The sequence below is a fragment of the Nomascus leucogenys genome, chromosome 11 (genome assembly GCF_006542625.1).
Source record: "Nomascus leucogenys isolate Asia chromosome 11, Asia_NLE_v1, whole genome shotgun sequence".
Classification (NCBI taxonomy): domain Eukaryota; kingdom Metazoa; phylum Chordata; class Mammalia; order Primates; family Hylobatidae; genus Nomascus; species Nomascus leucogenys.
The window spans coordinates 97,774,015-97,846,103 of NC_044391.1; the positions used below are offsets into that span (position 1 = coordinate 97,774,015).

Sequence of the window (72,089 nt, forward strand, 5' to 3'; positions counted from 1 at the left end):
CTATGACTTTAGGCTAACCACTAACCTCACTGGTTCTCAAGAAACACAGAATATAACACAAGGTGTATTTTTAATTAGTCATAAGATTTTTGTCTACAACCTAGTAAAATCAGTCCTTAACTATCCATGTTTTTACTTATTCCAATTAGTAAAAAAAGCATGTGCTTTATTGTAATTATGTAGACCTATATTTTTAATCAAAAGAACACAAAGAAATTAACAGGCATATGTTCAGCCTTTGAATATTTACATTTATAGGCACACATACTTAAAAAGTCAGTTCTATTTAGGGAATAATTTAACCATTTAAAGAAAAGATGATGGTTAAGAGAATGGGTAAGTAAAATAATATTAATGCCAATGAAATAACAATATAAAAATTACTATTCTATACCAGGAATCAGCAAACTTTTCCTGTAAAGGGCCAGATAATAAATATGTTAGACTTTGTGTGTCACACAGTCTGTGCTGCAGCTATTTAACTCTGCCCCTGTAGTGTGACAACAGCCATAGACAATACATAAATGCATGAATGTGGCTGTATTACAATAAAACTTTATTTACAAAAATAAGCATTGGATTAGATTTGACCCTTTGGCTGTAGTTTGGCAACTGCTATCTATAACATTCAATAGTTTAGAAATTTGCGATTGCATAGAACACCGTACTCATTTTTAAAAGAGATAATGCAATATTAAACAATTCTTGTGCTACTTATCAGGTATTTAAACAAAATTAACTTTCCTCTCAGCCAATATTTTTCTTACTGGCTGAGACATAGGAAGAAAAGGCTTCAGTTATATTTGCTTTCTATCACACTGCATTTATCATACTAGTATTTTCTCTATTTTTAAAAGCAAGTTTAGTCAATATCAGTACCTACAAAGCATTATGGTAAGATTGGCCAGAGATAAGAACAATTTACATAATGGATTGCAGGAGCCACATCACTCATGTAATGAAATGTATTGATTATTAAGAAAACTCAACAAGCTGTACTGATCAGATTTCTCATGCCGGTGTAGGTTTGTTTCATCGCAAAGAAGCAATCGTTTCTCCTATTACCATTGTGAAAATTTCAAAGACAAATATATTTTGTTCTGTATTCAGAGAGGTAGTACACTCTTGAATGAACAGCTGCTGATTATTTTAGGAGCTTTTGAGCTAAAAATCAAGGTAGATGAATATTTCGGCTCAATCAAAACACAAAACAAAATTATCTCTTCATTATGGATTCTCTACAACACCTCTCTCTTTCAAAAACTGAAAATCCTCAGTGAAACTGAACAATAAGGAAACATAATAAACCAGATGCTTTCTGTCATTTTCCTGTTTAATGACTCACATATCCTGAGAGTATAGTTTATGTCTATATATTAAATAAATTTTGTTGCCAGCAGCCAGGGCCATGTTTGCTGTGAACTGACAGAGAGCTGGGTTCCAGTTCTTACTTTCTAATAGCCAGCTGTGTGTCCTTGAGTAGTATGGTATGGAACAAAAAATATTAATTAGAAGCCGGGTAAATACTATAACTGTATGGGCTCCTATAAACACAGCTTCATGAAACAGAAGAAATATCAGTATTCGTCAATGAACATCCAGGTGATTTGATGGTTTCTACCCAGTGACCCATGACCAGAAAACATGATGTGCCTTGTCAGACTCTGAGGAATATAGGATGCTTCTTTGGAGAAGGAATGCCCCAACCTACTCTTGGGAAGCAAGATGTTGGTCAGGTCAAGAGAGATTCCTAAAGCCCCTGTATAAGGGGCTACAAAGATCCCAGGTGATCTCTTTTGAATCTGAGATTCCAGAAAAATTCCCTGGCCTCGGAGTGCCTAAAATTTCTCTAGGCATTGCTACAGGAAAAATAATTGCTGATGAGATGAGGACTGGGCTCTAAGGATTTTCCAGCAGTGGACAGCAGAGGCAGGAGCAGAGAAAAACCCATAACAGTGAGAGACCAAAGGCACGGGAGACAATGAATATTACAGTCCAGAAGACAAAGCTCTAAAAGGCTCCCACCTGGAAAATCTCAGAAATTGCCACTATTCTTGAGCAAAACACTTTATGGAACACTGAGGCACTGAGGACCACAGTGTCATGTCCAGTTCTATAGCAGATTCATGATGATTATTGATTTTGTCTTTAACTTTAGATTATAGGCAGTGTGCTTATTTCTAACACACATGCATATGTAAGAATACACACACACAAACTGGGCATATAGATATGGAGAAATTAAACAATCTGCTACATATCTATGTAATCCACAGTCCCAGGAACAATTTCTTCTTTAGAACCCTTTCTTCTTTAGAGGTGCAATGGTGAGAGACGGGTAAGAGCAACGTAAAGAGCAATGTAAAGAGACAGGTATGAGCAATGTAAAGAAAAGGTTCACTGTTTGAGCAATGGAAATAAGCCTTCTAGAGAACACCTAGCCCAGAAAATATTCACATTCCCTGCTAAAACCATGGCAAACTATGAAATTCTTTCCCATGCAGTCTTGTTGACAGCTCCTAGAAGTGTATTCCTGAAGTTGCTACACAGCCACAACCATAATTCCTGCTTCACCCAAATTCCTCCAGTATCAAAAAAAGGGGGCTTCAAAGTGAATGGTGTGATGAAAACATCAAATTATTTAAAGATTAAGTCAAGCATTTGGGGGGTAAGAAGAAAAAGATCACAGCAATTGGCAGAGAGTGAGTAAAAATCAAGAAGTGTTTGGTCTGTTCTAGAATGCGTAACAGTTACAATGCAGGTCAGGCAAGACAGGACAATGTAGCATCCAGATTGGACAAAAAGAGAAAGACCTGATACTGTCTTGATTATGTGTGGCTAATAACTATTCCCTTCACCTGAGGCAGTAGGGATATTGAATTAAAAGTAGATCAATGTTATGTTCCAACACCCAGATTGGTTCAACAAACTCATAGTTATGAGAAAAACCTGTACTAAGATGCTATTGTCTTTCCTACACATTGATTCCTAATATTGTTCTTGCAACACAGTGTCCCATGATAAGACTGTAAACCGGTTGTTCCTCCGAGATGTAGTATATGCAAAGAAAATTTTAAAAAGCTCATCAATTATGTGCTAAGTGTTTACAGTACTAATGCTGGGATATATTTTTTTATAATTATTGAGCAACTTCTTTTATCAGCCATTAGGTACTAACAGTATAGCCTTTATACAAACAGGCCTGGGTATGCCACTATTAGGAGCTCTGTTTATTCAGGAGAGAAACTGAGCAATTTTTACTTACTTAGCAAGGGCAGCACAGCTTATATAAAGAGTAAGTTACTTATAATTCACATTCAGAGTGTAGGTTCTGTTGGGGTCAATTGGTTTCCTCCAGGCAGTTACCTACAGAAACCTCTGTGAAGTATACCCCACCTAAATATTAAATTAAAGATTTTGATATACAGTAATCAAAACTAACAACTTGACCTTACTCTTGACCCCATTACAGAATTTAGTGTCACCAAGGCTTATTTATGATCAAGTACACTACATTCTAAATGACACTAAGAGGATGGAAATTAGTCTTCCTATATAAGTGGATAGAGAACATGTCCTTTAAACCAAGGTTCTTCAAATAACACCTATATTAGTAGAGGCAGAGGCAGTAGTAGGCCTTAGCGGGACCTAAATTGCAATTGGTACACATTTAAACCCTCTGGTGATGCACAGATACCTTTTGTTTCTGAATGAAGGTAAAAATCCAGAATTCTTGAACACCTATTACATAAGGAGCAAGGAGGAAGTTCTACATTAACAGATGGAAATCTTGGCTTGTATATTCACCCAGAAGGGAAGCCATCTTCACACTTCAAAAAGATAAGCTATAAGGGAGCCTTCAGGCAGGCCAGTATTTTCCTCAAATTGGATTTCTCTAATCCCTGAACTGTGACCAGCAAAGACTTCAGTCTGAAAAATTGATTTTTCAACTACACTTCCTGAGGACTCACCAGAGCCACAAAGTAAAAGAAACAATAATTCTTTGCCAAGTGTATTGATGAAATCACATGGTATTTTTATACCCACTAGTATAACTGAGAAATAGTCTTGCAATTGGTTACCTCTTGATAGTTAAAATATTACATTCACTAAGGGAGGAAGTTTGTTTATGTACCATGTGGAGTGATACCACACACATGTATTTTGTTCATTTTGATTTCTTTTAGCTTCGTTCAATAAAAGCTGAACTGCCAGGCCAGAGTCTCTTCAAAAGCTTTAAGGAAAGAAGGAGAGGGAAAACAAACTATGGTTTCATCTCAGTGTTGTACTATAACACAAAGACAAAACATGGGTCCAGCCCCCAAGGAGTAGTAATTCAGAGATTGTTGTATCCTGCAACAATGGCATAAATAATAAAAATAAAGAATTGTTTTAGTCAAATTCTGCTGTGTGTTTCCATTTTAATGGTCTTGCGTCTGTATTACCTCATGCCACCATGTGTGGCAGGTAGAGGAGAAATAATTCTCAGTTCCTCATGAAGCACAATGGTGTTGAAGTGCTGAGGGTTCCCTTGCATGCATATCCAACCACCCAACAGGAAGGTGATCTCTTAAGCATCTTAAAAAGAATAACATCCCCACCAAGGAACACTGATTCTGAATCATCTTCCTTTAGCACTTCAACAAGCAAAAGAAGAGTTTTATCTTTCCTTATACTCTCCAGTCTCCTTTGGAGTCTTTTCTCATTCTTCCTGACTTTTTTACCCATAAATAATTCAACAGGTGAATTCCTTTAATGACGTGGTCACATGCCATCTGGAATCATTAATTAAGATATATTTACATTAAAAACTTTATCTTACCTATCCCTTAGTAACAGAATTTTTATGTTATTTTTAACTTTTAGCATTAGATTTTCTTTCTTGTCAAAAAATTAATAACTCAGCAGCTCAGTAATTTTAACACTATTATTAGTTTTCAACCGATAGTGAATTTTACAAGATTATTTTCATTATTAGTTTTCATATTGGGCTAGATTTGGACAGCACTGAATACTAGGCAATTACTTAGGTTTTATCTCTATAAGAAGTTTGCAAGTTTCTTAGAGACATGGTTTATTATTAATGGACTTATTTTTAAAGTGCTATAGTACATGGCAGTAACTAGTTTGTCTTCCATAATGATATTTATTGTTTCTTCTGCATCTCAAATCTGTCTATGTTAGTCTCTGACACTCATAAATCATTTCAATACTCTTTGTTATCTACCTTTTGGCATCCATTGAATCCTTCTTTAATCTCTAGTTATTGTATAGGTTTTAAAACTGTTACATGAGAGGTGAGAAGGTCTGAATTTTAGGCAGGAATGGCGCTTACTTTTTAAAGAAACTTGATTTATTTGGACTTTAGTATCCTCCTAGGTTTAAAAAAAAAAAAAAAAAAAAGTTGGCCAGATGCGGTGCTTTGGGAGGCCAAGGCAGGCAGATCACAACGTCAGGAGATCGAGACTGTCCTGGCTAACACGGTGAAACCCTGTCTCTTACTAAAATACAAAAAATTAGCCAGGTGTGGTGGTGGGTGCCTGTACCCAGCTACTCGGGAGGCTGAGGCAGGAGAATGGCATGAACCTGGGAGGCGGAGCTTGCAGTGAGCAGAGATCAGCCACTGCAGTCCAGCCTGGGTGATAGAGCAAGACTCCGTCTCGAAAAAAAAACAAAATGTTTAATGCGCTAGGTTGTATATATGTAAAGTTACTTCTAGCGCTAAAATCCTAAGTTTTATAATTAAATTTCATAAGGTTAGATCAATATTCAGTTGACAATTGAACAACACAGTTTTGAATTGCACAGATGCAGTTGTACATGGATTTTCTTCCACCTCTGTCACCCCTAAGACAGCAAGACCAACCCCACCTCTTCCTTCTCTTCTTCAGTCTACTCAACGTGAGGACAACAAAGATGAAGGTCTTTATGATAATCTATTTTCACTTAATAATAGTAAATATATTTTCTCGTTCTTATAATTTTCTCAATAACACTTTCTTTTCTCTAGCTTACTTTACTGTAAGAATACAGTATATAACACATATAAAAATATGTGTTAGTCAACTGTTTATGTTACTGGTAAGGCTTTCAGTCAACAGTATGTCTTAGAGGTTAAATTTTTGGGGAATCAAAAGTTATACGTGGATTTTCAACCTGGTTTGTTCAAGAGTCAACTGTATATGCCTATCTTGCCCAGTGAATTCAGAATATTCAAAATTAAAATTACATGAAAGGTCAAAATAGCATTAAAGCTTCCAAATAATAAGAGCACGTAAGCACATATACCTTCTTAGAAAACTTTGCAAGTACATGTGCTTTTCTTTAGATGATAAAATCTTGCTTTTATAAGAATAATGTTCTTCTGCAAAATAGATGTTCCAAAGGTGGAACTGGAATCGATGGTTATAGTTTGCAAAGAGATAGATTCAACTTCAATATATCAAGACCTTTCTAACAGTCAGAGTTTTCCAATAAATGGATTGACTACCCATGGGGTATTAAATTAACCTCTCCAGGGAATTCAGGTAGAAACCAACTAACCACTTGGCATTAATGAGAAATTGGACTAAGGATCTTTAATGTTCCTTCAAATTCTGTAGTGAGGGGATTTAAGACTCAGTCAGGATTTCTGAAGTTATTACTTTTTTTTGAAGTGTCTCTTTCTAACAATCAGATGTTTTGGCAGATAGAAGAGCCTTTTTAAAAAATCAATTTTTCATAGTGCTCAGCCATTTAGGATAAAGACACTTTTAAAGATCAAAGACTTACAGAGGGTTTGTTATGTACTTGTTTTTTTTTTTTTTCCTAAAAAGGGATAAGTATCTGCCAGAGCCCATATAATAAGCTGGATTTATAATGTTTTGCCCTACAGGGGAAAAAAAAGTTTGTTGTAGTAGGAGGAAACTACAGCCCACTGTCTGGTAGATTAGATGGACAGTCCTATGAATCTTAATAGGCATTGTCATCCATATAGAAAGTCATTCCCAGATAAATGCATTAAAGACATGGAGAACACATGACTTTAGCACATATGTTGTTACTATCCAGAGAAACAGTTTACAGTCTATTTGGATCCAAATAGACGAGGGATAAGGAATGCAGGACGTCATGACAGTGGCTCCTTTCTGTCTCTTCCCAATTCTACATCATTTAGAGATGTATTTTTAGAGCACATGGAGCAATTAGTTTATGTTCCATAAATAATGATGCTATATTTACATCTCTTCAGACCCAGTCTGAGATCATGTCTGCCTGTGTCTCTGGCCTGCAGAAACTTAAACATAGTTTGGCTCAAATAAGATCTCAACTCCTTTGTCACCATAGCAGAAATAATTAATAAGAAACTTTATTGCCTGTACTTATAAAAGCACCTGAAAAATAGCTTCAGAGCTCAGAACCAAAGACAAAAGGTTATGATCCTGGGATTAAACTGATTCTCAGAGATCAGATGCCTCCAAGAAGTATGGTAGGTTTCTCTGACTACAGAAGGCCAGAAGATGGAAAGGCTAACCCTGAAATGAGGAGAGAGCAGTAAAAGCAGAGATCAGGGAATAACTATCTGCAACTTAACAGGACCTGAAAACCTACACAATTATGTACCAGTAATGCAGACACTCAAGTAAGGTTCTTGCTGTTTACAATACTATATTTGACAAACCTCAGCCCAGCAAGTCCAAGAAAAAATGTCAACTAAGCTAAAGGGGCTGAAAAGCTAGAGTTGATCCAGAAAAATAATCAGAATAGATATCCTATGATATAGAACTGCTAGAGGAGATAACTTAGGATCTGAATAAAAATATATTCACTTGAGAATTTTTCAAGTGAAGCATAAAGACCTCCTGGTACTAAAAGTTACAATTTCCAAATTTAAAAATTCAACAGATGAGTTGAAGGATAAAGCACTATTGAGGCCCAAATTAGTGATTTGGAAGATTAAGTGTGAGAACTCTCACATTGTCTTAAAATACAGAGCAAATTAAGGAGATGAAAATCACCAGGTAAAAATAAAATAAGACAATTAAAGAATAAATGCAGAAGAACTAACATAAGAATATTTTGTTAGCTCCAGAGGAAAAACAGGAGCAGATGGAAGAAAAGAAAATAAACTAATATTAGAAGGAAAATTTCCCAAGGAAAGGAAGAGACCTGAGTCTGAAAATTCAAGGGACTCACTAAGGGCTAGATTGATGAGAAAAGATGCGCAACTAAGCATGCCTTGGTAACTTCATGAACTTGGAAGATAAATTTTTTAAAAAATTCACAGACTTTCCAGCTGAAAGAATCACTTGCTAATAAAGGGAAATTAAAGTCAAACTGAGGATGACTAGAAAATAGAGGAGTAGAAGCAATCTGGCTTCACTCTCCTCCACAGAAAACCACCAACAACTATCCAGTGCCAAAATTATCACCAGCAATATTCCAGAACTCAAAACTGAGTCTGTGATAATCCCAGGGGCCACAGAGAAGTGAAAAACTACGAGCAGAAAGTAAGATAAATGGACCTCTCTAGCCGTAACACCTCTCACCCAAACTTCCAGGCACTTCATGGAAAAGTCCTCCTGGACTCACTGGAAAAAGTGAGCTTGAGGCAGACATCCAGCTTCCCCATGACCTTGACTTCCTTCACAGGAAAACTGTCCCTGCTTCAATCCATGGAAAGCATCAAGAGTGCCTGTAGGGTGAATAATTCTGAGGGCAGCTGGAAATAAAGAGTGGAGGTGGGGCTAGCAACCCCCGGCATGAGAAACTCAGTGGCTGCTCTTCATGTCAGTCAAAGGAGATACCAAATCAGAGATGCTGTTCAGCAGCACCATGCTGTAAGAGGCATGCTCCGTAGGTCCTCTAGACACAAATCCCTAGCCAGTCTTCTCATGCAGCCAGAGTACCCCATCTGGGATGGGCAATGCTCCCAGCTTTCATGAGGGCCACAGTAAACCTGGACTTAGTGTCCTATCAAGTGCCTAAAAGGAGGCAGCAGTCTTGAACAAATGGAACCCAATAGTCAATCTACATAAATCCTTTAGACTGGTATACTTGTAAAAGACCAAGCCAAGCCAGACAACAAAGACTGGAATAACTAACACTTCCATGTGAAGACATAACATATGTTTATTTAAAAAAAAAGAGAGAGAGAGAGAAAACAGGGAGCCATGACATTCGCAAATGGAAAAAACAATGACCCAGTAACCAAACCTAAAGAGATAGTAATGTGTGATTTTTCAGATCAAGAATTCAAAATAGTAATTTTGAGGAAACTCCAGAAGCAATAAAATGGCAGTAGTAAGTCCCTACCTATCAATGTAAATATAATAAATTATCCAATCAAATTCATACAAGTACCAGACATCTCACCTTCAATCCAGAGTAAATAATAGCCAGTGGAATAGCATTCACAGAACCACTGAAAAAAATGATTATAGTCCAAGAATCCTACACGCAAATGATATATTAATTACAGGTTGAGGTGAAAGAAAAATATTTTAGGAAGTACAAGACATCAGAGAATATATCACCTATGTACTACCTCTGAGGAAAACACTTTAGAAAATTTCCTAATCAAGAAAAAAAATCAATAACTGTTAGTTATTACTAGTATTGTTACTAAATGATCTCACCAAAAATAAAGAAATTAGGTAGAAGAAAGAGTAGTAAATGTAATCCAAGTGTAACAATAAATAGGATTTTAAAAAATACTTTTGAATTAATAAGGGGGAGGGCTAGCAGACGGAACAGAAACTTGACCAAAGCAGAAACAATAAAGAAAAATAAAATATAGAAATAAAAACAGAATTTTTGAGATCAATAGATAGATATCACCATGGAATACTCTTCAGCCATAAAAAGGAATGAAATAATGGCATTTACAGCAATCTGAATGGAACTAGAGATCATTATTCTAAGTGAAGTAACTCAAGAATGGAAACCCAAACATCATATGTTCTCACTCATGAGTGGGACCTAAACTATGACGAAGCAAAGACATAATAATGATACAATGGATTTTGGAGACTTGGGGGAGAGGGTGGGAAGGGGGTGAGGGATAAAAGACTACAAATTGGGTACAGCATATACTGCTCAGATGATGGGTTCACCAAAATCTCACAAATCACCACTAAAGAATTTTCATAACTAAACACCATCTGTTCCCCAGAAACCTATGGAAATAAAAAAAAGGAAAGAAATTTAAACAGAATCTAACTAATGAAGAGAAAGTGAGACAAAATAAATTTTAAAAGAGATTCTAGTAGTAGTCAAAGAGTCAGGGGGAAGACCAGCTATAGACTGTTTCAAAATAAGTAATTTTTTAAAAGCTTAATGAAGTATAAGCAAAGAGGTATCATGTAAGGAAAACCAAAGAGAAAGTGGGATGAACTGGGGAGGGGTGCACAGTATCAACCAGAATGAGATATAACATTAAATACACTAGTCAGATAAAATGGATATTATATAATTATGAATCAGTATGTGACAGTGAAAAAAGTGGCTGTGTAATTGTCATAAACATGCATATAACAACTAATATAGCTGGTAGCTCACAAAATCAAACCTTTTTAAGGTGCCAGGATAGCAAAGAATAAAAAGTTAATTACTGTGGGAGTCGTCAATATGTGTCTGTCAGAAATGGACAGATGTAGTAGGTTTCAGTCAGATAAAAATTGAATAATAGAGTTCATTAAATGTGAGCTAACATATATTAAGAACTATACATACCTCAAAAGAAACAAGAGGATTTCAGTAAATGTATATCCCTGTAATATTTACAAAAATTAGTCATCTTGGTCACAAAGACAATCCTAGTAAATTTTTTTTAAGTAAAGATTTTACAGTCACATTCTAAGCATAATACAATTAAAAATTAATAGACCTAGAAAAATATTGTAATACAACAAGTAGACAAAAGGCTCATATCGATGATATATGAGCCATTATAAGTTGACATAGAGAAGAAAATATCCCAACAGGAAAAAATGGCAAGGCATATGAATAAACATGCACAGAGAAGATATCCAAGGTCTTAAAATAGGGCAAACATGCTCACATTTACTGATTAGCAAAAGAACTGAATAAAATACTATGTATCTACACCCTGGAAAAATGTACAGACATTCAAAGCAAAGAATTAGAGACCACTCATTTGAGTTGGAGGGATTTCCATTGCATATTATTTTTAGAAGGCAAGATAGTCCAATCTACAGAGACTTGGGGGAAGGGGTGGGAAGGGGAGTGAGAGATAAAAGTCTACAAATTGGGTACAGTGGAAGTACCCAATACAAGTAGATTAATGGTCATCAAGAGCTGGGGATGGGAACAGGGATTAACTATTTATCCCAGCAGAGATCATATTAGTGTGAAGAAAATGTTCTAAAATGGATTATGATAATGATTGCAAAACTCAGTAAAGTTATTTAAAAATCATTGAGTTGGGCACTCAAAATAGATGAATTTTATATTATTTAAATTGCACTTTGTTTAAAATTTTTAAACAAGACATTTTTAAAAGGTATAGAAAAATGGCCGTAACATTATTGCTTTTCTCTTTGCAAAACGCATAATTGAGGAAGATGTAAGAGAAGACTAAACAAGCAATAAAATAAAAGATTGTACTAAAAACATATATGATGAGATCTCTACATTTATGTAACATTTTATATATGTATGTTATATGTATAAATGTTAGGGTACCTGTAATTAACTTTAAATACTTCAGCATAGTATTTTGAGGAATCTCCATACTGTTCCCCATAGTGGCTATCCTAATTTACATTCCCACCAACAGTGTATGAGAGGTCTTCTTTCTCCATATTCTCGCCAGCGTTTGTTATCATCTGTCTTGTATAAAAGCCATTTTAATGGCTGAGATGATATTACATTGTAGTTTTAAATTGTATTTCTCTGATGATCAATGATGTTGGCATTTTTTTATGTATCTATTGGCCATTTGTATGTCTTCTTTTGAGAAACGTCTATTAAGATCTTTTGCCTTTTTTTTTTTTTTTTTTTTTTGAGACTGAGTCTTGCTCTGTTGCCCAGGCTGGAGTGCAGTGGCACGATCTCCGCTCACTGCAAGCTCTGCCTCCCAGGTTCACGCCATTCTCCTGCCTCAGCCTCCCAAGTAGCTGGGACTACAGGCGCCCACCACCACACCTGGCTAATTTTTTGTATTTTTAGTAGAGATGGGGTTTCACCGTGTCAGCCAGGATGGTCTCAATCTCCTGACTTCGTGATCCACCCGCCTCGGCCTCCCAAAGTGCTGGGATTACAGGCGTGAGCCACCGTGCCCGGCCCTTCTGCCCATTTTTAAATGAGATTATTTTATTTTTTCCTTTTGACTTGTTTGAGTTCCTTATATATTCTGGTTACTAATCACTTGTCAATGGGTAGTTTGCAAACATTTTTTTCCATTCAGTGGATTGTTTCCTTTGCTATGCAGAAGCTTTTCAGCTTGATGTAATCCCATTTGTCCGTTTTTGCTTTGGTTGCCTGTGCTTGTAGGGTATTGGTCAAGAAATCTTTGTCCAGACTAATGTCCCGAAGAGTTTCCCCAGTGTTTTCTTGTAGTAGTTTTATAGACTGGGGTCTTAGATTTAAGCTTTTAATCCATTTTGCTTTGATTTTTGTATATGGCAAGAGATAGAGGTCAAATTTCATTCTTCTGCATATGGATATACAATTAACATATGATCTAGCAATCTCATTGTTAAGTATATATCCTAAAGGAAGGAAATCAGTATATCCAAGAGATATCTGCACTCCAGGGTTTATTACAGCACTATTCACAATAGCCACAATCTGGAATCAACCAAAGTTTCCTTCAACTAATGAAGGCATAAAGAAAATGTGGTACATATACACAAAGAAATATTATTCAGCCACAAAAAAGAAGAAACTCCTGTCATTTGCAACAATATGGATTGAACTTGGATATATTATGTTAAGTGAACAAAGCCAGACACAGAAAGACAAATTTTGCATGTTCTCACTCCTATGTAGGTGCTAAAATTAAAACAACTGATTTCATGGAGACAGAGAGTAGAATATTGGCTACTAGAGGCTGGGAAGGGGAAGGGGATCAGGGTGGAGGGGAAAAAGTGAGGATGGTTAATCGGTACAAAAGTATAATTAGATAGAATGAATAAGGTCTAGTATTTGGTAGCACATCAGGGTGACTACAGTCAACAGTAATTTATTGTATATTTTAAAATATTGAAAGAGTGGACTGGAATGTTTCTAACACGAAGAAATAATAAATTCTTGAGGTGATAGATACCCAGTTACCCTGATATAATTATTACACGTTGTATCCTGTATCAAAACATCACATGTGCCCCATAAATATATATAACAATTATGTACCCATAATAATGAAAAAATGAAAAATTTTAAAATCATGTTTGGGAAGTGATTAAGTCATGAGGGCTCCACCCTTGTGAATGGGATTAATGATCTTATAAAAGGGGTTTCCAAGAGCTGCCCGGCCCTTCCATCTCTCTGCATGTGAGGACACAGCATTAGTCCCTTTTTGCCCTTCTGCCATGTGAGGCTGCAGTGAGGAGAGGCCATCTTGGAAGCAGAGAGCAGCCTTCAACATACACTAATCCAGAATCTGCTGGCATCTTGATGTTAGGCTTACCAGTGTCCAGAAGTGTGGAGAAATACATTTCTGTTCTTTATTTTAAAAATAAAAATAAATAAAATACTTAAGTAGAGGCAGTATATTATGTACATACAAGTTAGTTTATGATCCCACTGTAGGGACTGACAGTTTCCCTAATAATAAATTCATATTCCAGTGAAGGTTCTATAAAGTCTTATCAGAAATCCACAAATCAGAAGTGACCATTCCAAGTGCTTCTGTTTTCCACATCTTGATTATCACCTAAACATAGAAAATGTCAGAAAAATGATTTTACTGGTAAAATTATTGGTTTAATTAACATGGAAAATGTTAGAATTGGGCTTGTATTGGTAAAATCAAATATATTCAAGAAATGTTTATTGGGTAAAATACTATGAGACCCATCCTCCCTCCAATCCCTTGCATGAGCAAAATAGAAGACAATGGTACGTCTCCTGAATTCCTAGGAAAGATATCAAAGCTTGATCAATAAGCAGCCCTATGCCCAACCTTTGCAAATCAATGTGACTATTAGAATATCAAAAGCCAGCTTCCAGAGATCCTGTCATGTTATCCTGAGTGACTCTTTCATCTAGGATGGAGGTTGAAGAATTTAAAAGAACAAAGAGCCGTGCCTTCTTCAAGCTGACAGACCCAGTTATAGAAGCTATTTTCTGCCTGCTTACTAATGTTTGGTTATTTAGTAAATATCTTTATGTGTGTAAAAATTTTGTCAGAGATTTCTTTCATTAAAACCTGAAAGTAAGATTGTGGGGGACTGCTGACTCTCACCAGCCACATCAAACTAGTTGCTACCATTCTCAACCAAAGAACCTCTTCAGAAAGAAATTAGCTGTGTCAATTCCCAACAATAAAGAAATAAAAGTATCTTTTAAAAAAGAAAACTATATAGATTATCTCTTTTTTAAAAGAATAATGCCATGAGTATACACAAACAAAACTTTCACATTTAATTTTTGGGAGGTCACAGGTTTGCCCATTTCCATTCATAGACTACTGGGTCTACTGCCAACAGGTAAGCCCTTGAACCTTAGATATAGTCATGCAAATTCAACCCTTACTTCAGTAGACAAGATGTGAAAGTTGAAGGACACAGGTAGGATCCCTGATTCTATTCAATTGCAGTATTCCAGAAGTAAACTTTTTGGAGGCAGACTTTTAACAATGTACAAGATAGGATAGTTTTCTGATCACAGAGATTTACAGTTCTTTCTCTGCGGGTACAGACCATTGTATATGTGTCCATTTGGCTGGTTTTCCATTATGGCCGACTAGTGAATGCTAAGATTTCATAATGAGAAAGTCACTGTAGAAGTTTCCTTTCTTGCTTGGGTTTTGAAAAGCAGGAATATGAATGAGGAAATGACCAAAATCTTCATCTCACTGGAAAACATACAGTAAAGGAGGCAATCCTAAGAAATAAAGGAAATTAAATTAGATAAGGAATGGATAGAAGTACCTTGAACTCATAATTGGAGATTTTTATTTACTTAAAATGAGATCACTGAGAGGTTTTTGATTAGTTCAATGGGTGATCTTCTTCCACAAAAGTTACTAAAAAGACAAAAATAACTGGCAATTTCAAGCTAAAGGAGGAAAATTGGATGTCTGAGAGCAAATGAAGAGAAAAAAACATAAAATGATAGTGGCTGTATATGAAATTGAGAGAATAATAGAAGAAAAGGGAAATCTATTTAAAGATATTATTTAGGAAGAAACTACAAGATCTGTTGATAGTGAACAAAAGATAAATTTCCCATTGATGTAAGGTGAAACAAACACACACTTCATCCATCCACCAGCATCTCATGAATCTTCTAAAAGTGCCACTTCCACTATGTTATCTTACTGTCCCCAAAGGGAGAGCCTTAGTTTAGAATCTTAGAATAAGGTCTAAATTCCTTATCTTGAAATTTAAGACTTTCTGTAGTATAGTCCCAAATTCTCTTTTTCAAAACTACCTTTAAAAATAGTTCTGATAAAGGAAGACATTTATGCAGCCGACAAACATATATATATATATATATATAAAAGATCATCATCACTGGTCATTAGAGAAATGCACATCAAAACCACAATGAGATACCATCTCATGCCAGTTAGAATGGCAATCATTAAAAAGTCAGGAAACAACAGATGCTGGAGAAATAGGAATGCTTTTACACTGTTGGTGGGAATGTAAATTAATTCAACCATTGTGGAAGACAGTGTGGCGATTCCTCAAGGATCTAGAACCAGAAATAACCATTTGACACAGCAATGCCATTACTGGGTATATACCCAAAGGATTATAAATCATTCTACTATAAAGACACATGCACACATATGTTTATTGCAGCACTATTCACAATAGCAAATACTTGGAATCAACCCAAATGCCAATCAATGATAAACTCAATAAAGAAAATATGGCCCTATTACACCATGGAATACTATGCAGCCATAAAAAAGGATGTGTTCATGTTCTTTGCAGGGACATGGATAAAGCTGGAAACCATCATTCTCAGCAAACTAACACAGGAACAGAAAACCAAACACTGCATGTTCTCATTCATAAGTGGGAGTTGAACAATGAGAACACATGGACACAGGGAGGGGAACATCATATACCAGGGCCTGTCAGGGGGTGGGGGGCTAGGGGAGGGATAGCATTAGGAGAAATACCTAATGTAGATATTTGATGGTGCAGCAAACCACCGTGGCATGTGTATACCTATGTAACAAACCTGCATGTTCTGCACATGTATCCCAGAACTTAAAGTATAATAATAATAATAATAATAATAATAATAATAATTCTGATTGCAGGAGTCTTGTGAGTTTCTGTTCCACAACTCAGAAGCAGATTTAAAACTAATTTTATATAATTCAATCCTGATCAAGAGCAGGGCTTTCTCATCCCACTATCTAAGTGTTCCACCTTCTGTTCTAACATAGGGAGATGTACGAGGGTGTGAGTTAGAGAAATCAGTGAATGTACTTCACATTCAGGTGGAACACTCTGTGGGATGGATCTGCAGGTGGGAAGGGCCTGGGCAGAGACATAAGCACAGGTGAGCTAAGCAACTGACTTTGGTCTATGGCCTGACCATGTGCTGTATTGGCCTCACTAAAGGCTATGTCTCTCTTTCAAGAAATTTCATTTCTTCATTTCACTCTCTCCTGTCATTGGAAGCCCAACTTTTCTTCTCTCAGCTTCTGGTTACTTTTTCACTCATGCCCGTGAGTTGAGAAACCATCGACCTGTATGATAGTTGAGTATTTGTAACCATTATGGCTCCTCAGTGAACAACTGCAGACTCCCATCTAACTCTGACACAGTTCAAGCTGGAGGAAATAAGAGGTCCCTGTGGGGTACAAGTAAAAGGAGGAAACCGCAAAAATAACCATGAAATAGTTATTGCCATGAAGTTACTTCATATGTCCTTAATTTTACACGTAATTGATTCTTTCTTCAGCAAGAAATGTTTCACTGTTTCCTTGGTATTTTGGTCTGCTTTTGGGGTCTAAGCCACATTTCTAAGACTCTTAGCTTTTCCATTGCCTCATTTCATTATCTTTATTCCCATTCCACTTCAAACTTATGGCCATGTCTTAAATACTTTTATCATCACAATTTTTCTCGAACCAATATATTAGGTTAGTGCAAAAATAACAGCGGTTTTTGCCATTAAAAGTAATGGCAAAAAATGGTAATATTAAGTGTAACCACCAAGACACAATGCCATAAGATAAATTTTCAACCCTGCTTCATCCCAAAGTCTGCCTTCTCCATATTTATACCTGGACTGCTCATTCATCACTGCTAGAGAAAAATCACACAACCACTGAGATTGATACCATTAAAAATTCATGGCCTCAAACTCTAACTGTCCAGAAATCCTGCAGTTCTTCTCCAGGCAAATCTCTTTCCTATTGTCCACAGTGACTATTTTTATACTTCTCCACCTTCCTCAAACCTCTGAACCAGATGCTGCTCACTTCATTCTCAACAAATGACCTAACCTGCTGTTTATAAAGAAAATAGAAACATGCTGCGGGGCGCGGTGGCTCAAGCCTGTAATCCCAGCACTTTGGGAGGCCGAGGCAGGCAGATCACAAGGTCAGGAGATCGAGACCGTCCTGGCTAACACGGTGAAACCCTGTCTCTACTAAAAATACAAAAAATTAGCCAGGCGTGGTGATGGGCGCCTGTAGTCCCAGCTACTTGGGAGGCTGAGGCAGGAGAATGGCATGAAGCCAGGAGGTGGAGCTTGCAGTAAGCCGAGATAGCGCCACTGCACTCCAGCCTGGGCGACAGAGTGGGACTCCGTCTCAAAACAAAACAAAACAAAACAAAACAAAAAAACCTGTTGTGTGGAATTACCTCAATTCCTCCACCACACCCATAACCTCATCTGTTTCTGAATATATACCCATATTCTATCCTTCTTCCCTTGCTATAAATGCAAAAATTAACATGTCCTCACAATGTAGTATTATCCTTTGCATGTATTATTTCGGAGAGGTAAATAGGAGTTTCTGTTGTATAATATTGGAGGCTACCTCCACATTGCCTGACAAGAAGCTGCCTGAGATTAGTGGCTCCTCATTCTCCAATGAGAGGGGTTTCTATTATTTTCAGCTTCGCACAAGGTGTCCAGGTTCTATCACGCCAGGGATTTGATATCCATGATAGCAGGTAGCCAGCTGCAAGATACCTGTCTGTGACTCCTTGAGTAGTTGGTATGCAGATCTATACTGCATACTATTTGCTCTCTCCATTTAGTACAAAGGATAGTAACAGGAGAGTTAGAGCCCCTTCCCAAGAGCATTGCTCTACTGTGGGTCCAGCTGTGCCCAGGAATGAGGCATATACAGATCTAATGCATTTCAGCATATAGTCTCTTCTTTAATCATCGTGCAGGAATAAGTAGGGTCATCTTGCTCCAGGGATACAAGTTTACTCACACCATCCATACTGTTAAGGGTGTCCCTAATCATTCGTATCTGACAACCTCTCCTAGGGAGTAAAGGTATCACTACAAGATGCTGGAACTAACATCTGCGACTTTCACCTCAGTTTTAAGATGTTTATCCAGTGGTGTGGTGGGTCTCACTCTGTATCTTACCTCCTTTAGGGCTATTGACATCATGTAAGAGAGTTCCAGGTCACTGGCAATGGAAAAATCCCCAAGACGGAGCTAGGTGCTCTGCTCATTCTGACATCACGAGTTACCACCACAACATGCAGGGTGTTTTGTTTTGTTTTGTTTTGTTTTGTTTTGTTTTGTTTTGTTTTGTTTTGCTTTGAAATAGGATCGTGCTCTGTCACCCAGCCTGGAGTACAGTGGTGCTATCATGGCTCACTGCAGCCTTGACCTCCCAGGCCCAAGTGATCATCCCACCTCGGCCTCCCTAGTTGCTGGGACTATTGGTGCACGCCATTACACCGGGCTAGCTTTTGTATTTTTTGTAGTGATGGAGTTTTGCCATGCTGCGCAGGCTGGACTTTACCTGGGCTCAAGTGATCCTCCCACCTCAGCCCCTCAAAATGCTGTAAGTACAGGCCCAAGCCTGAGACATGCAGTTTTGATAAACTGTACCCAGCAACATGCAGTTCTGATAAACACCAAAGTGACATGAATCATAAAAATCACAGCTCAAACCATATCATAATCATAAAAGGAGACCAAAGTATTAACAAAAGAGAATACAAGATGTTGAAAAGTGATAACAGCCCTTCCTAGGAGAACAAACGAAAGGACAACCAAAACCATGATGGGCTAACCAAAGACTTCAATGGTTCAGGCAAAATTTTGTTTAAAAATCTCACTTTTTAACCATCCTCAGGATAACAAATTTATTTCCTGGCACCCCATCAGCACTGATGCATTAAGATGGGCAGCTGGCACCCACTTTGACTCTGCCTCTACCTATGAGGTAGTAGATGATTCCAGAGAGACTTTCCATGGAACAGCAGGCAGAAGCTAACTGCCTGGTGGTCCAAGAGCCTAAGAAGCAGATTCTACCTGGTGCTGTTTTTTGGTTTTTTTTTTTTAACATATCCATATACTTGATAATAAATTATTAGTATCCATCTTCCACTGGCTTACAGCATGTCATTTCTTCACATTTCTACAATATTTTGCTCAAACTTCACTATCATTTGGATTTTAGTTTACTCTTACTCAGGTGTTTTTTTCCTTGATTTCACATTTTTCTCACGTGAGCTGCGAATACAACTAGACTTCAAACCAGAGCATTTGATCTCCCCTTGTGCTTAACTTTCCTGGAAGATGTCTCAATTGCCCCTGAACAATAATCAAAAGGCAATTCTCTCTCTCCCTCTGAAAAATCACAGCTACTGGGTGGGGAAGCGAGTGGAGATGTTACATCTCTCACATCCTTACTTTAGTTTCGAGAGTGAGAAGAGATGAAAGAAGATGAAACCAGACTTCAAAACACACAGAAAACTCCTGTATTTACAAAGGGGAAAAAATGATGGCGTTCAAAACACTGCAGAGCAATGTAAGCAGTATCTCCAACTCCCAAACAAATAAAAGAACCTTTCACAAAAGAAATCTTATGTGACCCAAGACAATAAACCTCTGTACAGTTCAGCAGTTGGTTTTATAGCTAAAATAGGCTTTGCCTCGACATACCCACAGTTCTGGAACATGAAACTTTTCAATACCCATCATGTTCAAATTATTGCCACCCCATAATTTCCTCAATCCCATTCCACTGAAATGGAATGTGTTATACACAGCAGCCATTTTAAATCAAGAGGGGCAGGAAGTTACCTATACAGTCTGTTATGAACTTCCTAACCTTAAGAGATTTCAATCCCATGCAAGTAGAAACCAGCGGTGAATTTATGATATGAGTTTTGTCTTTTAATTAAGAACTTAAAAAAGAGTTGACAAAGTTTTTTTGAAAGCTTTGAAAAGAGGCAAAATAGATCTATCGGAGAGAGTTTCTGAGTTGGAAAGTGGAGTACAGGCAGCCTCACAAGGAGCTGGGACCTGGGAATCAGCATTTGCTCTAACTTGTAGTGAACTTCAGGGAGGAGTAGGTGGTGGAGAGGGACAGATTGGGCAGGTGGAAGTTAATGTCTAGAGACACATGGTGTCTTTTGGCACAAATGGTCATTATCATCATCAGAGAGGCAATTGGGTGGGGTGAAGTCTCTGTAGGTAGAGGTGCATGCAGTGGGGTATCTGGAATGCTGGCCAACAACAGGAAAGACCGGCAGCAAGGAAAGAACCTCAGCTCCTGGACTGTTGTGTGATTTAATAACTGAAAGAGAATGGAAGGAGCAAGGCAGCATTTCAATACAAATGACAACAATTACTAACTAACAATAACAGATTTGCTGAAACACTGGGAATGATTGAATCTTGTACTTCACAGAGGAAACTGAAACTCGAACTACATAGTCTTCCCAAATTCCCTCAGCTAGTGGGTCCCAGAGCCAGATTTATCAAAAGGCAGAGCTACTTAGATCCAGAACTCATAAGCACCATGGTGTATTTTACTGAGCTAGAAAGAGCAGAGGTGCAGGGAACTCGGGAAATGATGCACAAGGTTGTGATCCACATGTAAGTACATAGCAGTTCCTGTTTTCATAATGTTAAATGTAAGGCAACATAAGTAAAAAGTCTACAGCATTCTAGAATTTACATAGCACTTTCACTTGGGTGGTCTCAAAACCAAGAAGAAACCTAGACAGTCAGGTTCAGTGTCCAAAGACCTAACAGAATCAGCAAGGTTCTGTCTAGGATGACTTGAACATTAAGCCATCCTTTAAAAAACATCTACAAGAATACATAGGAGAAAGTTTTTAAGACCTTGGATTAGGCAAACGGATTTTAGGTATGACACCAAAAGCATGAGCCCTAAAATAAAAAATTGTTAAATAAGGTTTATTCTCTTAATAGCGTTAAGAGAATAAAACAGCAAGCATATTTAAGTAATTTGTTTTCAAATCACATGTCTGACAAATGACTTGTATCCAATTCATTCTGAATTCTGAACTCTCAGAATTCAACATTTTAAAAAATCTCCCAATTTTTAAAATGGTCAAAGATTTTTAAAAAATACTTCACCAGAGAAGATATACAAATGGAAAATAACCTTAGTGTCATTAGTCATTAGGACAATGAAAAAATTAAAACCACAATGCAATACAACATACAACTATTTAAGTAGCTGAAATCGATAGAACTAAGTCATAAGTCTGGCAATGAGGCAGAGCAACTGGAACTCTCACACATTGCTGGTAGGAATGTAAAATGGCACAGCCACTTTGGAAAACAGTTTGGCTGTTTCTTCTAAAATTAAATATACACTTACCATATGACCCGCAATCCCACTCCTGTTTGTACAAGAGAAATAAAAACTTATGTTTACCAAAATAGCTGTAAGGTAATGTTTTCAAGTGCTTTATTCATAACTGCTAAAAGTTGAAAACAACCAAAATGTCCCCCAATTAGTGAAACAGTTGCACATACATTCAGTGCAACATTGCTCATCAATAAAAAGGAACTACTGATATGTATGACAACACGAATGATCTCAAATGCATTATGCTAAGTGCAAGAAACCCCATTCAAGGACTACACACTGTATGACTTCATTTATATGACATTCTGGAAAAGGCAAGAACTGTCAGGCAGAGAACAGATCAGTGGTTCCCAGGGATTGAAGTGGAGGAGGGGCCAATTACAAAAGGGCAGCAGGAGAAATTGGTATGTGTGTGATGAAACTCTTTAGTAGCTTGATTGTGGTGGTGAACACAGGATTCTATCTACTAGCAAAATATATACTACTATACACCCCCCAGAAAAGTTTACTGTAAATTAAAGAATAAAAAATTGTAAACATTAAAAACTGATTATATATATTTTTTACTTTTGCTGAATAAATTCTGTGTGTGTGTATGTGTGTGTGAGAGAGAAAGAGAAAAAGAGAGTAAAGAGAAAGAGATTTTGCCAAAAAAAAAAAAAAAAAATGGTTCTTTTATGAAAGTATGGGAAGTACGGGCTGTCCCCTCATGCAGTGTTTTATGCAGAGTAGCTATTCAATATGCATTTGTTAAGTCAAAATGAATAAGAGAATAACAAAGTATACCAGTGACTTCAAATTAATCTCACTTGCAAAATATAAATACCAAAATTAAACAATTAATGATATTTATAACTGTCTCAGTAATGACTCACACTGAGATCTTTGAACTTATATCACTCTCAACACACAAAACTTGCAAAGTTACATAAAAGCAACAAAGCCAACTCAATTAATTTATTAGCATACTTAAAATTCAGGGTGCCAATGATAATTTTAGTTGTCACTTTAAGTTATAAATTAGCAATTTAAAAACATAATAATGAAAAAGAAGACTAAGACTTATACATATTATGTATGATTATGATTTTCTGCACATATTAAAATTCATCTTTATTGTAATTGATGAATATAAAATATATAAAATTACTTTAGAACGATGTGGATACAATGAAAGTATATCAAAGGAATAATATTTCATATGCTGAATGCATTTTATATTTTATTTTTAATCCAAATTTTTGTAGAATGATTCAATGCTACTTTAAAAATTAAAGTAGCTTGTAAAGAATACAAATTACAGTCATTATCATGATTTGTTTTAAAAACAGATCATTACAGCTTAAATAACTTTCATGTGAAAGAAATCAACAATAATTCAAAAAGCAAAAGAAAGTATTGAGAAAACAACCTAAGTGTGATATTAGCAGATATATTTCACTTCTGAACATAGATCAATGTCAAATGAAATTATCTTTTGAAAGCATAAACTTTTATGAATTTAATTTATAAAATAGCTACAGCTACTTAGTACAAAACTCTAATAGTGTTTATTGACATGCACTGAATTGGGAATAAAAGACACAGGGAAATGAAAAGTGTACACATTCAATAGAATTTTAAGACAGTGTATATGCCCAAGCTCACCCAGTTTTAATAGAAAGCAAGAATCTGGTTAATAATGAAGCCTCTCCCTAATCTTAAGAAAGTGCAGCAGAAAATAAAATTAAAGAAAAAAATTATCTCACTTTACAACTGTATTTTAGACATTTCAATTGCCAGTTTTAATTTTTCCTTGCAACATGAAGCTTTGTTTTCAAGATAGCTAGTGCAACCTCACATATTAATACTTGTGTTGCTATTTCTTTTGGTAGAGACTTGACAAATATTCCTAATTGAACAGTGGAACAACAAGGATATGGAACTTATATCCAGCAACTTTTTTTTTTTTTTTTATACTTTAGGTTTTAGGGTACATGTGCACAACGTGCAGGTTTGTTACATATGTATCCATGTGCCATGTTGGTTTGCTGCACCCATTAACTCGTCATTTAGCTGTCCCTCCCCCCTCCCCCCACCCCCCAACAGTCCCCGGAGTGTGATGTTCCCCTTCCTGTGTCCATGAGTTCTCATTGTTCAATTCCCACCTATGAGTGAGAACATGCGGTGTTTGGTTTTTTGTTTTTGCGATAGTTTACTGAGAATGATGTTTTCCGGTTTCATCCATGTCCCTACAAAGGACATCACTGGCCATCAGAGAAATGCAATTCAAAACCACAATGAGATACCATCTCACACCAGTTAGAATGGCCATCGTTAAAAAGTCAGGAAACAACAGGCGCTGGAGAGGATGTGGAGAAATAGGAACACTTTTACACTGTTGGTGGGACTGTAAACTAGTTCAACCATTGTGGAAGTCAGTGTGGCGATTCCTCAGGGATCTAGAACTAGAAATACCATTTGACCCAGCCATCCCATTACTGGGTATATACCCAAAGGACTATAAATCATGCTGCTATAAAGACATATGCACACATATGTTTATTGCGGCACTATTCACAATAGCAAAGACTTGGAACCAACCCAAATGTCCAAGAACGATAGACTGGATTAAGCAAATGTGGCACATATACACCATGGAATACTATGCAGCCATAAAAAATGATGAGTCCAGCAACTTTTTTTTGTCCAGAACAACTAGTTCAGAGTTTGCCTATGAGTCAGTAATGTATTTTATGGTGATTACTAATATTTTTTTAGGAGTTCAGTAAATATTTGGACAAAAAACAGACAAAAGTTATATTAACTTATCTAAAGTATAGAACTAAATAAAATATTTGGAGAAAATGTTAACTCATGTCACACATCCAAGATGATGATGATAAATTATTTGTAATGGATTGTTATTGGTGCCACAATCTAGATAGAATTCTCCTCCTATAAAACCTCATCTAACAAGATTTACATTTCCTTTTACCTTTTTCTATAAAAGTGGTTAATGGTCATGTATCTAGACTGTGACAAGTAAAGATACTGACTTTATGAAAAATCACAGATTATATTCAGCACCTAGCACAGTGACTGGCCCACACTAATACTCAATGGAAGTTTATTGGACTGATGGGAAATGTGAATAAATTCTATGTAAAAGGAATAAAATTATGCCCTTAGGACATTATGCTAGGGTCAGTTTTAAGTAAAATGGATATTTTATTTTCAGAGGGTTGGGAATATTCTCATACACTATATGCATGAGCAAAAATTTATACAAATTTTCTGATGGAAATTTACTAAGATTTTTTTAAAGTCTTCAAATGTGTATATGCAGTGATCTAACATTCTTAATTCTAGGAATTAATCCCAAGGAAAGTATTTGGAATTTGCACAGAAAAATGCCTATGTTTTTAATAATAGCAAAGACTGGAAACCTTCTTCTAAATATATAATAATAAGTAATTGGTTAAATAAATTATGGCAGACTCACATAGTGAAATATCTTTGAACTCATTAAAACTGATGCTTTTATGGAAGCATGTTTGTTTTATACATTAAGTAAAAATGTAGTTTAAATTGGAATGTATACTGTTATCTCATATCTTGTGCAAATACATGCAAGTGCATGTACACATAGAAAAGTGGTACGTACCAAGTTAATTATTGTTATATATGGATGGAGGATTTTAATTTTCTTCTTTTTCCTATCTGAATTTTATAATTTTTAAACACTAGATTTTATTTATTGCTATTGAAGTATGAAAATACAAGTAAGAAAGTAAAAAAACTGATGCTTGAAACAAAAGAGTAACATGGCCACTCACCACCACAAAAATGACTAGTTTGCCCCTCTTCTGGCTAAGCTGAGAGATTGGTACTTCTTTATCAACACAACTCTATCCCTGCTATAATCCTCCCACCTGCTAGACAAAATAAATAAAGAAATTCAATCAACACCCATCTCTGTTTCTCTCTCTCTCTCTTTTTTTTAATCCCAAGGACTTCAAAACAAAGTATCTGTTTCTTGATAGCATTTGATCCAGAATGAGTTTCTGCTTTGTAATCCATCCTTAGAACCATCGGCACACACCCAACCCCATAAGAAGCTCCTCTCAACACCCGCTTACTGAGATGCTTTCACAATGACACTTAAATGAACTCTCAGATCCTGCTGCACCAAGAAAAATAAACCCAACTTTGTGACTCTGAGTATTTGTGGTGGTCTTTGGTTGTTTCTTGTGATGATGATGGTGGTGATAATGATATTGGTGATGTTAGTGGTGGTGGTGGTTGTGACGATAGTGAGGCTGCTGATGGTAGAGATGATAGTGATGATACTGGTAATAGTGATGGTAGTGCACAGGTGTTTTTAAAACTAGTAGTATTTGGGCCCAAAGAAACCAAAGAAAAATATTCTCTTTCACATAGACAACAACATTATACTAAGTCCTATGACTTCCAGCACAGGAGAGGCAATCTAGTGAAACAGAAACTATACTAAGAGTCAGGAGTTATAGGTTCTAGTTCTGGTTCTGCCATTAGTTTACTTTGTTACCTGGAGCTAATCACTCAACCTCTCAGGACCTCATTTAATTCATCTGCAAAATGAAGATTTCTGGATTGACTTCTAAAGTAACTATTTGTATTGTGCAGCTTTTTGTGTCTGCTCTCTCTAAGTTATCAAGTCAGAGACCCAGACTAGAAGATCTACAGTCTAGGTCCACTACCTGTTTTTGTAAGTAAAGTTTTTATTGACATGTAGCCACATTTGTTTACACATTATCTATGGCTGCTGTCACATTACAATGGCAGATCAGAGTGGTTACGATAGAAACTACATAGCCCACAAGGCCCAAAATATTTATTATCTGACCCTTCACAGAAAAATTTTGGTACATTAACATGCCCCTGGTCTAGGGGTATGTTAATAAGAGTTTGGTATGTTGAGGATATATCTTATTAGCAGATATATCTTGTTACCTGCTTCACAAGGTAGGGAACTCTCATTCACTAGTGTATCCTTAGTGCCTATGTCAGTGCCTGGTTTCTAGCATACGCTGAATACATACTTGTTAAATGAATGAGTGTATTAGAACGAATGACTAAATGAATTATAGCCTCTGGAGGGCTGAAATGTTTATTCATTAGTATTCTTCCTGTCTTGGCAATACTTCTATTTGCTGTGGAATTTAAAACATATCCAGATGGAGGGAAGTTTATATGTAACACCCATTTTCAGTGTTGTCATATAGCATGTCCAAGTGTACATAGTTCCAACTACATAACAGGGCTTAGTCTGAAGTAAATTCTAGAATGATTTTCAAAATACAGTAGCAGCATACAATATCTGATCCCACTCAGGAGGCAAGTGTGGATTAATAAAAGTAGAGTCTGAGATTTCTGGAAAACACTTCGTCAGTTAGAGGACAACAGAATCAAGTAAAAGTAGAAAAGAATCATCACCTATTATAATCTTAGTACCAGTATTTATTGTTTTCAGATTTCTAAAAATAAGGTTTGTTGATCTTTCTTTTGTTTGATGTAGGCTCACTGAACCAACATCATCAGTAATGTACTCAAAGTCAAAAAGAGGTTTATGTAGCTCGCATCTTCTGTTTTTCTATTTACTGGAACATACAGTAAATTTCTCTCTCTCTTTTTTTTAATAGAGATGGGGATCTCACTTTGTTGATCAGGCTGGTCTTTAACTCCTGGCCTCAAGCAGTCCTTCCATCTTGGCCTCCCAATGTTCTGGGATTACAGGGGTAAGCCATTGTGCCTGGCCAAGTAAACTTTTCTTTAAGAATAAGTGTATTCTCATTTTTTTACTTGATAAATAAAAATGTATCCATCATGTTGCATATAGGAGTTTTTGTTTCACTTACTTACTTTACATGTCTTCAAAGATGATGGCAATGATAAATAGCTACTGAATAAAGAGCGCGGTCTTTGGAATTACAGACCTAGTTCCGATTTCCAGCTCCACAAACTTACTAACTCTGCTGCTCTAGGCAAGTTATTTAATTTCAGCATGCCTCAGTTCCTCACTTTTGAAATGTGAATTACAAAATTCATCTTATATACTAGTTCAGATCAATAAATGAGAGAATATATTTAAAGAGCCTAACACTATTCCCTGCACATAGCCTGTTCTCAAAAATGATAGCAATTATTATATCTACTTTGATTATATCATATATCCAAATGATATATTATCATATATTAATTACATAATTGTGTTTTATAGCATATCTGTGAGAACACCAGTTGCAAAAGAGAAGAAAAAAATGTTTTAAGATATCTGATTTGAGTCATTTTTACTTTAGAGTTTAATTTTAATCTTTTGTAGGGTCAGCAGCACCCAAAACACTTTTCCAATTATAAGTCTACTTTTTCTTTGAAAAGGAAGTCTATTACGTTGGTTCACCAGTATTCTTCCCTAATAATTCCAGAGGGATTTGCTGTTTCTGTCTCTCAAAGAGGTCACAAAGGGTCAGCGTTGCTTCAGGAACTTTACTAAATAAAGCCGCTCATTCCCAGCTGGGCATGGAGTGGATGCTACTAACGTGCATATAAGAGGACATGGCAAATATTCATTGATTGCTCTTATCATTAAGGGGAATAAAAAGTTATTTTATTTCGTTGAAAAGCACACTGTAAAGTTCTGAGAGTCTGCAGAGTCCTTATTCAGAAGATAATTGTCCTTATCAGTATAAAAATCACCAGCATCATCTTGAAATTAAAATTTATTTAAAAATTTAATTCCAAAAATATCTGATATATATATTATATATATAATTATACTAAATATATATATTATATATAATTGTACTAAATATATATAATTGTACTAAATAGATATATAATTGTACTATTATATATACAATTGTATATGTATATAATTATATATATTTTTATATATATTTTATATATATAATTGTACTAAATATATATATAATTGTACTATTATATATACAATTGTGTATGTATATAATTATATTTATATATATTTTATATATAATTGTGCTAAATATATATATAATTGTACTAAATATATATATAATTGTACTATATATATATAATTGTACTAAAAGCAGTGGAAGAAATAAAGATGAACAATATAAACCTCTGAAAGACTAGTTTTATTTTCCTATTTCTACTCCCTGCTTAATACTGGATCTAGCTTGGTTGGCCACAAATTACATAGAGTTTGGATATGGTTTTATATTTGTGTTTTAAATGTCTTTAAATAGTCTTGGGTGTGTCTTGAAACTATCCCAAAGCATTTGGCGATATTAGATTATTGATTTGAGTTTCTCCGAAGACCTTGAGACTTAGTCTTAAAAATTTTTAAGCTCCTCTGTGATATCAGGAAGTATACTCAATATTTATTTCTGCACCTAAATTAATGACATTCTTTCTAACCCATTCTATATTGACAGTGTTGTTAGGGAGAATTATAGTAAAAGGCAAAGCAAAAAAAAATGAGTGTTTAAAAACTTTGAGAATATTACAGAATCATAGAATTTTTGGGAAAGCAGATGACACATATTGAGTTTTTCAGATACCTAAAATTTACTTTGAATTCTGGAAGAAACTCAAAACTTCTTCCTTCCCATACCATCCTGCCCCCACCAATAAATTTTCGACCTAAGAATATATTAGTAGTGATCAAGACACTACGACCCATAACTAATAGAAAGAATTTAAACTTTTCTTGTTTGGAGAGAAGATATTTAAATCATTTTATTTCAAGTAGCTTGTTCCCCTAGAATTTGCATTTTGGACCCACCTTGTTTTGATTCTCTCTTCTCAAATTTGTTTAGATGGGTCTGAGTCTACTTTCTTCTCAGAATAAGCTCCATCTTTGAAAGATGCTTAGAACGGTTCTTTGGACCTAGGGAAGAAACATTCCCATGCTGCCTTGAAGATCAACATTCCCATGCTGCCTTGAAGATCAACATTCCCATGCTGCCTTGAAGATATTCTCCTTGGAATTTTCACCTTGACTTCTCTCACCATCAGAGTAGCAAAATCAAGAGGACTGAGCTTGGGATATAGGCTTTGGAGAAAATATGCAAACGTAGGGAACACTTTTGTAGTTGTTAAGACAGAAGAAGAAAATATAACCTGGGTATATACCCAAAGGACTATAAATCATGCTGCTATAAAGACACATGCACACGTATGTTTATTGTGGCACTATTCACAATAGCAAAGACTTGGAACCAACTCAAATGTCCAACAACGATAGACTGGATTAAGAAAATGTGGCACATATACACCATGGAATACTATGCAGCCATAAAAAATGATGAGTTCATGTCCTTTGTAGGGACATGGATGAAGCTGGAAAACATCATTCTCAGTAAACTATCGCAAGGACAAAAAACCAAACACTGCATGTTCTCACTCATAGGTGGGAATTGAACAATGAGAACACATGGACACAGGAAGGGGAACATCACACACCGGGGACTGTTGTGGGGTGGAGGGAGGGGGGAGGGACAGCATTAGGAGATATACCTAATGCTAAATGACGAGTTAATGGGTGCAGCACACCAACATGGCATATGGATACATATGTAACAAACCTGCACATTGTGCACATGTACCCTAAAACTTAAAGTATAATAATAATAAAAAAAAGAAAAAGGAAATAAAGAAAAAAAAAAGAAAATATAACCATAGCTGATAACACATGATATCCTTCCAGCTTACCAATCTTTTCTACAAAGATATGAATTCTTCACGACCCCTATCATCACTGTGATTCACTTGCCTTTGTTTTTTATGCATGCATCTATTTGGGCACCTAGTGAAGTGGTAAAACTATGGTAACTATGGTATGTGGCTGGTCAAGCATTTCAGGATTTGACTCCTAGACACCTCTGTCAATCTTTTCTATTCCAGACATTAAGTTACATACTGCCGAATAGGCTCAAATAGATTAATTTGCTCATTTTGGATGGTTATATTTTATATTAGCTTTCTCCAGAGAAACAGAAAGGTTATGCATGTGTGTGCATGTGTGTATGTGTGTGTGCATGGGTATGAGAGAGAGATTTATTTTTTAATTGGCTCAAGTGATTGTGGGGGCTGGTTAAGAGGCTGAGGCAGGAGAATGGCGTGAACCCAGGAGGCGGAGCTTGCAGTGAGCCGAGATTGCACCACTGCACTCCAGCCTGGGCGACAGAGCGAGACTCCGTCTCAAAAAAAAAAAAAAAAAAAAAAAAAAAAAAAAAAGTGAAATCTGCAGAGTGGGCTGGCAGGCTAAAGAATAAGGGAAGAGGTGATGTTTCAACTCAAGTCAGAAAGCAGTCTGCAGGCAGAATATCCTTTTCTTCTGGAAAAAGAAAAATTGAGTCTTTTTTCCCCGTCTTAAAATCTTCAACTTATTAGATGAGGTCAACCCATATTACAGAAGGTAACTGCTTTACTCAATGTCTACTAATTTAAAAGTTAATCTTGTCTAACAAACACCTTCACAGCAACATCTAGACTGGTTCTGACCAAATGTGTGCGTACTATGGCCTAGCCAAGTAGACATATAAAATTAACCATCACACTCTTCTATATATTAGCCTCATTAAACTAAAGATTTGAAATGTACAGTTGACCTTTCCTAAAATGAAGATTCATAAAGAAGTCCTTTGTTTTTATATAACCTGATAAAAATTGGACAGCTTTAATATGGGTGTCCTGTTCCACAGAAACATGTATTCAATAACAATGAAAGAAGATCACTGAGAAAACATTTACTAATATCGCTGGCAAAGGGAAACATTACATTCAAAACACATAGCAATGGTTTTAAATATAATCTCTCAATCCTTTTTCATCTCGCACAATACAACAGCTACCCACAATGTCTGGTTTTTAGGTTCTAGGCTCATGTATTTAAAAGCCTCAAAAGCTCTTAAAACTCAACTTTCGTTGGTTTTCCCCCACCCTTTTCCGTTTTTCCATTGTTTCACTTCTCCAGAAGTAATCTTTGCTCCCCCAATTATGTCTTTAGCATTTATAATTTGTCTTCTTTGCCTTTTCCAGTACCCTGCTTCACCCATTACCTGTGCCAGAGTATGAAAATTTGGGAAACCAGCTGGTACATACAGAAAAGGCAGGGAAATGGTAGTAGGTTTTTAAGACTCACACTTTAACTTTTTTCAAATCCTATTTTTAACAGGATTTCAAAAAATTCCCCTGGTATTATTGTTACTTTTGGGAGTGGGATTTTTCCACAGGTGCATATCTTTCAAATTGTACCAAAAGCAACCCAACCCACCACTCTTTCATATACCATCCACTTCTGTTCACAGTCTATACAACAGCGAAAATGTAGAGCTTCTTGCAATTCCCCAACACACCAGGTATTTTCTGATTCCTATGTTTTGACATGCTGTTTCTTAGGTCTTACTTATCCCTTCTCTCTCATTTTGCTTTCATGACTATCCACACATAATTTAACACCCAGCTCAAATATCATTCTCTGAAGCCTTCACCAGCCAAGTTTCTTTCTCCTCTCTGGTTCCATTTTGCTATACATACACCAAAAATAATGCTTTTCATATTACATTGGAACTATTGCTTTATGAGTCCATTCTAATCAAACAGAATTACTTAAGGACTAAAACCTTATTTTGTACATCTCTGCATCCACAATTTCATTAATCAAGACTTTTAGCTACAAGAGATAGAAATCAAATTCTAATTTAGGAATAAAAGGAAAATTACTAGTTTACTAACTGATACATTCTAGATTACGTAAACTCAGATTAGTAACTCCAAAAGAAAGCAAATCTTTTTTTCCCAAATGTGCCAAAGATTAATTCCCCTATAAATTAATAGGCACTTCTGTGAATTTATGTCAGGTACTATGATTAGCCCAACCTAAGTCAAATGCCTATCACCATGGGCTCAGGAGACATTGGCATCATAATTATTACCCCAACAGGATCAAAAGTGAGGAAAGGATGTGCTGATATCCAGAGAAAGAGGAAAGATGGCAATATGATAGGCAGCTAAAGACCAGGGCAACTACAGTTTGCTACTCTGGAACTTAGCACAACATGTGGTACTTAATAGGTGCTCAAAAAATATTAAATCAATAAACAAACAGTAGTTGTTCTTCTTTGTTCTATAGGGCTCTTAGGATCTAAAAACAACTTTACCAGCATATTGTATTTCTGAAGACAATTACCAACAATAATTCACCTCAGATTTCACAGCATTAAATTCTGATACTTTATAAACCAACCGTTCCCCAAATACTTCCAACCTATGACTTTGGAAATGCAATGGTAACATCGTGTAAAAAATAATTGAGAAAGTTTACAAGTAATCAAAAATTCTCATCAAGGTTTAAACATACACACATATACCCACATTAATGTATATATTTATATTTATGCCCACAAATATACACACATTAATATTTATGCACACACACATATGTATACACATATAACAAATGGTCATTCTCGTATCAGAGAAATATACCGTAATATAGTCACCAAACCATAAACTTGATAAAATCTGTTTTGCAATCAGCCCTACAACTACATACTAAAAATGTCCTTATTTTATACACATTACAAACTTGTTTTATCAGGCAAAATGTAAGTTTAAAGGATAAGATCCCTCCTGTCTGGGATAGTTTAGGTACTGTTTTGTCTAAAGAGAAAGAACTAAGCATGATGAAGACAAAAGAACAATTAAATAGTGGAGAAGAGAGTAAAGGTAAGCTTTCAGGGCCCTTTTTCCACATGTCATATTTAGATCAGTCTTGCATTATTAAAGGAGGTTGTCTTTCGTATCAAGTTACAAAAACATCTTTAAAGATGCAATTTTTATGTCTTAAAAATTATGATTAAAATGTCATTTACTTTGTTTTTTAAAACAAGCCATTAGCCTTAAAATATATTTTCTTTTTAAATAAAAACCCAGGATTGACCCATAATCACACAAATAAAAACATAATCCTTCTCGATAACATTTTAGAGTCTTTCGTTCTCTTTTCATTACCTCTTATCCTTGCAGCTATTCTCAGCAGCATCAGAAATCCAGAAATAGTGCCGAGCAGATATTTTGTCCAAACTTGTCAAAAATAGGCAACAGACACAGTTATATACAAATAAAGCCATTTCTGAGTCTGCAGGAGCCAAATGAACTATACAAGGTGTTAATTAATTTTGCATTTCTAACATTTCAATCATCATTTCCTTGGAAGTGGACACCCACATGAAGAAAAGAAATGTAGCCACATGTAGCTATTATGTACAAAAAATATTCCTAATATACAAATGCAAATCTTTTCTTGGATAACATTTATATTTTCTATTAGCATCTGGCTCCTTTTTCAATAAAGTTCAGTATTTGTGACAGCCTTTCTTTCAGAAATGTGAAGGCTTCCTTGCCGTGAGCATTTCAAATGTTCAGAAATACCAACTGTGATTCAAATGATTTATAAGGTCATCACCCAAGAAAAGCCATGTACACTGAATTTTCTAGCTGCCAAATAGAGGGAAAATATAAAGAGAGATGTGTGTGTGCTTGTGTGTGTGCGTGTGTGTGTTTGGGGAGGTAACTTCTAGATTGGATGGTAAGACAAAGCAGTAATAAATAACAGAAGTGAAATGTAGAGTGTAAAAAAATAGACCTTAGTTCCTAGATACTCCTTTAGCCTTCCACAGCCGCCAGCATACTGCCTTACACATGGTAGGGGCTCAATAATAATTTGTTTAGGGTATAAGTAAAGAGAAACTGGGTCTCTATGTAAAATAAAATATCCATAACTAAAGACCCCCTTTAAAAAAGGACAACTTGATCTACTTTATTCTTCATAATAAAACCAACTGACATTGGCTTAGTGCTCACTATCAACTAGACAGTGGGACAGGTGCTTTCCATGATTGATCTGATTCGAACTTTAATGTAATTCTATGTGGCATTTATTATCACTATGCTAATTTACAGATGAAGGAAGACAAGTGCAAAGCTCAGAGGAGCTCACAGCTGCTGTGCTTTCCTCCTGGAATCTTTTCCCCCTAGCTCTACACATGGCTGGTTCCTTCTCCATCATGTCCCTGCCTAAATTCCACCTCCTCTCAGCCTTTGCTCATCACCCTTGCCCCACAGAGTTACACTCCATCTCACTTTTCTCACAGCACTTTCCCAACACATTACCATCACTTTTAAATTAATTCATTTATTTTTCACTTATTCATGACCTGTCGTGCTCATTAGTATAGTCATTCCATGAGAATGGTGCATAACAACAAGAAATGTACTAAACATATTTTTATAGGAATTAATAAATGTTTCAGATAGCACAGGGCTAGTAAGAATGAAGAGGGAACTCTAACACACATACTTGACTCCAGATCTCAGTAGCTGAATCCCCAGCAATGTTCCTTACTAATTTCTTCATTCTTTCACTTTTTTATTGAGCACTTACTATGTTCCAATCACTTTTCTTAGCAAAGGGAAAGCAGTGGTAAACAAGATAAACAAAACAAAAAACTTGGACTTATGGTGTAATGGAGACAAAAGACAATGAATAGTTATGGAGCAACAAGTGCTATAACCAGGAGAATGCATGAGAGGCAGGGGACTGAAGATGCAGACAGGGAGTGAACAAGAGAGGTTTTGCAGAGAAAATTATGTCTAACAAGTAAGTGAAAAGTTTGTAGAAGTCCGGTACTTGAAGGCTCAGGAAGAAGCTTCATGGAAGAGGGAATAATAGAAAGTTGTTTCAAGAAGACAGAATAACATGGACCGGGTCTTAGAGGTTGGCAAGGAGAGGAATGGAAGGAAGTGAAGGTCCAGGTCAGGAAGGTTGTTGTAAATGAATTATAGAGTTAGGAATTTGGTTAAGACAAAATTGGGGCACTATCAAAAGGCAGTAAACTAATTGTTATAATTACTTTTTGGAGCAGAAAAAGGGAGGATGAAAGCAGCAAGACCTATTGCAGTAGTCACATGTAAATGGGTAATAGCAAGAAAAACAGAAAGTAATAAGCACATTTGAGAGCTGTTATGGATATATTTAGAAAGGAGAATTAATAGGACTGGATTGATTTTATATAGAGGAAATGAGGAGGAAAGGAAAGGGTGAAAGAAAACATTTAGATTTATAGCTTGGGCAACCAGATGCCAACACTGAGACATGGAAAACAGGAGCCAGAGCTGTAGAATGGGCAATGGGGAAATGGCGGTGTGGAAGGCAAAGGCAATGAGTGCAGGAGGTACATGAGGAGTTTGAGATTAGACTTCCAAATTAAGAGACCCAGGATGAAGTTTGATAGGGACCTAGAATTCAAGGATGAGTACTGAACTGCAGCTGTAGATTTTGTTTTAGGTGCTAATTGAAGCCATGCGAAGGATGAGCTGGCCTAAGGAAAATACACAGATTGAAGCCTGAGGAACAAGATTCAAGGGAGGCATGGAGAATTAGGAGGTTTAAAAAAAGACTAAGAAGACCCATCCAGAGAACAGGGAAAAAGCTAGAAAGTGCCACAGGTGCCAAGAAGAGAGGATTTCAGAGTGAGGGGAACCCAAAAATCTAAAACTATTGTAAAGCATATGTGGACTGAACATGGACTGAACACTGACAGACATGAGGAAGAGGTAGGTCAAAGTCATTGATATTCTAGGACTGAATGGCCAGAGAGCTGGAGCCAGGATGATGACAGGACAGGACATGGACGTGACATCTGTGAGCTTACTGCTGAAGACTTCAACAAATGGCATCTGAGTGTTCAAGGATGACAACAATACAGAGATGTAGAGTATGCCAGACTCACAAGTATCTCAAGGGCATGGGTTTTTCACTTGGGTGGAGGCATACGGATGTACAGAGAAATGTGCAATAAAGATGAGCAAGCCTGGCCAGGCATGGTGGCTCACGCCTGTAATCCCAGCACTTTGGGAGGCCAAGGCAGGAGGATCACCTGAGGTCAAGAGTTCGAGACCAGCTTGGCCAACATGATGAAACCTCGTCTCTACTAAAAATCCAAAAAAAAATTAGCTGGGCATGGTGGTGGGCACCTGTAGTCCCAGCTACTAAGGGAGGCTGAGGCAGGAGAATTGCTTGAACCCAGGAGCAGAGGTTGCAGTGAGCCAAGATGGTGCCACTGTACTCCAGCCTGGGCAACAGAAGGAGACTCTATCTCAAAAAAAAAAAAAAGAAAAACAAGCAAGCCTAGTTCCCAACCAAGGCCCTGTTTTATCCCAAGACATAACTTATTTGACTCAAAACAAGGAATAGAAATGAACTTATATAATGTTCTGAAAATTTTTTTACTATTTAAGTCAAGAAAATATATGTATGCTTACTGCTTCAAATATTTCATAAAAAAAACTCCTACACATTTCAATATTTCAAATAAAAACAGCTGTGATTGGACATCCTAGCTGTCGATGATCTAGATTTTGGAAGACTGTATCATATTAGCTCCAAACTTATGGAAGAATTTGGATGGAACACAAATCTTTTAGCTAATTTCTATCTCTTAGAGCTCTGAATGCATGTCTCGCTGCTTTCCAAAACCCCCAATTCATTAATTAGATCCTGGCAAATAAAAGGGAATTTTCCCTCATCTTGGCAGGTTTCTTTCAAAATGTTCTGATACAGAGGATGGAACTCATAATAGGATTTTTTAGCCCATTCAGTGGAAATGCATCTTGGAAATAATAAAGATTACAATCACCTAATATTTCACATGAGCTTCTTCATCCTTTCCTGGACTAGCTAGCACCCATTTGTCTTCCAATTAGAATCTTTAAAACATAACTTTATGTTTTAAACTTAGGTGCTTTATGTTATCAATTAAGTTATGAGTCATCTTTTCCACAAAACCATTTTTACCCTTGATCTCTATAAACACAACTGTAGCTAAATTAGCCTCTTTTATGTTTGCATAAAGAAAAGGATTCCAAGATCACAGTTTTTCTTCAGAATCACAGACAAAAATAGAAAAATTAACTCACATATATAAAAACAAAGTTTATAGTTATAATTGATAAGAAATGAGTGAGTTACTTTTCCTACCATACTCCCATGAAAAGAAGAGACAGGCATTTGGGATAGACAGTGCCAAAAAGAGAAAAAAGTAAACTCTAACTCATTACATCATCTTTCTCCCCAGTTTCCAGGAAAAGGCACCTCCCAGCTCAACACAAGGGAGTTTATTTGGACCTAGGATTTGCTTTTCACATATCCCCAAAATCCTCAGTGTCAAATAATCTTAGGCACGTGTGAAAATCAGTGACTTCATATTCCAGTCTGAGCTTCATTTGAGATTTTTTAAAACAAGTAGTGAGGACAGACACTCTAGGATTCCAAAAGGCCTAGGGATCAGTCAAACAAAGTGATTCTGCTGTCCTTCATGGTTGCCTACCTGTAATTCCACCTGCCACCCTTGCTTCACAGCTTGTTCCTTACTAACAGATCGCTGCCTAATGTGCTACACATCCAGTCTCAGGTGAGACAATGACTGATCCCTGGCCTCCTAGCTTCTCTTACATTTGAGGGTGCCGAGAGAATGCAGCATGAGCCAATGAGGCATAAACAAATATTTGCTTGAGGAAGTTGGTGACTTTTGTCTTCCTGAAGACAGAGGTTGAGAATGATTGGATGTGCTTCCTCTTTCTTCTGTCAAGGTGGACAAAATATCTGGCACATCTTGTGATAAAGATGCAGCAAACATATGTGTGTGCGTGTGTGTGTATATATATATATATATATATATACGATCAACAAAGTAAGGCAGCAGAACAAAAGAGGAGAAAGCAATCTGATCTCTGTTGATAACTTGAGCAACTGAACTGATACCAGAAAAATCTCACCTCTGGATGTTTTGCTTTATGAGCAGAATAAATGCCTACCTATGTCAGTCTTTTAGGTGGACTTTCTGTTATTGGAAACTAAATACATTCACAAGGGATGCACCTTTTATTGTTTTCTCACAATGGGCACATCGATTTTAGCACTTGGCTTGTTAGGTTTCTTTTTCTCTTTTTTCTTTTCAGCCGTCTGAGCAGATCTAGACTTTTTTCCCAACCCAGTGCCCTGTGGACAGTGGTACTGAGGATGGGTTCCACTAGCTTTAAGAGCTGTACCAGTCCTTGTCCCTTTCTTCTCCTGGGACATAAGTTCTTGTGTGCAGTGAGGGAAGTCATAGCTCCCTACTTTATTTGAAGTGGGCTCACCGGTCAGGTCCCACATTAAACCTCCAACCAGAATGACTTGGGGCTGGAAAATTCTTACAAAAAATTTGAAAAAACATATTTCATTCTTTTCTGTAAGTAAAATATATCTTCCAGGAAAAGGGTACACACAGATATTGGTGTAACTTATTAAAAACCCTAGTTAACAGAGCCATTATAAAATTATCTTTTTACTAAGAGAGAAGAAAAATTATCATGTATAAGTTTATAGTTTGAAGGCGCCTCAAGCTTCTTAAGGGGAATTTGGCCAAAGAAGTAAAATCAACCTGTCCCTTAAGGAGACCAAAAAGGAGAGCCATGCCACTGGGGGAAATGGTTTAATTAAAACAAGAGGTAAAATGCAATGTTCAGAGGTTCCAGGGAGTCTGGAGTTGTACAAAGCAAAGAGAGCAGTGCAGATGAGAATTGCAGTGGGAGAGAAGCAGCCTGGGGCAGGATGCCTTCAAGTTAGGTTAGGGTGCAAGGCAGCTGATACAGAGGCTTACAGGAAGCCAGTTGAGACCTTGGGGCTTTGACGGCCTACAGATGATGTGCTCGGGGGCATGGGCAGAGGCCTGATGATAGATCGCTTCTCCTACACGGTAGAGTTGATGAAAGCCCTATGGGAAATCTTAAAAAGAAATATGATCTTTTCTCTTGTAACCCCCCAGTGCTTAGTATACATGCAGCAAGTGTGCTGATAAACATAAATGCTATGTCCTAGTTTTGTTTTTTCTCTCCAACCAACTAAGTGCCTTAAGAATGGAAACATCAGCCGGGCGTGGTGGCTCACGCCTGTAATCCCAGCACTTTGGGAGGCCGAGGTGGGCGGATCACGAGGTCAGGAGATCGAGACCATCCTGGCTAACATGGTGAAACTCCGTCTCTACTAAAAATACAAAAAATTAGCCTGGCATGGTGGCGGGCACCTGTAGTCCCAGCTACCTGGGAGGCTGAGGCAGAAGAATGGCGTGAACCTGGGAGGTGGAGCTTGCAGTGAGCCAAGATGGCGCCACTGCACTTCAGCCTGGGCAACAGAGCAAGACTCCGTCTCAAAAAAAAAAAAATAAACAAGAATGGGAAGCATCTCTATCCAGACAAGTGTCTTAAAAAGCTTCTTAATTTAATTTAATTACTCATTCATTCATTTTAGCATTTACTATGTTTTTAACTATATAAATACAAGGAAGAAAATCCAAATGAACATGATCCCATCTAGATAATCATGGGGAAAGTTCAAACAATAGACAAGTACAAAATAAAATGACAAACTCTCCCACCTCCCCCACTCATTCTCACCAATTATAATCATGCCCAGACCACTTCCCTCCCTCACCTAAAAAAGTATATATCTAGCCATGTTCTTTAATCTTTTCTAGAGAATGCCAGCTTGCTCCTCAGCTTTCTAAAGTATGTGCATATACCTTCCACAGTGACTCCAAACAAATATTCCAAGGTCTCCTTGGACAAGATAACGATCCTAAATTCTCTAGGTCCTTGGAAACTTTATGGAATAAAATGATATTTATTTGTAGGAGGTAAAATTTATTATGATCTTTAAATAATCTTAATTTCTATACTTACATCAGGAAAGACATGAGATGAGTACAGATTTGAACATATTTATTTCTTTAGCCATTCACTCAATCATCTTTATTTGGTTGCTCTGTGAATCTAGGATGTGAAAATCAATGGTCACTAACATCATAAAAAGAGAGACAACCAGGCATTGTGCTACCTCCTGACGAAAGTACACAATACTGCCTATGAAGTAACCTTCCCAAGAAGTCAAACCTGAATCTAGTTACGGTGATCTGAATCAGATCACCAATTTAGAGAAAATATAAATGATAAAGCAATACATTTAACACACCACAGGAATACAATCAACAAAATCCAAACTGTTGGCAACACCATAAAGCAAATAATTTGACTTTGCAATTTATTTATTGCAAATAATTTATTTGCAATAAATAAACTGATGGCAATAAAGAGATGAGAGTCTACATATTAAAAAGACACAAAATATAGCAACCAATCCAATTCATGAACTTGATTTTGATTGAAACAAACAAACTGTAAAATAAATGAGACAAGGACATTAGAACATTGGCTATTACCTGATGATCTTTAAGAAAATGTTTAGTTGTAGTTATGATTTTTCCCAAAGTGCTGCTTTTCCCTTAGCAATACATACTGAAATACTTATATAAAATGATATGATGTTTGGAATTTGTTTCCAAACACTTCAAGGGGAAGGAGGAAGTAAATAGAATGAGATTGGTCATGAGTTATAAATAGTTAAAACTAAGTGACAGCTACATGGCAGTTAATACTATCCCATTTTTGTATATTTTTAAAATTTTCTACAATAAAAAGTTAAAACTAAAGGAGCATACATAAACTATTGCACTGAAATAGTCACAGATCAAATAAAAATTGAAAATTAAACTCTTAAAACAGTTATTTTGCTATAATATGCTATGTAGTTATTTTTTACCCCAAAGGGACCTTTTAGAACTTAGACCAACAAAGTTGGGTAGAGTCTGTTTTTAAAAACTAAATGACTATATAAATGTTTATAGAATTTATTCTAGCTTTCCACACATTCTTTTTTTTTTTTTAACCCTCAGTTCACATTAGTAGGACATTAGAAAGAGACAATCAAAAGAATTTGAGGGCGCGGTGGCTCACGCCTGTAATCCCAGAACTTTGGGAGGCTGAGGCAGGTGAATCACAAGGTCAGGAATTCGAGACCAGCCTGGCCAACATGGTGAAACCCCTCTCTACTAAAAAAATACAAAAATTAGCCTGGGATGGTGGCATGTGCCTGTAATCCCAGCTACTAGGGAGGCTGAGGCAAGGAGAATTGCTTGAACCCAGGAGGCAGAGGTTGCAGTGAGCCAAGATCGTGCCACTGCATTCCAGCCTGGGTGACAGAGAGAGACTCCGTCAAAAAGAAAAAGAAAAAGAAAGAGAAAGAAGAAAAAGAAAAAGAGGGAAGAGAGAAGAGAAAAGAAAAGAAAAGAAAAGAAAAGGAGAGAGATTTAAGGCTAATCAGGGATAATGGCAAGAAACCAAGAATTCTGAAGAGTAGGTGTTAAAGGAGGTCTGAGATAAAGCTGAAATAACTTTAGTAATTTATGTAGATGATACAATGAAGCTAAGAATAGGGAATGTGTGTGTAATGGAGTCAGGTTAATTAGAAGGAGGGAAATGATTTCAGAGGAGCACACTGAGTTCAAAATTGGAAACGAAACTAAAGGAAGCCAAAATGTAGACATTTTAGGAGAAGAAAATTCTGAGGGAAAAAATCAAACATTAAGGGTATTAGAAATTTTGAAAGATGGAGAGAAGAAAAATGCCAAGCTGTCCTGTAAATACAAAGATTTGAAGGATGATTTATGGGCAAACAGCACCTGTTTCAGAACTCTTCAGGCTGAGGGTGGAAGAGAGGGTCAAAATGCCATTGTATGAAAGGCTGACCTCTCTGGGGTCTAGACACATTTGAAAAACTCAGTCCCGCTATGGCAGCACATGCTCTACCAATGGAGGATAATAATTCCACAAAACATAATTCAATCACCTTCTGAACCTTCAAATTGCATGTTGCAGCTAATAGAAGTATTGATTCAATTGTCAGAGTCACTATGCAATTTTTCATTGTACAGGAGCCTAGACAGAGAGAAGTCTACAGCAGAGCAAAAATGGATAATGCACATTTTTTCTTTATTGCATCATGAAGGAAGGAAAAAAATTCCTGCTTCTCTCACTTCCACTCATGCAGACCCAAAAACACTCAACATAGACTCAGCCATATTCTCATCACATCAGTTCTAGATATTGAGGCTACACAGTTCAAAGTGTATGGTCTTTGACTTCAGGCAGACCTCAAATCCTGTCCTAACCCTGCCACTCACTAGCTGCATTATTGAAATCATAATCCTTAACTTCTCACCTATTCCATAGGGTAGGTATAAGGATTAAATAAGATAAAAGTTACAAAGTACTTAGCCTAGATTCTGGCACATACTAATTGGTAGTGGTGACTATTCTTCTTAGGCTGCTATAAGAGGAAGAATCTCTGATCAGACTCAGAAACATGGCGAAGGGTTGCTAGGAGAACTTGAAGAACTGCAGCTATTGAAGCCAGTGGTCTATATCTCAGCAACCTCCAATGTCCCTATGTGGGTGACACCAAGCATACTGCTTGAGGAGATCCCACTAGAGATAATATTAAGCACACATTCAAAAGAAACTTGCCTATATGGTGTGATTTGGGGAAAACTCAGACTGTTCTCCAGTTAGTCTGCCATAATGCCTAAAATTCTCTCATCAAGGACAAATTCCTTTCGGGAAAAGATCCAATAAAAGATGATGAACTTTTCTAAAATATTAATCATAATGCATATTATATATTTATTTTTAATCCCCAGCACCTATCATAGTGTCAGACAAAGAGTAGGTGGTTAATAAATTACTCTTAAAATTTCACTGGGTAAGTATATATCACAAATATACTATGCCCCCAACTCTGTGCAAGGCTTTGGGGAGGCAATAGAGAACAAAACAGATGAAGTTATTGCCTTTACCGAGCTTCTGATTTAGTGAGTAAATGAATTAATTCATTAGTGAAGTAACAATAGAACTGTTAAGATGCTTGGACCATATGACCTTAAATTTTTGCTAATGTTTTACAATATTAATTGATTTACCTCCCACTGTAATTTGTCACAATTGTATTAACTACTCTAAAATGCATAGCAGTGCATGGTGGCTATGGTGGTTCATGCCTATAATCCCAACATTTTGGGAGGTCAAGGTGGGAAGATTGCTTGAGCCTAGGTGTTCAAGTCCAGCTTGGGCAACATAGTGAGACCCCTATCTTTGCAAAAAAATTAAAAATTAGCTTGGCATGGTGGCACACACTTGTAGTCCCAGCTACTCAAGAAACTGAAGTGGGAGGATTGCTTGAGCCCGGGAGGTAGAGGCTGCAGTAAGCCGTGATTGTGCCACTGCACTCCAGTCTGAGTGACAGAGCAAGACCCTGTCTCAAAAAACAAAAAAAACATAGCAAATAAATACGGTAAGCAAAAAGACCCAAAATTAATTTTTCTTAAAATGCATTTTAAAATGTCTAACGCTTGCCTCGTTCCAAGCCAGTTTTATTCTATTCAGACAACTGCTTCACCAAGTAAGCCAAATGTGGTTATGTTCAGATGCCCTACAGGATTATTTTCCAATCTGGGGATATGCCCTTCTCGAGGACACGTTGATGACTGAGTTGCCTAAGCTGGACTTGAAGAAAAGGGAACAAAAGGCTTAAGCAGAGATAATAAAAATAATTCTGAAACACAAATTGGGTGTTACCTTCCCCAAAACCATTGAAAAAATTAAAGCCAAAAGAAGAGGGCACTCTGTAGGGAAAAACTGGGAAAGCTAATGAAGTAGACCAAAAGTTACTAAGGGTGTCATTAATGCAAAACAATGCATTGTTTAGAACACACCCAAGGTTATCTAATTTTGTGAAGTTTGTGCTTTTCATTGTCTTCAGCTATTTTATAATTCTGTAAAGGTAGACATTAACCTGCAGAAAACTGATAGCAATGCAAATAATTCTTGGTTAGAGGCATGCAAATAAACTCTGTCCAGTGGAAATTCAATTGACTTCCCTTTCCCACTGTTGAAGAAGCTAGTTTTGCATCTATTAAGCAAATTTAAATCAGCCTTTCTGAAGAGCTTGTGTATAGTTGGCTGTTTAAATTCTCCTTTGTAGCAACCAGTTTTAACAACTTTTCCAGTTCCTTCACTAATTAGTGAGTGAAATAAAATTTTTGACATGTATCTATTTCGTATTTGTATAAGTCATGATTATATCCTCTTTTAACATTTATCCTTTACCAATAGTTTGCAAACCAAGTGAAATTTCCCCACCGTAGTCTTTATAACTCCTTCCTCTTAAGATAAATGAAGACTGAGACAAGTTGATCCATAGAAAGTGCTATTTGATCTAATAAGATCAAATAGCATACATAGAAATATAATTCCTACAGACATGGATTTGATAAAGCAATCATTTTACCTTCCTGAAAGGGGTATAAAAGGGCATTTCAGAAGTCCTGGAGGATTTATACCTTGCCCACAGTGGAAGAAAATAATTATATTAGCCTCAAACCATCACCACAGGCTCATTTCAAATAACTATGAGTAACTACAGCCATATAAGCCAGTACGTACTTAGTATTGTATAGATCTATTTAGAGATGATCATTTAGAGAAATGAATCAAATTTTATTAGTTTGTGGACAGGAATTTCAGCTCACCAAAAATTATGCCCATACCTAAGTGTACTTTCCTTACTTCTAGAAGTTAGCAGCGCCCACATTCTCTTCAGGTCCTTTTTCATCACATAATAAGGTCATTCTAAAAGTGGAACAGCATTTCTTTTTTTAATGTGTTCATAACATGTGATTTGATAAATCTAAAATAATTTATGTTGCTGCTAAATTCCCATTATTGTGTCACTATTAATGAGTTGGTTATTGCAAAACTTGGACTTGGCTAATGATTTGAGACTGGCCGTGTGACAGGTCTGAGGCAGTGACTCTACACAAGAAACATGTGATGAGGCCCAAAGACACATGTTCTCTGAATGAAAGCAATATACTCAAGTTATATTAAACTAAGGTCAGACTTTTAGAAATGGACTTTTGCAAATATAAAGCATATAATTCCCAAAAGATGCTCCTCTTATAGGTCTGAAGATTCAAAATGTTATGAATGAAGAAATAAACATGAATGTACACAGAGATGTGGAATTTGTAATTCATTAACAACCATACTTTTCTCTTTATATTTACTAGAAGCAAAGCTTCACCAAGGGCCTAGAAACCCAACTCACTACAGTCTACAATGAATTCTTCATCTATGTAATCAGTAATTTACCAAATGACTTCTAAGACTCTTTTAAGCATGTAGAAAGTATGTATTTTTAAGTTTTTTCATACTTTGTAGTTTTTCATAAAACTTCAACACAAGCGAAAATTTTTAGACGGTGGATTTTGAATAAACAAAATAAACCTTTGAATTCAAACCCACCCAGGAAGATTTAGAATTAAAAGTAAGATTAGTTTATTATTTAAATGATTTTTTAAATCAGGCACAATCAAGATAAACGATAGAAATCTTAGTAAAGCCCTCTGGAGCCTGACTAACGGAGGCAGCAAACAACTTTGGCACAAATGTGCTAAAAGATGGAGTGAGGAAGATGTGAGCTCAGTCGATGTTAGACAGGCCAAGTCTAAAGTGGAAATTAAACCAGGTATGTGAAAATGTAGACTTGGAGCTCATGAGAGATGTCAGGGCAAGAGATATAAAATTGATCTCTAAAGCCATAAAACAGTGAACAGAGGCAGACAAGCCATCCAAGAATTTCAGAGAAGGACTGAGAAAAGAAGAAGGAAAAAACAACTGTACACTTCTCCAAAGCCAAGAAAGAGGGCAAAGATTCAAGCACCATAAAGATAAAAGCAGAGCTCTATTCATGCTCCACCAAATTTGGCAATAGGCTCCAAAAATTATGGAATAATGGAGATTTTCCATTAGCAAAAAAAAAAAAAAAATGCTACTATAGTCCTTGCTTCCTGAAAGTTAAAGATAGTAATTCTGTATTTTCACTCAGAATCGGAATGTGTAATAAATTTTTCTAGATTGGACAAATATATGTAAACACTGTACCTTCCTACTATACAAGATCAACCTGGGAGCACCTGGAAAAAAAAAGTGTTCTTTCTCTCTTTTATTGATTTTTTAAGGAGATGATTTTAATCAGATACAAAATTGAGATTAAGATTTAGCATGCTGCAAAAACTAGGCATCTACAGTCATTAGTGTTGAAAAACAAGATCTTTATGAAACAAATATGATGTATTTTATATAATATCTATAAAATATAAAAGACTATAGATTCATTCAAGGCTAGTTAATAATGAAAGAAAACTAATCACATGCAAATGTTAAAAGAGTCAGAGATAATCATGAAAAACCGTGATGGTAGTTGTATTTACGGAGGGGTGAGAAGCAGGTTTTTAAAAGATAAAATGCGAAGGCTTCTCCTGTACAGTTTGGTAGCACAGAGGTGGTTAGTAGCCCTGAAGAAAATAAAATCCCAGGGTTTAGACAGGCTACCTGAAGATTTTACAGAGCATTATTTAAACAGACGGCAAGCACTGTTGCTGCTTAGCTGCTGTTTATTCCAAGAATCTTCTTCCCCTAGCCAGGTCACCATAAAATCCAAGCAGTGCTTGCACATAATTATTCTCAAGGCAACTACACAACAGAGAGCTGGAAATGAGTCTCGGTTGAATAGCATTCTCTTGATTTGATTAACGCCCTTTTGCATCTATCTGCACACACTCCTGTAACATTTGCAGGCACTGAATTGTGCCAAAGAGTTTTGACAAAGCTTCAGGTATGGTCAGTAGCTTTTCATTTTCTCTTTTTAGATTGGGAGAGATGGGGGATAAGAGGTGGGGAGATGTGCTGGGGTGCCACAAGTACCACTGTGAGCCTTAGAATGTTTCCCAAGTAGAAAAGAAGTAAACATCACTAGAGAAAGGATTTCTAAAGCTGTTGTGCTTGTTAAAAAGACACACAAAGAAAGGCCCATGAGGGCAAAAATAACAAACCAGCTCTCAATTCATTTTCCAAATCCTTCCAAGAGTTTAAAATAGTTAAACCAAGGCCCCAGCACATCTTTAACTACTGAACAACACATTCCTTTTCTAGTTTTTATGACTCCTCACACAATTGATATTCCTGCTAAGAATCCTGTCTGGCTTCTTCCCCAAACCCATGCCTGGCTCCACGCAGCCCTCAGGGTCCAGGCTGTGGGAATGCAGGAAGGTGGGGTTGTTGTAACAAGGTCCTGCCAGTGGAGACAGCCCTTTGGCCAAGAGCATTGTAGGAAGCAGGAAGCGCATTGTATGAATTCTGCCCTGTCTTGACACTCTTGTGTGAACCTTAACAACATCAGAATTTCATTAATATGAATATAAAATGACATGCTCTTTTAAAACACTAATAATGTGTTAGAATTTAAGGCAATGTAGTGCCACAACATTGAGAGGAGAAAGCAAATCTATATGACACGCCAGCAGAGCAAATATTGAATATCAGCATGGTATAATTTAAAGGCAAATACTGATTGTGGTTTCACCAACAACCAATCATCTTACAGACTACTTCATACCAACAAAGCTTAGGGTGTATCTAAGCATATGGCAGCACCACTAAGAAATATCGTCCCTGTTCTACATCGTCATTGCCCTAGACAGCAGATGACATCCCACACTCCCATGTCTGCTCCCAATTCTTGCTAAGACCACTTTATCACAGTATCTCTTGTACAAGTCCCTTTCCTACGTACTCATTCATTGGATCCTTGTCCCATTGGGAACACACTTAATTTATAGAGGGGAAAAAAAAAAAAAGCCATGTTTTAAAGTCAGAAAGCCAAAGATTCAAATCTCAATTCTACCACTTAGAAGATCTGCTGCTTACCTTCTCAGATGGCATTATCTGTCATATGTTCTCTTAAAAAGTCAAAGCTCGGGGATTCTGGGATGAGCAGGGGACAGATTTCCTGGCGACTCAGGCACTGTCTCTATTCTCCAGGTGGTAATGATCTGAGCCTCATCCGTACCCTCCATTTTGGTTCTTATTGAGGGGCTACGCACTCTATGCTACAGAGGCTTCCCATTGTCATGTGCAATACAAAATAAAAACAATAAATTTCTTATTAATAGCATTTCTATTTGGCCCTAAATTATAAACTGAAGAAATGGCTGGCCTCTGTTCTGCTGTCAAATAATAATGCCACTATTTGCATAGTGCTTATTATATGCCAAGCACTTTACACACAGTATCTCATTTCATCCTAACAAGAACACTGTGGAATAGGTGCTATTCCTCATCATTCTGCAGATGAGGAAATTTGGGCACTGTGGGTTTGCATAACTTGCCTATGTTAAAAGGCTATCCAGTGGCTGGACCTAGATTCAAATGCAGGTAATCTCTACCCTGAGCCTGAATTTTTAACCACTACCCTCTACTAACTCAAAGTAGTAGCACTGGGCTGAGAAGAAATGCCTTCTCACTGTTCACAGTAAGAAATGGAAAGAATGGGGAAAAAATAAGAGAAGAGCACAGTAAGAGAAAAACATTTTATCAAGAAGACTTAATTAAGAACAGGCATTATGAACAGATCAGCATGGTAATACAGGGAGACAAAGCATAAAACATTTTAGGGACTTAAAAAACAACAAAAGAGAACACATCTCCATAATTTTATAATTGTCAATGTGTGATAATCTTCCAAGTTTTATGACAGTGCTTATCAGAGTGTACTATAACTATCATTTTTCACGTTTATTTCCCTCTTATACTGAGAATGTGGTCAGAGTCCTATTCATCCTTGTACCTGCAGAGCTTAGCCCCATGACTGGCACCCAGCAGACAATCAAATAGTGTTGGATGAATGAGTGAACTGAATGCTGAAAACTCAATGTTTATGGGTGCCAAACATTTAAGGATTTTTAGGGAAAGAAGCAAACCACAGAGGCCTGAAGCAGTAAAGTGCCTTAAGGAAGAAGATCTTTACCTGGATCATATAGAATGAGTGGGATTTTAACTTCAGCTAAGGACCGATTGAAAGATGACAGGGTGTTGTTTTAATGGCATTCCAGCTTTCCTCGACTAAACTGGCCAATTCTAGGAGCAAGTACTTAGAAATGCAATATTGTTATCTTTTATGAGCTAGGCTGAATAATCCTGGGACCAAAAGCTGTAAATAAAAGATAGTACATTTTGGCAAACTATAAAAAAGGAAGGTGCTAAAGTAAAACTAATTAGAAAGTGTATTCCAAGAAAAAAATCGACTCTGTTTTTCAAGAATTGTCTCTTCATATAATTGCCTATGGACTTTCTATTATCCGGTAGGAATACTGCAATATTCCAACAGCCTAATTTAGATTTCTACGACTCCCTAATTCTAACAGGTGTTTAAAGAGTTTCATGGTCTTCTGATTATTACTTTAAAAACATATTATCATAAAGAATACAGAGTGATGTTGCTTTGGCACCAACATACATTTTCAGAGTTACTCTCACTGAAGGATATTGAGATTATAACAGAAGATAATTTATTTCAACCTAAGAGGCATACTCAGAACAAGCCATCACTCTTCTGTATTTCTAATACATCATTTTCCTCATCAGATTTTGCTAGTACAACATTTCCACCCATATGCATTCTTCAATGACATGTTTACATTCAATTGATTGCTTATGGCAATCAATTCCTTAAAAGCTACTCTTGAGTTATGTGCCTAAGTTTATATATGCATCATAGTTTTCAGGAAAAAAATTGAGTTGTCATAATCAGCCATGGACATAGAGTTAGAAAATTTAGGAACCAAATTAGAAGAGATAAGGTAGAAATTTATTACAATTGTTTTATGCCTTTATTAACATAGATGGAATCATCGTTTTCAGTGCCAAAATTTGGGGTGTCTTAATGATCATCAATTATTTAATTCTATAACATTTATTTCCATCACATTTATTTCCCCCTTATACTGAGAATGTGGTCAGAGTCCTATTCATCCTTGTACCTGCAGAGCTTAGCCCCATGACTGGCACCCAGCAGACACTCAAATAGTGTTGGATGAATGAGTGAATTGAATGCTGAAAACTCAAGTTCATGTTTATGGGTGCCAAACATTTAAGGATTTTTAGGGAAAGAGGCAAACCACAGAGGCCTGAAGCAGTAAAGTACCTTAAGGAAGAAGATCTTTACCTGAAACACGTTTTAAAACATGTTGGGACTGTGATGCTGAATTAAACTACAGCTGGGTTCTTTGTGTGTCATGGACAACATTGATATTTTGATGAAGTACAGGGATCCTTTGTGTATCAGTTTAGTATTGCTGCTGTAACAAAGTAGAACAAACTTAGTGGCTTAAAACAACAGGTTATTATAGTTCTGTAGGTCAGAAGTCTAGTACAGGTCACGCTAGACTAAAATAAAAATGTGGTTATAAAATAAAAATATAGTTAGTGAAAGGTATTTAAGCAAATTCGTGGTTTAGTTATATGTCTGCATCTTCACTAATGCTTTAAATAATAAGATCAAGTGCTGAGTCTACTAACTAGTATATTTTTCAAAGGGTTCAGCATAAATGATATTTTATTTAAAAAAACTATAAATGTAATATGAAAATATGTGTGAGTTCCACTGGCAACAAGGTTACAGCTATTGCCAGTACTGTTGTGCTTTGTTGCTTATGCTTATAATTGAAAGACATGATAAATTTCAGTTTTAAATCAGTTTAAAAAAAGAAAGATGTATGTGCACCCCTCACCCCCAAAATCACACAACTCCTGAATTTTTAAATCCTAAATTCCTGGTACAGAGATCCTAAAGTTCTGAATTAATCTTTTTTTTCCAGTATATTTTAGTGCAAACTTCTAAAGCAGAGATTTTTAGATTGGGCTATATAAAATGAAAATCAGTGACTTCTTAAAAACCCATCTGAGAACATAGGTCCCAGGGCAAACTGGAACCCAAAGCCAAGATCATCTGGAGCAAAAGCCATTGGAACCACTAACTAGTAGCAACACTTAGATCAAGCTTGTCCAATCCACAGCCCAACGGGCTACATGCAGCCCAGGACAGCTTTGAATGAGCCCCAACACAAATTTGTAAACTTTCTTAAAATATTTTTACAATTTTTTTTTAAGCTCATCAGCTATCATTAGTGTATTTTACGTGTGGCCCAATACAATTCTTTTTCTCTCTATGTGGCCCAGGGAAGCCAAAAGCTTGGACATTCCTGACTTAGATGATAATTTTGGTGAATTGATGGCAATGCAAGAAATCTAAAACAGAACAAGAGTGGTGAAGATTATCTGATGGGCTCATCAGCAGACTCAACCCAAGGAAATAATCAGTGACCTTAAAGAAACATTAGCAGAACTTCCTGAACTAAATGCAAGGAGAAGACAAGATGAAAAAGAAAAACAAACAAACAAACAGAATAAAACAGAATAGCCAATAGTTATGGGACAATTTCAAAAGATGTAATATTACAGAATGCCAGAATATAAAGAAAGACAAAAGAAGTATTTGAAGCAATAATGGCCAAGAAATTTCCAAAATTAATTATAGACAACAAACCACAGATCAAGGAAGCTCAGAGATAACCTGCAGAATAAATAACCTCCCTCTCCTCCCTCCAAAAACAAAAACTATCTATAGGCATATCATATTCAAGCTGCAGAAAACCAAATGCAAAGAGAAAATCTTGAAAGTAACCAGAAAGAAATAAAATGCTTTACCTATACAGAAACAAGGATAATAATTACAGCGGACTTCTCACCAGAAACTATGCAAGCAATATTTAAAATAAAGTAACAAAAAGCAAAATATTTAAAGTGTTAAAAGAAAAAAAACCCTGGAATTATATATCAAAATACGTTATCCTTCATAAATGAAAGAAAAATATTTTATAAAACAAAAAGTGAGGGACTTCACTGCCAGCATATCTATCATGTAAAAAATGTGTAAAGATTGTCTTTAGATAGAATGAAAACTATGTAAGCCGGATACTTTAGTCTACATTAAAAAGGAAGAGCAAGGGAGAATAATAAATAAAGAAAAAGTAAATATTTTATTTTTCATATTCTTAATTGATTAAAAGATAACTATTTATTGTGTATTTATTGTTACTAAATAATAATAACAATTTCTATCTTCTGGATAACCAGAAAAATGACAGCAATGTCACAAGAGATGCAAGGGACAAATCAGGACTACATGTGAAATGGAATACTTTTATTTGAAGGTGAACTTAGATTTGTTAAAATTTTATATTGTGAACTCTAGGACAACCACTAACAATATTTGTAAAAGTAAGATAATATGCTAAGAGAGAAAAGAAAATGGAATTATATAAAATGCTCAAAATGAAAGAAGGCAGAAAAGACAGCTTTTGGCGACAAAAAACAGTAAAAACATGGTTGATATTAATCCAAGTATATTAATAATCACTTTAAAGACAAATGATCCATATATACTAATTAAAAGACACATTGTCAGAGTGAATTAACAAACAGAACTGAACTATATGTTGCATACAAGAAATTTACTTTACATAAAGATTCTGATAGGATAAATGTAAAGGGATGGAAAAAGATATACCATGCTAACACTGATCCAAAGAAAGCTGAAGTAACTCGATTAATTTGAGACAATGCAGACTTCAGAATAAGAAAAAATGCCATGGATAAACAAGGCAATGATTAAATGATAAAGGGATTGATTATTCAAAAAGTCACAACAATCCTAACAATAGAGCATCAAACTATGTGAGGCAAAAACTGATAGAACTTTAAGGCAAAATAGATAAACTTACTATTATAGTTGGAGACTTAAACATCTATCTTTCAGCAATTGATAGATCAAGCAGGCAGAAAATCAGTAAAGATTTAATTGACCTAAACAGCAATATCAGTCAATTTTTTCTAACTGGCATTTGTGGAATATGCTATTCAACAACACTAGAATATACTTTCTTCTTTGGATCACACAAAATTTTCAACAGGTTAGATCACATTCTGGGCCATAAAGTACATCTTACCAAATTTAAAAGTATAGATATCACACAAAGTATCAGCTCAGACAACAATGGAATTAAAACTAGAGATCAATAACAGAAAGATATCTGAAAAATTATCAAATATTTGGAAATTAAACAATACACCTTTTTTTAAAGTTCCAGGATATATGTGCAGGATTTGCAGGTTCTTTACATAGGAAAACATGTGCCATGGTGGTTTGTTGCACCCACCAACCCATCACCTAGGTATTAAGCCCTGCATGCATTAGCTATTTATCCTGATGCTCTCCCTCCCCGCACTCCCTTAACAGGCCCCAGTGTGTGTTGTTCACCTCCCTGTGTCCACATGTTCTCATTGTTCAGTTCCCATTTAGGAGTGAGAGCATGCGGTGTTTGGTTTTCTGTTCCTGTGACAGTTTGCTGAGGGTGACGGCTTCCAGCTTCATCCATGTCCCACAAAGGAATGATCTCATTCCTTTTTATGGCTGCATAGTATTCCATTGTGTATATGTATCACATTCTCTATATTCAGTCTATCATTGATGGGCAATTGGGTTCATTCCATGTCTTTGCTATTGTGAATAGTGCTGCAATGAATATATACATGCATGTATCTTTGTAATAGAATGGTTTATATTCTTTTGGGTATATACCAAGTAATGGGATTGCAGGGTCAAATGGTATTTCTGGTTCTAGATCCCTGAGGAATCGCCACACTTTCTTTTACAACGGTTGAACTAATTTACATCCCTACCAACAGTGTAAAAGCATTCCTATTTCTCCACAGCCTCACCAGCGTCTGCTGTTTCTTGACTTTTTAATAATTGCCATTCTAACTGGTGTCAGATGGTGTCTCATTGTGGTTTTGATTTGCATTTCTCTAATGATCAGTGATGTTGAGCTTTTTTAAATATGTTTGTTGGTCACATGAATGTCTTCTTTTGAGAATGTCTGTTCATGTCATTTGCCGACTTTTGGATGGGGTTGTTTGCTTTTTTCTTGTAAATGTGTTTAAGTTCCTTGTAGATTCTGGATATTAGACCTTTGTCAGATGGGTAGATTGCAAAAGTATTCCCCCATTCTGTAAGTTGTGTGTTCACTCTGATGATAGTTTCTTTTGCTGTGCAGAAGCTCTTTAGTTTAATTAGATCTCATTTGTCAATTTTAGCTTTTATTGCAATTGCTTTTGGCATTTTTGTCATGAAGTCTTTGCCCACACCTATGTTCTGAATGGTAGTGCCCAGATTTTCTTTTAGGGTTTTTATGGTTTTGGGTTTTACATTTAAGTCTTTTATCAATCTTGAGTTAACTTTTTGTATGAGGTATAAGGAAGGGGTCCAATTTCAGTTTTCTGAATATGGCTAGCCAGTTTTCCAAGCACTATTTATTAAATAGGTAATCCTTTCCTCATTACTTGTTTTAGTCAGGTTTGTTGAAGATCAATATCCCGGATGAACATCAATGTGAAAATCTTCAATAAAATACTGGCAAACTGACTCCAGCAGCACATCAAAAAGCTTATCCACCACAATCGAGTCAGCTTTTTCCCTGGGATACAAGGCTAGTTCAACATACACAAATCAATCAATATAATTCATCACATAAACAGAACTAATGACAAAAACCACATGATTATCTCAATAGATGCAGAAAAGGCCTTCAATCAATTGAACATCCCTTCATGTTAAAAACTCTCAATAAACTAGCTATTGATCGAACATATCTCAAAATAATAAGAGACATTTATGATAAACCCACAGCCAATATCATACTGAATGGGCAAAAGCTGGAAGCATTCCTTTTGAAAATCGGCACAAGAAAAGGATGCCCTCTCTCACCACTCCTATTCAACATAGCATTGGAAGTTCTGGCCAGGGCAATCAGGCAACAGAAAGAAATAAAGGGTACTCAAATAGGAAGAGAGGAAGTCAAATTGTCTCTGCTTGCGGAAGATATAATCTTATATCTAGAAAATCCCATTTTCTTAGCCCAAAAGCTCCTTAAGGTGATAAGCAATTTTAGCAAAGTCTTAGGCTACAAAATCAATGTGCAAAATCATAAGCATTCCTTTACACCAACAATAGACAAACAGAGAGCCAAATCATGAATGAACTCCCATTCACAATTGCTACAAAGAGAACAAAATACCCAGGAATACAGCTAAAAAGGGATGTGAAGGACCTCTCCAAGGAGAGCTACAAACCACTGCTCAAGGAAATAAGAGATGACACAAAGAAATGGAAAAACATTGCATGCTCTTGGATAGAAAGAATCAATATCATGAAATGGCCATGCTGCTCAAAGTAATTTACAGATTCAATGCTATTCCCATTAAATTACTATTGACATGCTTCACAGAATTAGAAAAAACTATCTTAAAATTGATATGGAACCACAAAAGAGCTTGCATAGCCAAGACAATACTAAGAGAAAAAAAAAGCTGTAGGCATCACGCTACCCAACTTCAAACTGTACTACAAGGCTACAGTAACCAAAACAGCATGGTACTGGTACCAAAACAGACACATAGACCAATGGAACAGAATAGAGATCTCAGAAATAAGACCACATCAACACACTTTTATTTATTTATTTTTTATAATTTTAATTTCTACTTCTATTTTAGATTCGGGGAGTACATGTGCAGGTTTATTACATGGGTATACAACATGATGCTGAGGTTTGGGGTACAAACGATCCCATAATCAGATAGTGAGCATAGTAGCCAGTAGTTGGTTTTTAAACCATTTCCCCCTTCCCACCCCCACATAGCTTCCAGTGTCTATTTTTCCCATCTTTATGTTCATGAGTACCCAATGTTTAGCTCCCACTTGTAAGTGAGAACATGTGGTATTTGCTTTTCTATTTCTGTATTAATTCACATAGGATGATGGCCTCAAGTTGCATCCACACTTCTGCAAAGGACATGATTTCATTCTTTTTTGATTGCATACTATATTCCATGGTGTACATATATCATATATACTTTATCCAGTCCACCATTAATGGGCACCTGGGTTGATTCCATGTCTTTTCTACTGTGAATCGTGCTGCCACAAACATGTGCATGTCTTTTGGGTAGAATGATTTATTTCTTTTGGATATATACGCAGTAATGGAATTGCTGGGTTGAATGATAGCTCTATTTTAAGTTCTTTGAGAAATATCCAGACTTTTCAACAGTGGCTGAACTAATTTAGATTCCTGCCAATCTTGTATTAGGGTTTCCTTTTGTCTGCATTCTTGCTAGGATATGTTTTCTGACTTTTTAGTAATAGCCATTCTGATTGGTGTGTAATGTTACCTCACTGTGATTTTGATTTGCATTTCTTTGATGATTAATGATGTTGAACTTTTTTTATGTTTATTGGCCTCTTGTATGTCTTCTTTTGAGGAGTGTCTGTTAATGTCTTTTGCCCCCTTTTAAACGGGGTTATTTACAACACAGTTTTAAATAACACTGGTCAATGAAATCTCAAGATAAAATAAACAGTATTTGAATTAAAGGAAAATTGTAATACAATTTATCAAAATTTGAGAGATTGAATCAAAGCAGTAGTTAGAAGACAATTTATAGCATTAAATGTATATATTAAAAAAGAAGATCTAAACCCACTCACCTAAATTTCCACATAAGTAAACTAAAGAAGAAAGAGCATCTAAGTCTAAAAAACAAACAGGAGAAAATAAGTAATAAAAATCTGAGCAGAACAATGAACTTGAAAATAGGAAAACAATAGCAAAAATTAATGAAAACAAAAGCTAATTCTGGCCTGGCATGGTGGCTCACACCTATAATCCCAGTGCTTTAAGAGGCCGAGATGGGAGGATCACTTAAGCCCAGGAATTTGAGACCAGAGTAAGCAACATAGTGAAGCCCCGTCTCTACAAAATAAAAATAAATTTAAAAAAAAATAGCCAGCCATGGTGGTGTGCACCAATGGTCCCAGCAACTCAGGAGACTCAGGTGGGAGGATTGCTTGAGCCCAGGAGGTCAAGGATACAGTTAGCCATGATTATACCACTGCACTCCAGCCTGAGTGACAGAGTAAGACCCTTTCTCAAAAAATATTTTTTAAGCTAATTCTTTGAAAACATCAATAAGGTTTATGAACTTTTTGCCAAGTAACTATAAAAAAGGAAGAAGACAACAATTAATATTAAAAATGAATTAAAGAGCATCGCTACTGTTCCCAAGGATATTAAAAAAAAAAAAAAGAAAAGAAATAGCATGAACAATTCTTGGCCCAAAAACTGATTATTTAAATGAAATGAACAATTGCTTGAAAGATACACATTATTAAAACTCACTGGAGAAATAAGTAGCATTAGTCCTAAATCCATTAAGATCAATAATTGCTACAGAATGATTTTTTGTGACTTACCCTCACCATGATCCCCAATTATGTGTTGACTCCTAACCACAATGTGATGACATTTGAGATTTAATTTTGGGAGGAAATTAGGATTAGATGAGGTCCTGAGGGTGGGGCCTTCATGATGGCATTTGTGCTTTGTAAGAAGAAACACAAGAGAACTTGCCTCTCCCCTCCTCTCCGCTCCCCTCCCCTCCCCTCCCCTCCCCTCCTCTCCTCTCTTCTCCTCTTTTCCACAAGAGGACACAGTGAAGTGAAAAGGCAGTCATCTGCAAGACAGAAGAGAGCCCTCATCAGGAACCTAACCGTACTGGCACCCTCTCTTCAGATTTCCAGCCTCCAGAACTGGGAGAAAACAAATTTCTATTATTAAAGCCATTCAATCTATTGTATTTTTTATGGCAGCCCAACTAGGTTAATACAATAAATAATGACTTTATGAAAAAGAAAGCACCAGGCCCAGATGTTTTCACCAGTAAATCCTACCAAACATTTATGATACCAATTCCTCTAAATCGCTACCAGAAAATAGAAGCAGGAGAAAGATTACTAACTCATTCTCTGAGGTCAGTACTGTATTAACACCAAAACTAGATGAAAACATTACAACAAATATTTGTTGATATTGAACCTTAAGAACAATATTTATCATGAACATGCAAAAATCTTCAACAAAATTGTAGCAAATTAAATCCAACATTGTATAAAAATTAAATCCAACATTGTATAAAAATTATTATATACCAAGACCAAACTGGACTTATTCTAAGTATGGAAGACTGATTCCAAATTTTTAAATCTATCAATGTAATGCAACATATTAACAAACAAAAGAAAAATCATATGACCATATAAATCAACACACAAAAACGTTTGACAAAATCCAGCATCAAATCATGATTAGAACTCTCACCAAACTAAAAATAGAAGGAAACTCCCTTAATTTGAGAAAGAATGAGGCTACAATAAACCCACGGTTAACATTATACTTAAAGGTAAGAAACTGGTCAATTTCTCCCTAAGCTCAGGAAAAAGACAAAGATGTCCTTTCTTAACACTCCTATTCAATATTGTACTGAGAGTCCTAGCTAGTTCAATAAGGCAAGAAACAGAACTAAAAGGTATATTGCCATGGTCTAAATGTTTCTATCCCCTCAAAATTCATATATTGAAGTCCTCACTCCTAAGGTGAAAATATTGGGAGGTGGGGCCTTTGAGAGGTGATTTAGACCATGGAGACAGTGCCTTCATTTGGGAGATTAGTACCTTTATAAAAGAGGCCTGAGAAACATCTCTCACATCTTTCACCATGTGAGGTTAGAGAGAGAAGACAGCTGTCGATGAGGAAGAGGGCCCTCATCAGCCAATAAATCTGCCTGCACTTGATCTTGGACTTCCTATCCTTTAGAGCTGAGAAATAAATTTCTGTTGTTTATAAGATACACACTTCATGATATTTTGCTCTAGCAGCCTAAATAGAATAAGACATATACAGATCAGAAAGGAAAAAATAAAACTCGTTCTGTTTACAGATGACATGATTGTCTATACTGAAAATCCAAAAAATCAACAACAAAACTCCTGAAACCAGTAAGTGAGTCTGGCAATGACACGGGATATGAGGTTAATATACAAAAGACAAATGCTTTCCTATACATATATATACAAATTACCCCAAATGCAGTGACTTAAAACAATACGAATGTATCTTCTTACAGTTCTGGAGGGTGGAAGTATGAAATTGTTTTAGATGAGCTAAAATCAAGGTGTTAGCAAGGCTGCATTCCTTCTGGGGACGCTACAGAAAAATCCATCTACTTGCCTTTTTCAGTTCCTAGAGGCCACCTGCATTTTGTGGCTCATGGACTCAACCTATTTTCTGAATGAGGAGCACCACATCTGCAAAGCTTTCTTTGATTCTCTGGACTCTCTTTCCATCATTACGTCTCCTTTTCTGATTCTGACTCTTCTGCCTCGCTCTTGTAAGTATCCTAATGATTACACTGGATCCACCTAGATAAGCCAGAATAATCTCCCCATCTCAAAATCCTTAATCACATCTGCAAAGTGCATTTTGCAATTTAAGGTTAAATATTCACAGATTCAGGGCATTAAGACATGGACATCTTTGGAGGCCATTTTTCTGACTACCACAACCAGCAACGAATAATTGAAATTTAAAATTTAAAAAATAATATCATTTATGTTAGCACTTCCCAAAATCAAATAGGTGTATGTCTAACAATATATATAAGAGCTATATGTATAAAACTACAAAACTCTATGAAAGTAATCAAAGAAGACGTAAATAAATGGAGAGATATTCTATGTTTATGGATTAGAAGATCCAATATTATGAAGATACCAAGCCATCCCAACTTGATCTATAGATTTAATGCAATCCCAATTAGAATCCCAACAAACTATTTTCCAGAAACCAACAAACTGATTCTGAAGTTTATATGGAAAAGCAAAAGACCCCAGTGTAGCCAGCACAGTACTGAAGAAGAACAAACCTAGAAGACTTGCATTATCAAATGTCAAGGCTTGCATAAGACCACAGTAACTCAGACTGTGATCTTGACAAAAGAATAGATGCACAGTTCAATGGAGCAAAAAAGAAAGTGCAGATAGAGCCACACAAATACAGTCAACTGGTTTTTGACAAGGTAGCAAAAACAATTCAATGGATAAAGGGTATTCTTTTTTAAAAATATAGTGCTGGAACAACGGAATGTGCACACACCACAGAAAATGAATCCAGATACAGACTTATACCTTTCACAAAAATGAAGTCAAAATGGATTGTAAATCTAAATGTAAAATTTAAAGCTTTAAAATTTCTTGAAGGAAACAGCAGAAAAATCTACATAATCTCAGGTTTGGTGATGAGATTTTAAATATACCATTAACATTATCTGTGAAAGGAAAATTTGGTAAGTTGGACTTCATTAAAATTAAAAATTCCTCTGTGATAGACACTGTCAAAACAATGCAAAAAGAAGCCAATGACTTGAAGAGACTATTTGCAAAACTCTGATATTGGACTTGTATTTAAAAATATACAAAAATTTCAACAATAAGAAAACAAACAACACAATTTTTAAAATGAGCATACATTTAAAAGAACAACAAAATCATGTCCTTTGCAAAAACATGGATGCAGATGGAGGCCATTAACAATTAATGCAGGAACAGAAACCTAAATGCCACATGTTCTCACTTGTAAATGGAAGCTAAAGATTGGGTACTAGGGCATGTAAAGATGACAGCAATAGACACTAGGGACTGTTAAAGGGGGAAGGGTGGGGCAAGGGCTGAAAAACTACCTATTGGATACTAAGCTCACTACCTGGGTGATGGGATCATTTCTACCCCAAACCTTATCATCACTGAATGTATCCATGGAACAAACCTGCACTGTACCCCATGAATCTAAGATAAAAGTTGAAATTATTTTTTTAAATGGGCATAAAATATGATTAGAAACCTTACCAAATGAGATATACTGATAACAAAAAGCATAGGAAAAGATAATTTGTCATTAGAGAATTGTAAATTAAAACAAAAATGAGATACCACTATAGATTCATTAGAAAGACTAATATCTGAACTGACAGTACCAATTCCTGGTAAGGGTGGAGAGCAACAACAACTCTTTCAATCATTGCTATTCAGAATGCAAAATGGTGCAGCTGCTTTGGATGACCATTGTGATTTCTTACAACACCAAATATAGTTTTACCATATGATCTCACAATTGCACTCCTCAGTACTTATCCAACTGATTTGAAATCTCCTGTCCATGCAAAAACCTGAATGTAAATGATGATAGCAATTTTATTCACAATCACCAAAAAGTGGAAGCAACCAAGATGATCTCTAATAGGTGAATGAATAAACTGTAGTCACCCATAAAAAGGAATGTTACTCAGCAATAAAAGGAAATAAGCTACAAATTCACATAAGGACTTGAATGAATTTTAAATATACACTGCTAAGTGGAAAAGTTAATATAGAAAAGCTATATACTGTATGATTTCAATTTTATGACATTCTGGAAAAAGTAGAATGCAGGCAATAAATGGATCAATATTTGCCAGGAGTTCAGTGGCAGAGGGGAATTCAATAGGTGAAGCATAGGATATTTTTTAGGATGTAAAACTATTCTGTATAATACAATAATTCTGAATATAAGACATTAAACATTTATCAAATCCAGAGAAATTTACAACACAAGGAGTAAGCCTTAACGTATGTAAATTTTAAAAAACTCATTTAAGAGATTGGGGAATAACAGGATGGAATCAACCTTACTAAAGGGGGTAGTGGAATACAGTGCTGACCTAAGTAATTTTGGAAAGAATAAAGGAACTATAGTCAGCACTGTACTTCCATTGATAGAAGTGATTCCTACAAAGCTACAGGTTAATAATTCTTAAGCCAATATACACTTATATTGGAAATGAACAATTATGTAAATGGTTGATGGATGGTGAGCCAAGTGGATGATGGAAAGGGAGGTTAAAGATAAGCAAGGAGAGGTTAAAGATAAGCAAGGGAAGGAGGCCCATATGGTAATTGAGTTGGAGACATCAATATGAATCAATGTTTAGCTTAATAAAGACATCTACATATGGAAATATTTAGATACATGTCCATTCATATACATACATAGGTTTCCTTGCTCGGTCAGCTAAGAAGGCCTGGAAGGAAGGAGACCACAGTAGCAAAGAACAGACCTAGTATCCAAACCTTGATTTCTAACATCATTCTTTAATCAAAGGAACCAGAACTCCCTAGAGAAATGGCTGATTCTAGGACAGGGGTAAGTTTATACTAGAAGGGCCTTGAGCATTTTGTAGTACCCAAACAAACAAAGAAACAAAAGACAATGATGTAGTTATGTCAAAGGGATATAGAAACCAACGGAAAAAGGTCCCAGTGGCCAAACCTGGAATAATTTGAGTAATAAAGTAAACCAAATTAGTATTGAATTATAGCCCAAAGTATAAAATAATATCCATGAGTTTATGCTGATGTAAATCAATTATTTGAATAAATAAATAAACAAAAACTAACAAATCTATGTAGAGGAACCCCAAACAATGTATACAGATGCTCACCATTAAGGAGGCTGAGCATAACTACCCACTCCTTAAGGGTAGGTTGCACATAGTGACTTTCTTTCAAAGAGTAGCATATGAAAGTGGAAAAAAAAGAAGAACCACCATCACTTGTTATCCACAAGGGATTGGTTCCAGGACCTCATGGATACCAAAATTCAATGCTGCCCAAGTCCCGTACATAAAAAGGCATAATATTTGCATATAAACTACACATATCCTCTCCCATACTTTAAATGATCTCTAGATTACTTATAATACCTAATACAATGTGGATGCTATGTAAATTGTTGTTATACTATATTGCTTTTACTTGTATTACTTTTTATTGTTGTATCGTTATTTTTTACTGTTGCTGGTGCTTTTTTTGTCTGAACATTTTTTATCTGTGGTTGGTTGAATCTGCAGGAAACCACAGATATGAAGGGCTGACTATAAATTTACAGAAGAGAAACCTGACAAATATTGCCATGAGCCAAGTGACCAAGGTTAACATCAATAGTGATGAGCCATATTGATGTAATATGAAGAGAATGGCATTTTATATCTGTGGTTTTCTCACAAAGGCATATTACCCAAGTCTAACCATCAGAAAAACATCAGACAAATCCCAATTACGGGACATTTTACAGAAGACCTTACCAATGATCCTCAAATTCTCAAGGTCATCAAACAAAGGAGATTCTAAGCATCACAACCAAAAAGAAATAAAGATTCATCATGACTAAGTGTGATGTGGTATTCTGGGTGGGATCCTGGAACAGAAAAAGGACATTAGGGAAAAACAAGAAATCTGAATAAAGTACGAGTTTCAGTTAATGAACCTTCTGTACTGTCTTCACAATAATTCTGTAATCCTAAACCTGGCCTCAAATTAAACGTTTATTTTAAAATATTCTAAGGAAGCCAATATCAATAGAGACATTCAATTGCATATCATGAATTGCTCTGGCTTGCCTTAACTGAGACTACATTCATAAAAAGTTATCTTATCCTAGCAAAAGTTCCACAGGTCACTTCTGATAACTCATTGATTACCAAAATAAGAGTATCTTCTGACCAGTTTTCTGAAGTAGTTTTAGTTTCCAGGTCCTCAAGACTTTGAGAGATTTTGATTAATATCATTTAAAAACTTAATACAGCTCATCAAGGAAAGAATTACTCATCAAGGAATATATCGTTAAGTATGTCTGAGCAGGGAACTACAGTTAGCAGATGCATTCTCCAGAGTTAAGTCAATGCTTTTGTTATATTAAAATTAAGTAATTTGTTTGCTTGAACTGAATTCTCACTTGATTACTTTCAGCAACCTCTGTCTAAAACAAATAATGTTCATAAATTTCCCAAAATGACAAATCATTTGTAGTAATATTAATCTGGTATTTTAATATATATATTTTAGATAAACCATATGCAGTTTTACCAATAAGAGACAAAAACAACACTAATTCAACCCAATTGAGTTAGAGCCTTATCTCTTGCCTTACATCAGACAATGATAAATTCCAAATGGAGTAAAGATTAAAATATATAAATGAAGTTATAGACATGCTAGAAAAAAAATTAAAAATTTTTATTCCTATAAACTAGAAGTGAAGAAGTTAATTGATATGCATAAGCAATAAGATAAAATAGATTTGAATACTGCATAAAAATTTGATATTTCTATATGACAAAAATGATCATAAATTGAAGTGAAAGTAAAAATAATATTTGGAGCAAACAATTTAAAATTTTATTACATAGGACTGAGTTCCTTAATATAAATACATTTTAGGCCAGGTGCAGTGGCTCACTCCTGTAATCCCAGCACTTTGGGAGGTGGAGGTGGGTGGATCACTTGAGGCCAGGAGTTCAAGACCAGCCTGGCAAACATGCTGAAGCCCCTTCTCTACTAAAAATACAAAAATTAGCTGGTCATGGTGGTGCACGTCTGTAGTCCCAGATACTTGGGAGGCTGAGACACAAGGATTGCTTGAACCCAGGAGGCTGCAGTGAGCTGAGACTGTACTACTGCATTCCAGCCTGGGCAACAGAGTGAGACCCTGTCTCAGAAAAAATAAAATAAAATAAAATATATATTTTAAATGATCAAGAAAAAGGCAAATGTTACCTAAAAATGGACAAAGAGTATACAGAGATACATCACAGGAAAGAATGCATAAGGATTTAAATTATATTAAAGGATGTTTAGCTTTAGGGACAAAAGAAATACCAACTACTCTAGAATGAAAACTCTATTATTGTAAACTAGTTTTTCAAAGATGAAAATACAGTAGGTAATGTACTATGTTGGTAATATTGGTGGGAACAAGTATTCTTATACATTGCACTTTTATGGCATACAATTGAGTAACATCTAAAATTTTAAATGCATATACCTTTGATTCAGAAATTCCACCTAAAATAACATTCAAATGATGTATTTACATGTGTACACAAAAAAATCATGTAAAGGATGGTCATAACAATATTGTTCATACTAGAAGAAATTTAAATCAACATCAAGGTCCAGTAATATAAAAATGGTTGAATAAATTGAGTTCATAATGTCAGATTTCTTTGCAGTGATATGCAATGGTTTTACAATATACTATTAAGTGAAATATGTGTATAGGAATCTATTACTATGTAAAATTTGTTTAAGTATACACACATACACACACACACACACACACACACACACCCTACATCACACATCAACTTGAATGTACTTTAAAATAATAGATCTTGGCCGGGTGCAATGACTCACACCTGTAATCCCAACACTTTGGGAGGCTGAGGTGGGTGGAACACGAGGTCAAGAGTTCGAGACCAGCCTGAACAACATGGTGAAACCCCGTCTCTACTAAAAATGCAAAAATTAGCTGGGCTTGGTGGCGCACACCTGTAATCCCAGCTACTCAGGAGGCTGAGGCAGGAGAATCGCTTGAACTCAGGAGGCTAAAGTTGCAGTGAGTTGAGATCGTGCCACTGCACTCCAGCCTGGGCAACAGAGGGACACTCCATCTTAAAAAAAAAAGAATAGATTTTGATTTTTATGTATATTCTGTTTTAGAGCTGCAATTATTGCCTGGCTTGATGTGGGAAAGACCCAATAAATCAATAATACTTAAGCATGAATGATTTATATTATCTAATGTGTCAGTCAAGGCAGGCTGGATCCTGCTATAGTAAACAAGCAACGTTACAATTTTAGAAGCCTAAAACAACAAAGGTTTGTTTCTTGCTCCTGCTACATGACATGCAATATAGTCTTTCACAACTAGTCACAATCCATCCACTCATTTCTTCCATGTATTTTTCACATTTCCTAAAATTGTAGTGAAAGGCACAGGCAGGGCATTTACAGCATGACAAGTCATGGCGGATCTTTTCTCACTTTCTCAGACATTAGATTCAGTTTGTAGACCTTAGTAGGTCAGCCTTGAGCTTGCTTCACACCATTCTTGCTCAGTGACTCCAGCTAACGGTGACGTCATCATCTCAACCATGATGAGGCATTCTGGCAGAAGGTTGAGAAGAAGGCAAATCATAACTGGTAGTGATACATATCACTTTCACTAATATTTTATTGACTGGCACGTTCTATGGCAAATTCTTCTGTGCTCCTAAGGATGAAGAAGTGTGTACTCCTAAGGATGAAGAAGTGTATCCTATTTTGCCAGAAAATAGAAAATCAGAATATTAGTGAACAAGCACTTAAATTTAAATGACCTCTGAATCCTTAATCCCATCTACTACTGCCTCCTTGATAGCATTTTTTTATATATTGAAGAGATTTATTCTGAGCCAAAGATGAGTGACCATGGCCCGTGACACAGCCCTCAGGAGAACATGTGCCCCAGGTGGTCTGGGTGCAGCTCGGTTTTATACATTTTAGGAAGGCATGAGACTTCAATCAATTTTTACATTTAAGAAATACATTGGTTTGGTCCAGAAAGGTGAAACAACTCACAGCTGGAGGGTGGGGGGGATGCTTCCAGCCTATAGGTGAATTTTTACATTTTCTGGTTGACAAGTGGCAGAGTTTAAAGACCCAGGATCAACAGAAAGAAAAGTCTTGATTAAGATAAAGGATTATGGAGATCCAAGTTCTTATTTGCAAAGGAACCCTTCAGATAAAAGACTTCAGAGAGAATAGACTATAAAATGTTTCTTGTTTCTCATCAGACTTATCAGACTTAAAGTCTGTGTTGCTGTTAATGCCAGAGAGGTATAATGAGACATGTCCGACCCCCACTTCCAGTCATGGCCTGAAACAGTCTCTCAGGTTAAATTTTAAAAGATCCCTGAATGAAGGATGTCCATTCAGATGGTTGGCCCGGGAAGGCGGGGTGGGGGAGAGTGGAAATGCAAATATATAACCTGGACTTTTAGTTCAATATATAAACTCTGCCACTTGTCAACCAGAAAATGTAAAAATACACCTATAAGCTGGAAGCATCCCCCCACCCTCCAGCTGTGAATTGTTCCACCTTTCTGGACCAAACCAATGTATTTCTTAAATGCAATTTTATTTTTGGTTTACATTCTCCCCCTTCTGGCCAAGATTTGCCAGAAGCAACATCAAAGGCCAGCAAATCTTTATTTTGTCCCACAGAGTTGCCAGGATGGCTTGGCTACCTGCCCCACGACCACCCTGTCCCTCGATGGGACTCCCTATCATGGAGAGCATTAAGAGTCAAAAGACTTATAGCAGATTAATTGTTCTAGGCCAAATAGAAATAGATGTGGACAGTCATCCATCACCTCTTAAAATCATTATTTTAAGTAAAAAGCCAACAAACAAAACCAAAAGGCAAAGTTACAAGACTCATTTATTTTTAATTTCTATGTGTTGAGCTACTGTAAGCTTGGTTTTCATTACAGACTTTTAGCAATTAGCTATACAAAACATAAGCATTGTTCTGCAACTTATAACTAGGAGTATTATACCCAAGAGACTTTGTCATGAGGTATCTTTATCCTGTCAGTAAATATTTTCTTTTTATTGTATGGGCAGCAGAAAATTATTTATGGCTGGGGTGGATGCAGAAGTGACACATAACATCTTAGAAGTCTTGTTTTACCAGCTGTTTCAGCATCTTTGTATCCCTCCTTGGTTTGGAGAGGTCTTTTTAAATAAGTCATTAATCTTTATAAAATTTCATGTCTCACTTTATACTGGTTCCAACTCTTCAATTTATAACACAAACAAATTATTTCCCTTTCTAAAGTACAATTTTAAAAACTTCTTCCACCTTTGGTCCTAATTGATCTATCGTTGAATTTCTTTCCTCCATTTCTTGTCCAAACTTCTTTTTTTTTTTATTTCTAGATGGAGTCTCACTCTGTCACCCAGGCTAGAGTCCAGTGTCATGATCTCACCTCACTGCAACCTCCGCCTCCTGGGTTCAAGTGATTATCCTGCCTCAGCCTCCTGAGTAGCTGGGATTACAGGCATGTGCCACCATGCCCAGCTAATATTTGTATTTTTAGTAGAGACGGGGTTTTACCATGTTTGCCAGACTGGTCTTGAACTCCTGACCTCGTGATCCGCCTGCCTCAGCATCCCAAAGTGCTGGGATTACCAGCATTTACCAGACTATATAACACCAGACAGAAGACATTTATGGAAACATTTGTGGCTCCCATCTATCAGGTCAGTTCTAAGAAGAAACAAATTTTGTGTTGTAATTCTGAAACCTAAAGTGCACCAAGCATTTGGACAAACCTTGTTGACTATCCAACTTAACAGAGGCAATTAACTCTGCTTAAATGACCTTCCAAAATTAAACTATGCAATATGGCACATCTCAAAGGCCAATCTAAATTACAAAGATTGTATCACTGTTTTTCACATTATCATGTTCATAATTTTCCCTCACTTCTTTTTGCTGTGGTTATTTTTCTATGTCAGAAGTTGCCGTTCAAACCTTCACATAGTTAGAAGCCATCTAAGTTTGTGCTGGAACTTCATATTCTAGATTTCTCCCAATTGTTCTAGCAGGTTTCTGCTTCATTTCACATCTGCCTGACAAATATGCTAATGAAGCTCTTTTCCCTTGGCCCCTGACAAACAAGGAAATAGCAGATTTATTACCTTTTTCTTTTTGGTAACTAATAAGTACAAATGCTATAAATTTCTCTACAGGTAGCAAGTTGTTCAGAGCTTTGTTTTCTTAGTTGCTACCTTTTCATAAAATATGAACACAGGAATTTGAGTTTAAAGTAGGAAATAATATGTATTTACTCTATTTAACTAGGAATAATTATTTTTTCCAGAGAAAACACTATAAATAATGTTCACCTTCTCAAAAAATACACAACAATTTATAATGTACACAATGCTCAATGGTTTTTATTATTAAAGCACCATCACTATTTGGGCCATTTTACTAACAGGACCTGAATAGTAGATCATTTGTGCAGCACCTTGAAGACCTTCTGAAGAATTCATGCGTCTAAAAGATCAGAAATTATTTCATAGTACAATAATATTTAATATTCATTGAGGGAGAAAGAAAATGTTATCACTATTAATTATCCAAGGGGTTTTTCACATCCATATTTGTCAGTCAATAGGATGGCAATACCAAAAGCCTAAAGGTGCAGAAAAACTTTACTATATTAACATAGCCAAATTCTACACATTTAATAAAATTAAGGTGGAACCCTGAAATTTTCATTCATGGCACAAAATATCCCTCTAAGGTGTTTACTAATTGTTAAATTATGATTTTGGACTTTTTATTCTGACTCCCTTTCATTCCTCTCATTTTTAAGTTCTTAATGAGGTATAATAAACATACAGAAAATGGCACAGATCAAAGCTTTATAATTCAAAACCATTTCACCAAATGGAATACACCTGAAAAACCACCACTCAGAGAAACAGAACATTGGCAACCCTCTAAAAGCCCTGCTCATGCCCCTCTTCCTATCACTATTCTCTCTCAATCCTTAAGGGATTCTGACCACTCTTCTGACTTCTAACACCACATATTAGTTTTGTCAGTGTTTGAAATTAATATAAACAGAATCATACAATGTGTGCTGTTTCAGGTCTTTATTATTTCATTCAACATTATTATTGTTGTGTATGTCAGATTCATTCCTGGTGTGGGACATAGTTGCATTTCATTCATTTTCATTGCTATATAAGCATTTCACTGTATTTATATACAATAATCATGCATTCTGTTGAGGACGTTTGGCGTTATTTCCAATTTGGAATAATTACAAATAGGTCTGCTACAAACATTTGTGTTATATGTATTGATGAATATATTCATTTCTATGTGTCATATACCTAAGAGTGCCATAACTAGGTCATAAGGTATGCATATAATCAGCTTTAGAGATACTGACAAACAGGTTTCCAAAATATTTATAGCTATTTATACTCCTATCAACAGTGGGTGAGTGTCCTAGTTGTTCCCATATCCTCAACAACACTTGGCATTTTCTGTCTTTTCCATTTTAGCTTGATTGATTTTTAAGTTCTTGCTAAAATCTTGGTAGAAACAATGAAGTGAAAAAAAATAAATAAATATCACTACCACACAAATATTTAGCATCACAAAAAATAAAATGGAAGTAGAAATGGAAAGTCAATGACTTTTCAACAATAACAACAGCAAACTTCAAAGTATCTTTCCTGTGATACTAAAAGATGCAATCATAATTCATAAGGGGTTATCAAATTCTGTCTTTTAGAGCAACTGTACACATATGTTCCTCCATATAACATGATACATTGTATGAGTTCATAATGAGTATAAAAATAAAACCAAAGAAACTAAAACACTACAGATTTTCCCCAAATTTCTTTCCAAATCACATATTTGAAAGGGTATAAAAATTCTCATTTCTTCATTCATTCATGTAATTTTGCTCTTGCCAAAAACTCTGCTGGATGTTAGAGATACACAATCAAATAAGTTATGACCCCTACTCTTAACCACTTAAAACTAGTGGCAAGTACAACAAGTAACAATAATAGTAGAGAATGAAACACGTGATAGAGAAGTACACAGGATGTTGTTGGAGCTCAGAGATATTACTGTGGGTGGGAGTGGAGTTATGCCAGGAAAATGGCACATTGGGGATAAAATTCAAGCTGATTTGTGAAGGAATATTAGAATTAGCTCAAACAGGGATTTGTGAGAGGGGCTTCTAGGCATGGGAATAGAATGTTCAATACCACCAATCTGATACTGAACTCACTTTACTACATTACCTCCAGGGCTGGAAATGCCAGGACAGTCAAGTCCAAAATTATTTCTTGCAACGAATCAGTGATCCCCTGAAGCTTTCATCCACCTGTCCCGCTTCTACTCTTTGATGCAATAGGAGGCAAGTCTACACACTTTTTTGTGACTTCACATCCTTTCTCCATAAAAGAAAACATCCTAATTTCCAAATGTACTAAAAGGAATAAATTCATAACAAAGATAAAAGAATATTGTCCTAAGTAAAGATAATAATAAAAATCCATATGACAAAGACATTCTAGACAATATATTCTGAGAAAAATGGCATCAATGTGCTCTGTTTTCTCTTTTCAGAACATTTCTGGCACTTAGGAAAGGAAGAAATAACCAAGGGTGAAAAAATCACAATCTAATAAAAGCATAACGACCTCTCCAGGAAGAGGAATATGGTTCCAAGTCATTAAAGACAAAATACGCATTACACAAAAGCACAATAACTTAATTGAAAAAAATTGCTCCATTCACCTGCTTTCCTGTAATTA

At 36.1% G+C, this 72,089-nt stretch overlaps 1 long non-coding RNA gene across 1 annotated transcript; it reads right to left on the reverse strand.

Moving 5' to 3' along the window:
* Positions 1 to 14,512: 14,512 nt before the first annotated feature.
* On the reverse strand, positions 14,513 to 49,921 carry LOC100583215. The gene is made up of 3 exons (XR_121060.3): positions 49,830 to 49,921; positions 48,731 to 48,921; positions 14,513 to 15,051 (listed from the first exon to the last, which is right to left on the reverse strand). It is a non-coding gene; the product is annotated as an uncharacterized LOC100583215 (long non-coding RNA).
* Between the last annotated feature and the right edge of the window lie 22,168 nt (positions 49,922 to 72,089).